The 72,089-nt window shown below is 30.8% G+C and overlaps 5 protein-coding genes across 5 annotated transcripts; 2 read left to right on the top strand and 3 right to left on the bottom strand.

The window, feature by feature from the left end:
- Positions 1 to 18,001: 18,001 nt before the first annotated feature.
- On the top strand, positions 18,002 to 20,290 carry LOC122598659 (DELLA protein GAI1-like). Its single transcript, XM_043771247.1, has one exon. It carries the CDS (start codon positions 18,254 to 18,256, stop codon positions 19,967 to 19,969), a length of 1,716 nt encoding a protein of 571 aa, XP_043627182.1. The 5' UTR covers positions 18,002 to 18,253; the 3' UTR covers positions 19,970 to 20,290.
- An 11,368-nt stretch (positions 20,291 to 31,658) lies between these two features.
- Positions 31,659 to 32,927, bottom strand: LOC122597386. The gene is made up of 3 exons (XM_043769985.1): positions 32,330 to 32,927; positions 31,931 to 32,050; positions 31,659 to 31,840 (listed from the first exon to the last, which is right to left on the bottom strand). Exons 1-3 carry the CDS (start codon positions 32,925 to 32,927, stop codon positions 31,659 to 31,661), a joined length of 900 nt encoding a protein of 299 aa, XP_043625920.1.
- Positions 32,928 to 48,429: 15,502 nt separating this feature from the next.
- LOC122596694 (uncharacterized protein At4g22758-like) lies at positions 48,430 to 49,954 on the bottom strand. The gene is made up of 2 exons (XM_043769314.1): positions 49,383 to 49,954; positions 48,430 to 48,983 (listed from the first exon to the last, which is right to left on the bottom strand). The coding sequence occupies exons 1-2, from the start codon at positions 49,618 to 49,620 to the stop codon at positions 48,793 to 48,795; spliced, it is 429 nt and encodes a 142-aa protein (XP_043625249.1). The 5' UTR covers positions 49,621 to 49,954; the 3' UTR covers positions 48,430 to 48,792.
- Positions 49,955 to 61,680: 11,726 nt separating this feature from the next.
- On the top strand, positions 61,681 to 63,228 carry LOC122597781 (protein C2-DOMAIN ABA-RELATED 10-like). The gene is made up of 3 exons (XM_043770349.1): positions 61,681 to 61,950; positions 62,151 to 62,246; positions 62,824 to 63,228. The coding sequence occupies exons 1-3, from the start codon at positions 61,834 to 61,836 to the stop codon at positions 63,121 to 63,123; spliced, it is 513 nt and encodes a 170-aa protein (XP_043626284.1). The 5' UTR covers positions 61,681 to 61,833; the 3' UTR covers positions 63,124 to 63,228.
- Positions 63,229 to 70,625: 7,397 nt separating this feature from the next.
- Positions 70,626 to 71,493, bottom strand: LOC122598578 (MLP-like protein 43). The gene is made up of 2 exons (XM_043771173.1): positions 71,290 to 71,493; positions 70,626 to 71,075 (listed from the first exon to the last, which is right to left on the bottom strand). Exons 1-2 carry the CDS (start codon positions 71,474 to 71,476, stop codon positions 70,795 to 70,797), a joined length of 468 nt encoding a protein of 155 aa, XP_043627108.1. The 5' UTR covers positions 71,477 to 71,493; the 3' UTR covers positions 70,626 to 70,794.
- Positions 71,494 to 72,089: the final 596 nt, after the last annotated feature.

Here is a 72,089-nt window from a genome sequence, read left to right as displayed (position 1 = left end):
TTCAGGTTTAATATAGCGAATGGAGCTGATTGGGCATCAAAGTAATATAATGGTCTCGATTATAAGGGATAAGGGTGTAGTTGGCAATATCAATCGACAAGTTTATTTGGTAAGCATTGGTTATCTGGCAACACTGTAACATGTGTATTGATAAGGATTGACAAAGTGAATTGGCGAGTTGTATCGGCTATATTTGGCCGATTGTGCCAACATTTGGCACCAAAATATAAGTGCAAGATTTCTATTCTTTTGGCTTTTTCATAATTTGTCTTTTTGCGACAAAATTGGCAAGTTTGGCAACTACACCATAAGAATTGGAAAATTTGGCTACTTATTGACAAATGTACGTAGCACAACCCTACCAGTTAGAAACTTGCTAAAACCATGTCAAAGAGCCAATATTTGGCTTTACACCCTTACCTCTAAAGATTGAACAACTTACCACATTAATATAAAATTGTTTTTTTTTTATAAAAAAATAGCTAGAATGATAAATAAAATAAGTATTTATAAATTTACTTGTCATGTGGATGAGCAATTAAATGAGTATCTTTGTTCTTTTCTATGTCTCTGTTCATGTTAATTGGTGAAAACTAAATTTGTATATTTTTGCTTGTAATTAGTTTATACAATTTTATAATAATTAACTTGGAGATATACGTAATTCGTTATTGTCTCTGTGCCAAAATAAACGTGATTTTTGATAATGTATATAGTTATAAAAATGTAAGATTATTGGATGTCACCTTATAAAATTTCATCTATTTTGATTAGTAATTACAAAAGATGACACTTATTTTGGAATATGTCAACATATAAAAATGAATACTTGGCGTAAAAAATTAAAACATGAATGTGAGATGTTGTGCATTTTAAGTTTAGATGTGAAACTTTTGTATTTTAATTTTTCAATATAAATAAATTGACCCATATATATTGCTTTTATTTGATTAAAAAACTAGAATGTGTGATATTAATATGAGACAACCTCATACTTATATTTATTTTGAATAAAGTAAAAATTATTAATGTTTCATATAAATAAAAAGAAACATAGTTTGGAAAATCAATTAAAATAATTTAAATATTATGAAATAAATTCTCACATTATAGTTTAATAGAATTTAATGCTCAATCAATTGTCTAATGCTATGTTTAGTACAATTATTCACACAGCCATCCCCACCAAGAAGTGGGTCGGCAAGCTATACAAACAAGTTCTACAAAATAAAATTACACCAGTTTTCCCAGCTTATAATACAATGTTTCCACCTATTTTTATACCAAAGGAAACCTATAGATCTTATGTCTTGAAAAATACTTTCCGTATTGATAACGCCATTATTGAATCTTTTTTCATTTGCGTCTTCCATAAGCACCAACATGCATATAATCAGCTCGTATCTCTGCTGCAAATTTTAGTTACAAACTAAATTTGTGGAAAATATTCAAAAACAAATTTAACATAAAAAACAATCAGTATTCTACCCAAATAGAATCAGTATTTTTAAAATGTTCTATAACTCCAATGAGAGGTTCAACATCCACACCAAATAGTCAAACTCATAGTTAGGGTTAGTACAAAGCAAGTTTATCTACTCCCCAGACTTCTTATTTTTATTTGTAAGCGTCAACGTCAAGAGGACGGTCAAAAAAAAATCTTAGTAACTAGCCGGCTTGGTCTGTTACTAAACGGATAATTACACAAAAAAGATATTCAAGTTATTAAATTTTAAGTATTCTATTTTTCTTTTTGTAAATTTTTTAAACACAAATTCCATTTGGTTCATTTACACAGATGAATATGTGGATCAGATCAGATAACTAGCCGGCTTGTTCAAGATCCAGCCCATTAAAACAAAGGCCTAATTGGGCTACTTGAAAAGTTATAAAAAGGCCATAAGGGTATCTGCAGTTCTGCACGACTGCACATTAGTACATTACACTATGTTTCAACTTTCAAGATATGATAACAATATTTCCATGTACAGTAATCTAGGTACTTCCCGACTATGTTTTTCTTCCATAAGTTTTTGCTCATTGTGTTTCTACTTTCTAATGTTTTTGTCCGCTTAACGTTGGCACAAGACATATATAAATGTGGAAACCAAGTAAAGAAGAAATATTTAACTGTGTACCTCCCTCTATATCTTACTAATTTAACAGAACATCGGTCTTTATATTGGGAGTTCTGATTTCCTGTCAAATGTATCAACAGCTTACCACATGGACATGCTTTTCATTGAATACACAAAAAGTTACAACAAATTATAAGGCAATGTCTGATTTCTGGTTCAACATGTCACGTGGACGATTATAATGCACGCTAACTTATTTTTTATATAGGTTATGCCTAGCTAGCTTTAAACTGGGATTTATGTACTAGTGAATTGATATATCTGGTTCATTGTATGAACAAACTTTGTTGCAAAATCAACAATTGTACTAGTGAAATTGAAAATGTACCAAAGTTTCATTTCTTCCCTTGGTGACAGATAATATGTAACAAAGTACATTGGCTTTTTCACAGTGAAGTGATATCCTTGGTCCTTATATAATGAATACCCTAGAATTTGGCATCTCATTTTTACATGTACAATGGTAAACATTGAAAGTCGGATGGGTTTACCTTTTTTTTCCCCCTAAGTGTTGTCATGTAATGCTTATACTAGCCAATTAACCCGGGTTCAACCCGGACTTATAAATAAAACTTTTGTAATATTAAGTTATGTCGATATTTAAGAACTATGAGATAGTTCAACCATATTCATAATCTCAAAATAATATATCTTATATTTCGAATGTATATTTAGCTTATTAAAGGTAATTTAAAAATCTATTATGATAAAACAATTTATATGATGAAAATTTAAAAGACCATGTATAAAATATTAGAGTTTTCAAAGAAAATAAAAACTTATTTTATTTTTTTATAGAAAAGAGCATCATAAAAAAAAAGTTATAATAACTTAAAAGAATGAAAGTGCTTATAATATCATAAGAAAATTAAACAAAAAAAACTTAACTTTAAAAAGAATTTAGAGATGACAATTAAGCTATTTTAATTTTTTTTTTAAATGATGATTTTATAACAGTTATTTTATTTTTTAATATAGACAAGCTGATTGATAATATTAAGACGAAAATAAATGGTGATATTATATTTAAAAATTGACATATAGTCGTTTAATAAAAATTAGATAATTACATTTTAATTTACATTGGACTTAAGCTAAAAATGAAATATATCATAAATTTATTAAAAAATAATTTAAACTTTTTATAGAATGATGTAACAAATAAAAAAATTAAAAAAGATATAATTGATAGAAATAAATGTAATAATGACAACTAAGCATTATTTAAAAAATTATGATGTCATTAGAATTTTATTTTATTTATATAAGAGATTAACATGTATGTTCCTTTATATATATGATATCACTCATACTTATAATAGTTATATCTAAGTAAATTAAGAACTTGTCTTAAAAATATCTTGCATATATAAGAAAATTAAGTTAAGTCATTTGAAACTAATGATACATTTATAAATAAAATAATAAAAATTATGGGTGTTTATCAAACCGTTAATTTAAACCTTGTTATTTTCAAAGCTCTGCTCGGTCTCACTACTAGCTAGCACACCTTTGAGGACGACACTGTTCATAATCAATCAGTTATTTGAAAAAAAATTAAAACTAAACAAAAAAGTGTTTGCGCCCATTTTGACCCATGCCAAAATACGACTCATTGGGCCACAACCCCTATCTTGTCTCCTTCAAATTTAAGCCATTTCTTGCATGATCTCATTAAGTCATTAACCATATCCTAAAAGGATGTTTTCTCTACTTGTTGCTGAAAAATGATTGATCAATACACGGGCAAAGTCCCTACATGCAAAAAACATCTTAATTATCCGAAAAAATGAACCCCATAACATTAAGATGGTCCATCACATTTGCCAGCTCATATTGCATACTAAAAGGTTAAAGAACATGATGGCCTGCACCCAACTGTCTTATGGTCCCTGACATTGGGTTAGGGTCTGACCCCAGATAGAGGTTGATGGATCTCAGGGTCTATTTGTTGGGTGTGGTTGTGGTCTGCTCACAGCTGTAAAGGGGCCCATTGGGCTGGGTTGGGTTAGTAAAGTAGGGGTGATGGTGTACGTTGTAAGTATTTTTTTTCATTAAAGATTCTGGCATCAAATAAATTCTAAACTTCAATAATGATACAAAGGCTAAAGATATGAAGTACAATAACAGTTGGGAAACATAATTGATCGGATGATAAGTTATTAAACAGTTATTATCTTCTAGGGAATATATTAATAACTTATACCTATAGATATAGACGTAATTCCATAGAGTCTATATAATCGACATCTAGTTTGTTTAATGATAAAAGTCAATGAAAAGATTATAATTCAAGAAATTCCTGATGGTTGGTAGGTGGAAATAAAGTGCTTTCAAAGCTTTGTATGTACTTTTTTTTTCCATTAACAAAAAATTACACTATACTACTAAAGTACATTAATTAATATTGAACTACCTCATTGTTAAACTTTATATGTACTAACAAAAATAGTTTAATACAAGATATTTTATATGTTAATACATCACATTTTTACTAAATTATTTCATTGTTAAGCATTATATGTACTAATAATATTTTATTACAACATATTTTATATGTTAGTACGACACAATTTTCTAAAAGGATTAAAAAATCAAAAATTGAAAAAATTGATACCTTTTTCATTTATATATAGGTAAAATGTTTGTATCCTATTCATTTTTTAAACATATATATTTTTTATTTAAAGGATGAGAAAGAGTTAAATAACGTGTATGACTGATATGAGGGTGTTTTCAAAGAAAGATAAGTAATGTAACTACAATGTGATAATGAAGAAAAGAGTGAAAATGTGTAAGAACTGAAATACCTAAAAGACACAAGTTAGCAAACCATTTTTTTCGGTGTTGGCATCCGTAATACTCATCACTCACTCAAAACTCACTTTCGACCAATCACATTATGTCATCTCAAATCCAATACTCACTCATCAATTACCCAAATTTTGTTGGCATTACCACCACTCACTACAATTTTCAATTTAATAAAACAAAAAACAAGAAAACAAAGAAAAGTAGCCATTAATTAGCTGTTACATGTCTTGATTGATGTACCACTCATGTCTTTCACTGAGTGCTCCTACCACTCATTTTCTTCCACCCACGCGTGATTAGGTGTCGGCAGCGGTGTGCAAGTGAGTCATCCCATCACTCACTACCATAACCACTCCTCAATGCCATCACCCTTACAAGATTGGACTATGTGATTTGTACGTTTTAAAATTGGGAGTCCCTTGTTGCTAACATTAGAGTCCCTAAATGAAGAAATTTTAAAATCCAAGATTTACGGATCTGTTAGTAGTAATCGTCAATTTTTTGTATTCTTGGTCCCTTCACATGAGGGGAAAGACGTGAGCTTTTGACGAACATCACTAAAAAATCCGTTAATTTTGTGGCAAAGATGTAAACAAATTTAATTTAATGACCCTACTTTTAGTGAATTTAAAAAAAAAAACAAAATAAAAAACCTTGTTAAAATCTACAAACCACAAGTACTATTTTTAGTGAATCTAAAAGTATACTATTAGATTAATATTGTCAAAATGAAAACACATAAAAGTTAGGGAAAGAATTTCTTAAAGTTATTTTGACCCATAAATGAAAATTAAGGATCAAGATTTAAAAATAAGTTTTAAATAATCTCGACCCTTGATTTTCATTTAAAGGTTGGGGATAACTTTTAGGATTCTCCTTCATAAAAGTTAAGAGCCATGTGTATAGTGCATTATTCCCAATTAGATACCATGAGAGGTTTTCTTTAAAGTGCGTTGTTTATTAGTGTTGTCTAATCGAAGGGTACCACCATAGTAATGGTAGATTGGTAGAGCATCATTTCTTGAGTGAAAAAACAATATATTCAATTTTGTTGAACCAAAATAAATAAATGATACTCCCATTGAGTCCCATTATTAATACCATCAATTCTAGAGTTACAATATGGATGACCAACTATAAATTTTACAGTAACGCTATCAGTAATTAAGATTATAAAAGTGTGAAAATCCAATATTTGTCGACATCAAAACATACCAAACCAAGGACGATATCTGTAAAAAAAATTTGATATTGAGTAGAGGTAATTTCTTTTTTACCCTGCTAATAGTTGTTATCTTGATAATAATGCTAAAGTGATTATTGCAAATAGTGTAATTAAAGTTGTACTTTCTAGTAGTTAATTGTACTTTCCAATTTAACTATGTTTTGTTCTAGAATCATATAGTTCCTCCCATATTTTCAACATCATCACCCTGTTTGCTTGTAGGAACAAGATTTCTTGTTAAAGAATAATAATATACATGTTAATTAAAAGATCAACTTGCCGGCCAATTGAGTAATGTGTAAAGGAATCAACCGACTTCGGATCAATTTTGACAAATTATCTTACTCTATCTAAAGAAATATCGGTGCAATTTAAACCGGGTAAAAAAAAATTCGAAGTTTACAAATAAGTATTTAACCCATTAACAACTGACTGCAGTCTGCGCTATGCAGATCATGAACTTTGACGATTTCATTATACATAAATTTATAATTCCTAACTTTTTTTTTACAAGAGACCGGTAATATAATTTTCGATCAACTAAAGTTGAAAAGAGTTGAAAGAATGCAACTTTGACATATTAAGTTCGATCAACTAAACCATGTATATAATTAGCTTGAAAGCCTCTTCTAGCGGACTGTCCATATAAAGTAATACGACTTTAAAGAACCATTTCACCACTTACATTTTCGTTGCCATGAAAGTATGGAACTCGTCAACGTGAGGTTAATTTATATTGATAGATTTTTTTTCTTTTTTTTTTTGTAAATTGATTTTAAGAGTGTTTGGAGTCTTTTAAAAGTAGGGTAGGTTTATGTTTTTTTTTTATAAAAAAAATGGAATTTCATTTAAACCAAAGCACCTTACTTTTTAGGAGAAACATTGTCGCTTACTGTCATTGCTTTGATGGAAAACCACTTACTTTTCCTTTTTCTTCATAAAAAAAAAAACAACTCGTAATTGATTTTCTGACCAAACCATCAATTATAGAATTGGATGCACAATCTTCTTTCAAGGCCCATTGAGATGAATCTTCCTCTTCCTCATCATCGATCTATTATAACATGCATATTTATTGGATGAATTCATGAATATATTTTACATACTAATTTTGTTTGTTACATTATTTCTTACCATTTATACATTTTACCTGTAAGCCTTTGATTTAACTAGCCAATGATGGATATGATATGGTTCGATATGTGTACATTGAGAAAGCTAATTAAGGCTAGTAGCATTTTTTTCGTTTTTTTTATTTTTTGAAAAAATATACATGTATTCGAGTAGAACTCACAACATCTTTGTTGTTGTGTTACTTCGAAGAATAACATCGATCTTGTTTGAGATACTTAATTTAGAGATTAAGTGAGGTATACATATCCATGTGAAATTACATATGCTACATGTTTGTGGATTTTCGGATCATGTTACCCAAAATTTCATGTTTAAATCATGGAAAATATATTTCATGTTAATTTGAATCGTGTCCTGAAGATGTATCACGTAGTTTTTCTTTTGTTTTTGTATGTCGTACAAGTTTTTAAGTAATTTATAATGAGTCATTTTATTTTGTTTAGATATTTATACGATAGCTTCTGGTATATATTATACGCTAATACACAGCGCTATATAGTATACAATTGTCAGTCTACCTATCATCTATCGATATTAACAATTTAGATACGTCGCATGAAATTGTGGTTACTAAAGGATATTGTAATTAGTCGAACTTATAAAATGTGTGAAATACATAATTTTGTTTTGAGTATTATAAAATAGTTAAGAAATTAATAATCGTTCCAAAACAAGCATCACTAGATTTTGTCAAAGTTTGATTGGCCGGCTCAATTATGCATGAACTCGTAATCGAAGTCATTTTCATAGCCGCATTAAGTTTTAATAATTAACGAGTATTTGAGATAAAATTTATGTTTTGATTTTGTTCTTGTTTGAAAGTTACATAAAGAATCGGCAACTTGATGTTAAAATATTTGATAATATGTCACTTATAATTATTATTATATCGTTTTAATATGGACAGTATAATACGGAATTGTTTGAATTTATCAACCTATAATTCAAAAGCAGGACTGCTAAGTATAAATTAAGTTAATTGATCGAGATAAGTTTTCATACAAATAAAGACCTAAAGACATCTCCAATGATCATGTTTTTTTTAAGCTTTTTATAAAAAGCTTTTGAGCAAATTATTGTTCGGATCTAATGGTAAAAGTTATAAAAAAAAGTCTTTCAAATATTGTTTAATACCAAAATTAAGAAGACAGAAAGTGTCATATTTTCTTTAAAGACTTGAAGATTGTCAAACTATTAATAAAAAACTTTTCATTTCAATGGAAAAAAGTAATACAAAAGATTTTTTAAATAATGAAAAGCTTTAAAAAAACCTTTTAAAAAACTATCCTTAGAGATGCTATAATAGAATTATGAAGCCAAGTGGCCAACAACCAAAACTTTATGTTACGTGTCTTGATCGAGACAGATAATATATGATGTACTAGTCACTAGTGTATAATCTCGACATCTCGTTTAAACCAGAGCAATATAGAATATTTTAATTATTTACTTAACTGTTTCAAAATTAGATATGTTTTTAGAATAATTAAAAGGTTATTCACCCAACATGCCGAGGTGATGATGACAATGACGAGATGTGAGTGGTGATTAACGATTGTTAGTAGTGTTGATGGTAATGGTGGCGGGCAAAATGAGAGTATTGTGAGTATTTTAAACATCAAGATATTATAAGGCAATTTAGATTATATTATAGGAATAAGCGCAGTGTATGTATTCTAAAGGATAGGATATCATTGAAGTAATATGTATGATGTGTCATGTGTATTTTGTACAGTTTAAGGTTTTGAGTTTAAAATCATATTCAAAATTACTTACAAATATTTAATGTATCATATATGAAATAAATTTTGAAAAAAAAAATTAATATTTTTCCTAACAGTATAAGTCCAATTATAAAATCAAATGAATAAAATAAATAAGAATAACCAATACGTGGTAATTAACTTAAAAGGGATGGGAATATAATTATGTTAGATACATAAGTTTAAGTGTAGAATACTCACATATTATTTTTTTAATCTATAAAAATCATGAGGGTCATGTGATTTAATTAAAACTCAACAAATATAAAAAAATTAGTATGTGAGGGGTTCAACACATAAGTTTAGGTGTTGGATAGCCTTATATTCACTTTTCCCTTAACTTAAATTGTATTATTATGAGTAATCGTATTATTAGTTTTTTTAAAGTGAGTTTCGATTCAGACGTGTTAGAGACAATTTTAACTAGAGATTTTTTTGACCTCCAACCCCCTTTTTATGGAAATTTTCTTTGAGATGAGAACCCCAAGACTCGAATGAGTAATCTTTAAATAACATATCATTTTTCATGTTATATATATTTTATTGAACTTTTTTAATGATATTTTAGAATTATGGTTGATATGCTAAAAATAACAAAATAAATTGTATGATTGTTGAACTTTATCTTTAAAATGATTTTTGGCTAGTACAACTATTCAATTGTCCATATCTCTTTTTATGTACAACCTTTATATTAAATAAAATAAAATTGTGTATTTTATTCAAACAACTTACACTGCAACTCCAAATTCTTTTTTCTAAATTGTTTCATTCTTAACTAAATAAATTATATGACATCATTATAATATTAAATTACATTATTTAATTTATTATATTTTTAAAAGTACGAGAGTAAGTATCCGCGTGTTGCGGCGGTAAAATAGTGAGTATGATAGGTCATAGAGTATAATAGGTCATAGGAGATAATATGTCATAGAGTATCATAGCCAAATGCCTTAGCCGTACGGACTCTGACCTCAGATTTAAAAATTCGTCAAAAGTATAGCGAATGACATCTTTAATGAAAGAGCATGAAATTTTAAGAACACCCATATAATCTTTATAATTTATCGATGTACGGTTTTTGAGATAAAAGATTTTGAAAGAATTAGAAGAATAAAATGATTTATGAAGGAGAGAGAAAGTTGTAGGGATTAATGTATAATACATTATGTATTATCATGTGTACATTATTGAAATTGAAAGTTAAAACCTTATTTGTTTTATAATATAGTATATAAGTATATATATGTTTCTATCGACATGACAAAATTGATTCAATCAATTCATATTTATAGTTTCATGAATATATATTATTATTATGTTTATTTTTTCTTTTCCTTTATTTTCATTATTATGCATATACATGTACACATATAGATATAGATATAAATATAAGGGTTCGTTTGTTTTTTATTAGAAGTTATAATCTGAATCTAAATACAACTTTTGAATGTTAAGAGATAGTTGAAATATCTTAATTCTGAATGATTTTATGTGTTTGTCTTTAAAAACGTCTGAATATAAACAATCGTATAAATAAGCATTTTTAGTTATAACTTGCATACAACTGTATGCTTATTTAATTTTATAAGTTAAAAAATAGATTGTATAAAAATAAATTAAAAAATTGTATGTTTAAGTTTATTTCTTGCAAATAGTCGGCTCTACCCAAACCATCATCATCAGTCATCACATCTCTTGCAACTCCTGCAAGTCATCTCCATTTTTCTTTTATATTTTCTTAAGTTTAATACAATAAAGAATAATAACAATAATAATAATAAATAACCAACTTCCAAATCACAACGATCCTTCAAGAATATGCAATCACAGATTTCAAACATCACCCCGTAATCAACAATCAACAATAACCACCGGCGCCGGCGGCTGAGGTTGGTGGTGACACACCTGCGGCTGACGGAGGTAGCTCGTCGACGATGATAATACTGTAATCTGGTGGTATGAACTGATGAGTTGTAAACAAAGGTGGGTGGATCTTCATATTTGTAAACCTCATAGAGGTTTGAAAACCTCTTAGAGAATATGACATGTTTAAGAGGTTTGAGCCTCTGCATCTGAGCCAAAAACAAACACTCAATTTTTGTAAAACCTCTGAAATCTTCTTTTTCGGTCAAAACTAAGAGGTTATTCAGATTTTTTCTAAAAAAACAAACGAGGCCTAAATTTATATATACATGATGGAACTCTAAATATGTATTTTCGATCTATCCTGGTATTACCCGGAAATTGATAAATTAATATTTGTAATCATATTAAATCAATAATCATAGCTATAATGACTAGCTATATTAAGGAAATCTTAAAAAATTATCTACATTAAACTTGTTCTGTTACTTTTGTTGCTCATAGTTATACTTTGAGACGAAAAAAATCATTGAAAGAAAGAAAACGCAAAATAAATAAGTAGAGGCCAGAATGTATATGAAGCATTAGATAAATGGTTGGGGAGCTTTACTAAAAATTATTGAAAAGCTCTTGTGAAACATATCCGATATACGGATTATTGACAAGTAGGTATTAATCGAGATCAACAAAATTTTCATGATTACCCGTATGATTAGGGTGGAACTCAAGATTCCAAAAATACTCCCAAATAACCACTTCAATATCACTTAAACTTTAAAATATCACTATTCATTAAATATTCATTAATTTAAACATCTATACATAATATATCTATAATATTTTTAATAAAATAATTTATAACATAAACCCATTAACTCTTAAATACACTACCATTTTTAAAATCAATTACTTTAACATTCATCATTATTGCCGCCTCCATCGCCAACCCCACCACCTGTCACCGCTACCGCTTCCGCCACCACCGCCGCCACCGTTATTACTATCGCTGCCTACATCTCATTATCCTAAAAAATGTGAGAATTAAGATTTGAATTCTAATGGAAAATCTGCGTTTTGTTCACGGAATGTTTTTGAAAGAAATGAAATCTTTTGAAAGAATCGAAATATGAAGGAATGAAATTTGACGTAATGATTTTGATTTTTTAAGAATTCAAGTGACGGAAGGAATGAATTCTTTCCTCCATCCCCAAGGAACGAAGATTCCATCAAATGATTGAATGTTTACATTTTTACGAAATGATATTCCTCCTTGAACAACCAAACTCACTAAGGAATGAAATTCAATTCCAATTTCATCAGATTCAATCAAATTTTGTAAAACAAACGCGACCTTATATATAAAGACCTTACTAATAGCTAACTCTAATTGTTTAAAGAGATAACCCATACAATTAAGTTTTGTATTATTTACAAAGTGTCTAACACGAGATGTCGAGAAATGAACCCCCAATCAATAGCCTATGGACCATACATACTAGTAATATTTTTTAACGATATCTAAAAAGGTCGCAATATATTGTTACTTGTTAGTTTATCGATCCACGCTCCTAACTCTAAATCGTTCGTTAATTTAAATTCACTCGTGACATGTGATTGGTCCACGTATAGATTTGTAACCAAGTAATCGCATAAGACCATAGCAACAATGGGATAAGTATGTGAATATGTGATAAGGACGTCATGGAAGGAGACTTGACACTTAACTTTGTGACCAAAAGAAAATGCTAAACATGGTCACCAATCATATTGCGACACTACAAAGGATCATAATGAACCATATATATCCACGACCATATGCATAACTTTGGTTCATATGCAAACTTCATATTGGGAAAAAGAAGAAAAAGAAAAGGAGAAAACATTTCTATACATTGGTCTAGTGCAAGGAGTTATGAAGGCTTGAAAAGATTTTTTTTGCATGTTTGAACTTTAGTGGATAAATATTTTGGAATAAAAACCAAAAGAGTTTAAAAATCTCCTACCAAATACTACTTGTGTGCATCTGAGTGAAAAAAAATTTCGATGAATTGAACATAGATCAATCTCCATCTATTCTATGATATATGAAAAAACATACATCAACACCGGTTTAAATTACCAGTGCACAATTCCGATACTCAATCCATACACATTCATCAAAAGTAGTTACGATTAAAATCATGAATGCGTACACAATAATACAAGGACTTTAAAAAGCTTTCAATCACGGGCAAAAGGCTTTCATATACCATAATGCCAATTTTGTACCTTCAAACCTGACATTTTATTTGTATCTGCTTATCGTTATACTTTTTTTTTTTTTTGAAAGGCGGAATTCTTTCAAATGAGTTTAGACTATATTGTCTTAAACAGATACACGTTAAAGCAACCCACGAGTTCCACACCTAGTAGGAACTAAGAGGAGGGATAACCTTTTTCTTTTTTCTCCTCAGTATATGAACTCCGATCACTCCGAATCCAAACCTTCATAGAAAGGACTTTCATGTCGCTGGGCTGTTAATCCATATGAGCAACTAAATTGGACCATGTGAAATATAACATGACTAATGATGTATCAAAATTAACTTAGTGATATCTTGCATTCAATTTATTCACATTACTCTTGTGTTGTTTCGGTTACTTCTTAAACGTTGACTATATATGGTCATACACTCATACGTACCAGAATTTAAGGGAAAAACTTGACCGGTAATTGAAAATCGAATGACTTGTTATTCTTCTTAGCACGTGAAATGATTAACATTTTTTCCAATGAACTTGACGTAACAGAATATGTAAAAATAGAATATGAAAAATGATCCATTACATAGGAAATAAGCAAATAAGATGGGCAATGATTTGTTTAACTATAAATAAATGAAGCATTGTCCATTCTGGACTTATGATAAACACGCTTACCAAATTAATTAATGATTATAATGTATACTTATACATTAATAGATTATATGTCAACATAATTATAGTTAGTATAGATAATTAATAAACTGCCATAATAGTGAAATCTTTATATTAACTCATCCTTATCATAAGTAACACTTTATCATCATATAAACTCAACTTCCACTGCCCATTCATACAATACTTTTGTTTGAAAGGATCAGGGATTCAGGGGGACAGTGAAATATAATGTTGTACCAATGTACAATTTGCAAATTTCTGTTAGTGTATTCACCATAAAGTACTAACAATTTATTCAAATGTATGTACTTTTATATGCTTTATACAACTACCACCAAAATACACTAATCTTATGCTTTATAAGAAATAAGAAAAACTTATTTTCTATAAAGGCATATCGAATGCAAACGTGCATGTAGCAAATCCTAAAACAACTTTCTTTTATTATCACTTATCTTAACATTTAAGATTTCAATCATGCATCTTAATATAGCACGACTTGGTTTTATCTGTTTTTTTTTTTTTTTTAAATGCAACAACGGATAAATGGCTAACACCCCCCACACGGATACACCCACGCCGGTTCGTTTTTTGGCAATGCCTTAAAGGGTTTGCTCCTCATGTGTTAGATGAGTATGACATTGTTAAAGCCCCCTCACCACATTTGCATATTACAAGATTCGAACCTGAGACCTCCAGGAGAAACCTAGGATTAAATTGTACCCACATCACATAATTAGAATAATACTATATTTACAATCAATTTACAAACACAACTACATCAAAATGAAAAGCAACAAGTTGAACTTGAATTCAGGGCGGAGCCAGGATTTTCTGTTGCCGGGGGCCGGACGACGAAAGATTTTTCTTGTTATTTAATGAGTAAAAGTATTTAATAATGACTTATTATATAGTTTAAACATAATTGATTTATAGTAAATTTATGAAAAAAGAAGTGATATATCTATAACAGTTTTTTGTCATTCACAACAAATGTATATGTTATACTGTATAGTATACGACTGTATAAAGCATGCATTGTTGTGAAAGACTAAAAATTGTTGTAGATATATCACTTCCCTTATGGAAAAAAGGATTATAACTTATATTAAAATTTTTGAAAACCATAAAAGTTATAATTGAAAAAAAGACACATTGCAATATTAAGTAATTTTTTTTTTATAATTTAATTGATAATAAAATACGTTAACAAAACATATAAATATCATAATTAAAAAGACATTTTGTATTACTTAAAAATAAGACCTCGTAGAAAAACATCACAAACTAAGGGCGCGTTTGGTTCATAGAATATTTTGGGAAGGAATTGGAATTTGAATGAGTGGAATTTGACGGAATGTTTTTGATTTTTTGAAAATTCAAGTGATGGAAGGAATAAAATTCCTTCCTCCATCCCCAAGGAATGGAGATTTCATCAAATTATGGAATGTTTACATTCCTATTGAATGAGATTCCCTCTTCTTTATGCAACCAAACGCACTAAGGAATGGAATTCAATTCAAATTTCATCAAATTCTGTGAACTAAACGCGACCTAAATTGTAAAGAATTCGAATTTCAAGGTTTAAAATGAAGGTAATGATAAAATAAAAGTTAGAAAGAAAAAAAGGACAAATAGGCACATAGTCTTGCCGTCTTGGTGGTCTTCTTCCTATTATACTCTAACACAAACCCACACATAGATATCAAACTATATAGAGTATAAACAATCCATCTCGATATATATATATATATATCAAAATATAACCAAAGAAACTATAAACAATTCATCAGATACCCAGTAATTGTAGATTCACATGTGTTTTCATCTTCAACAGTTAATTGTAGATTCACATGTGTTTTCATCTTCAACAGTTCTATTTTCAGCCGACGGTAATTTCCGATTTCCGCAATTTTCGAACTCATTGCAGGGGGCTAAAGTACACAAATCTCATGAAATTTCCGTCCAGATTATACAATATCTATTGCATTTTCACAGGTTGGGGGAGGCTTGACACTCCGCAGCCCCCTTATCTCCACCACTACTTGAATTGAAAAGGCGAGTTATTATTAGAGAAAGTAAAATGACATGTGAAGTGGACCAATAATCATACTAAAACAATTTACCCATATAACATGTTCGATATATTAGTTTGTGTTTTCATACATAAGTTTGCAATCTAATCAACGAAAAGATAATCATATCTAGCAACCTTTAGACATAGTTTAATTACTTTATTTTGAACATGTTTTTTGAGTGTCTTACATGCAGATATTTCACAACTGCAACTCCTCAACTAGTTCGAACTATCGCATTACAAACTAATTTAAGCATAATCTTAATTTGCGAAAGCATATTTAAAAAGAGATTATTATATAAAATATATTTCTTTTTGTTTCTTTGTGAATATTTCCACCGTGGTCTACAAGATTTTTGGATCATCTAGGATCCAAATACGAACTTACAAAGCTAGAATTTATATTTATAATTTCACGTACTCACTTATAGATGAATATAAACTAGAAAGATACATGCACAACGCAACGATATTGTGGTGGTGGTATTGACGACACAAAATGTTGTAGGCATTTTGCATTTTGTGTAATTAATTAGTAAAAAATATTTTAAAGATAAGAGAGTGATACTATTTTAATCACTGAGGGGGCATTTGGTTCGCATAATGTTTTTAAAAGGATTGGAATCTTTCAAAAGAATTGAAATTTGATGAAAATTAAAATCTGAATGGATTGAAATCTGATGGAATTGGAATTTGATTGAATTATAATATTTTTGTGTTTGGTGACTGAAATTGAATGAAATTCTTATTATTAATTATAATAGTAATAATAATAAAAGTTAAAAAATATATATATATTTAATTAGTAATATTAATACTTTTTACAAAATAAAAAAGTTTAAATAAAATATTATAAATTTTTTACAAAACAATAAATTTTTTTTATAATAATAATAAGTTTTTTAATAAGAAAGTTGTTTTATTAAATAGTAATAAATTTTATAATTTCTAATAATTTTTACAAAATTTTAAATATTAATTTTATTTTGTAATTAATATTTTTAAAAAAATTTCTATATAATGTTTAAAATTTTTAAAAAATAATATTTTTAAAAGTTATATATAAAATTTTTTAAATTTTTATATATAATAGTTATATAATACTTTTAAAAAAAATTCTATATAATATTAAAATTTTTATAAAATAATATTTTTATACAGAATAATATTAAACTTTACAAGCTAAAATTAGATTTTTGTATAAAGATATTTTTTAAAATCGGTAATAAACTTTATAAACATTAATAATTTTTTATATAATTTTAAACGATTTTTAACTAATATGAAGTAATTATTAACAATAATATTTATTATTTAATAATAATAAGTATATTAATATAAATATAATAATTTTAACAATAACAATCATTATAATATGTAGTTTTGAAATATATTATAATAGTTTTAATAATCAAAGGATAATTATAAAAGATTTATTTTTAACAAAACTTGAATTCCAATGGAATTTCAAACTTTTCATCAAAAATGTGAAAGAATTTTGAATTTCATTATAGATGGAATTTGAAGGATTTCAATTCCAATTCCATGTGAACCAAACAAGTAATGAAATGGAATCTGAATTCCATTCTCACAACCAAACATGATATGGAATGAAATTCAGATTCTAATTTCATCGAATTCCTTAAAATTCTGCGAACCAAACACCCCATAAGGAGTAAGGATAAACTGATAAAGTGTTAGTTTTGTATATTTAAATAGTGAGGAAATGTTAGTTGAAGCATGCAGTACCTATTTTAGGTAAAACGGAAGAATTATATAAAATTCAGAGCTAAGGGAGGTTATGTAAAATCTAAGGGGACTATGTATGTTTATCAAATTCAAATGTTTAATTAGTAACTTTTTTTAAAGTGGTAGTACTTAAGCTTATGTAAAGTCTGCAATACGGATCGTTTTCTCTTAAATAATTCAACTTTCTTATCAAATTTTTATATAATTTTTTTAACAAATAGTGGTATATAATTTTCATGTTGTAGACCTAGACATGAATATAAATTGAATTGTTTATTATATCTATGAAGGGAGGAGAAGATAAACTCATAAAAGGAAAGAAGTTTGTTGTGCTGTCCGCCAATCTTTCATCCAACCCAAGGCCCCCTTTCCTTTGTATTTCACACACACATTTCAACACACACTCTGTGTGTACTCTCTCATCTTCTCTTCCTTCCAACCTATCAAAAACAGATACATCTCTCTCTGTATCTATCTCACCACCCAATGTTCAATTTCTTCACCCTTCCATAAACCCATTTCCCAAAAACAAATCCAATAAATATTTATATATATATTTATAAACATGAAGCGAAACTACAATCCTACCCCTACCTCCGCCGCCGGCGCCGCCACTTCTTCATCATCATCATCCGGCAAACAAAAAAACATTATGTTTGATGACCAACAAAACCAAGATGACGAGCTGTTTGCTGTCTTAGGTTACAAAGTCAAACCTTGTGACATGTTTGATGTAGCTAATAAGATTGAACATCTTGAAGGCTTCTTCCAAAACGACGACGTTTCTTTGCTTTCTTCTCAGCTCACTTCTGATTCCAATCATGTAAATCCTGCTGATCTCAACTCTTGGCTTAATTCCATGATCCATGAACTTGACCCGGTACCTGAACCGACCCATGACCCGCTTTCTGATCTCACTTCCATCGTTTACCCACCTAACAAAAAACCCAAGAACTCTTTCTCACCTTCAACTTCAACCTCATTCGACCCGACCCAGATCCAGATTCCAGCTCAAGTTTCAGATCCGGGCCAGCCTTTTCATTCGGGTCAGCTTATTGACACCGGCAAGTTTCATGATGCGGGTAAAGTTGAGGGTCCGACCCGGGATCCGAATCCGGTGGTAATAGTTGACTCACAAGAAAACGGTATCCGGCTAGTGCATACATTAATGGCTTGCGCTGAAGCCGTACAAGAAGATAAAATTGGGTTAGCCGAGAATTTAGTGAAAAAAGCCGGGATGTTAGCCGTGGCGCAAGCCGGCGCGATGAGGAAAGTGGCTACGTATTTTGCGGAAGCTTTAGCTAGAAAAATTTACCGGGTATCGCCGGTAAATGAACAAGATTCACCTGAGTTTCAAGACTTGTTACAAATGCATTTTTATGAAACATGTCCTTATTTAAAATTTGCACATTTTACTGCAAACCAAGCCATTTTGGAAAGTTTTGTGGGTAAAAAAAAAGTACATGTAATTGATTTTGGGCTAAAACAAGGGATGCAATGGCCTGCTTTGATGCAAGCATTAGCCCTTAGACCGGGCGGTCCACCTAGTTTTAGATTAACCGGAGTTGGACCGCCGGGTCAGGACGGAAAAGATTATTTGCAAGAAGTGGGGTGGAAGTTGGCCCAATTGGCTGATAATATAAATGTTGAATTTGAGTTTAGAGGATTTGTTGCTAATAGTTTAGCTGATCTTGAACCGGGTATGTTTGATTTGAGAACCGGGGAAGTTGTGGCGGTTAATTCGGTTTTTGAGTTTCATAAGTTGTTGGCTAGACCGGGTTCAATTGAAAAGGTTTTGTCATTGGTAAAGGATATGAAACCGGAGATATTGACTGTTGTGGAACAAGAGGCAAATCATAACGGTTTGGTTTTTTTGGACCGGTTTACTGAGTCATTACATTATTATTCAACTATGTTTGACTCGCTCGAGAGTTCGGGTGTGGATGCTGTAGATGGAAATGAAAGGGGGATGGTGGCAGCTAGTGATGAGGATAAAATTATGTCAGAAGTGTATTTGGGAAAGCAGATTTGTAATGTGGTGGCATGTGAAGGAATAGACCGAGTTGAACGGCACGAGACGTTGACTCAGTGGACGAGTCGACTTGACTCGGCCGGGTTTGAACCGGTTCATTTAGGGTCGAATGCGTTTAAGCAAGCGAGTATGTTGTTGGCATTGTTCGCGGGTGGCGATGGATATCGGGTTGAGGAAAACAATGGTTGTTTGATGCTTGGATGGCATACTCGGCCATTAATCACTACCTCAGCATGGAAAATCCGGTGAATTATCGGATGAGTTAACTCGGTAATGGCGGGTTAACTCGGTACATCAAAAAGAAATAAGGAAATTTGAAGATGTCCTCATCTTATGATTTTTCTTTCTAGTTTTCATCATAGCGTTTTTTAGTTAACTTTTTTTTTTCCTGAAAATTGAGGGGTTTAATTGGTAATTAATTGATATTTGTGGGGGTTGGATTGAAACATTGTATCAGAGGTTTGAAAGAGATGGGAACGGAATGATGAAATATAAAAGATGGCTTCCAGCCTTCCATTCAATTTCCTCCATAGTAATAAAGATAGAATTTGTGGGATTTCAGTAAGAAAATAGTCGATTAAATGTTAGAAACTTGTGTGGACAATATCATTTTTAGGTGCATATAAGTTTAATGTTGTGCTCTTTTTAGTGACTTAAAAGTGATCACCATAATTAACTATATTCCACAATTTTTTATAATGAATTCTACAGGTGGTTTCATATAAATGGCAAACTGTCATAGAACCAAAACTATATGAATGCTGTTATAATAAGTGTAGATATGTGACGATAAAGCTAGGCTAGATTAAATAGTTGGAGTCATATCTAGTTTTATTTCAGGTTATGGGTTTTATTTTTTAGAGTGACATGTTTTGATAGTTTTTTCTTTTTTTTTAATCACCTGTAACGAATTTGGTATATACCTCGTAGTCGAGAGTATATTCACGTATAGTAAAGTCATCGAATACTGACCGGCTGAAAAAAAAAAGAAAAAAAAAAGTGTAGATATGTTTGTCAACTTGTCATGTTGATATATACATCAAATTTTACAGGGACTAACACGTGGGTTCATTGTGTTTTGATATTATTTTTGAAGTTAAAACGATAATGCTAATACCAATTTGACCATTTAAAAAGTGTACACCACACGTAGTTTGAGAAGAAAGGAATATGATTTTCATCGTAGTAAACATATATAAATAAAGGGGATATCATATGTACAGCGGCTGTACGTATTATAGGTACAACCAAATTGAAAATCAGGGGACATTTTTGATACATATATAAATTGAAGAATAAAAGTGTAAAATCAGAGGCATGTTTGTGTGTATAGTACCTAAGCTTGGGTACAATTTGCTATACCCATCATTTTCCCATAAATAAAAACAATATAAACTGAAGTTGATATGTTCAATGTAATATATATATTTTTTATAAAAATTTTCACACTCTCTCCTAACCGTTTTCAATACTCTCTCTCATAAAAATGACCTATGCAAAACTATCATTCTACTCTTAATAAATTAATTAATCATCTCTCTTTCATTAATTAATTTAAACATTTTTACTTAAAATATCTATAGTAGCATTAATAAATTAATTTATAATATAGACTCATCTATATTACTTATTAAAAATTATAGACCATGTTGAAAGTTACTCTAGGAGATTGTCTAAATTGCCCTTATCACAGTACACCTTAAAAAATACACCCCATTCTACAAAACATTCACACACATTCCGGCTGCATATACACACTCCTTCACCGTCTCAAACTAGCATATTCCGATCTACCGTCATTAGAATTCACACACAGATTAGCATATTCCGATCCTGCATCGTGCTGTCATCAATTCTTTCTCCTGATTCCGATCAATCCCTTCTCCTGCCGTCATCTGTTTTTTCTCCTGATTTCGATCTACGACCCTCAGCCGTCATTGGTAAGTTATAAATTTTTGGTTTTTCCGAGAGTTATAAATAGATAAGTTATAAAATTTTGGTTTAGGTTCATAGTGAAAGTTTTATTACTATATGGATTTGATTTTTTTTTAGTATGCTTTTAGATTGGATAATCATTTTTCTCTTTTCGTTTCTTTTAGATCATGTGGCTGAGAAATGGACATATGAGGACTCAAGGCTGCAATTATCTTCATAATTATAATTGGAACAAGTGAAGATGTAAGTTACTTATACAATTTTTTGACTTCGAATAGACATATATTTTTATTGACATTATTTTCCAAAGAATGGGTAACGAAATGATCTTTATATGATCTTTGGGTTTGGGGAAACAAGATATCAAGATAAATGGTAAAGCTTGCAGCAAGATTTTGTCAAGGGAGGACATTTAAAGTCTATTGTTTTCTTCTAACATATGTGAGAGTGTGAGACAACTTTGTGATTGGAATTATTTTATTTCTTAGTAATTCTTATATCAACTACTAAACCAATGTAGTCTAATACAAATACATTTTTTTATTTAAAGAATCGATGCAGGAATACAATCCAACGTGATTAGTTATGTGGAAGACCAAGTTACATATTAAACAATCACACATGGTACATCTATGTGTCAACTTTTAATATTTTGATATCTATATATTAAGTCAATGGTACTTTGTCAAGGTCTTGTAAAATTAATCGAGGACTAAAATAAATCTACTTTTTACTAAGTGGTACAAGCTTGATTTACATAAGACTTTAGGTTTGGAGTTCAAATTCACACTAGAGTCATGTTTAGTGTTGTAAAATGTCATCTTGATTTATGGTCTAATGTTGCAGCTAAAATGGCTTAGTGTTGGTGAAGACTGCGCAGTGTATTTGATGGTCTTTGCAGGAAGTTCTGGTGGAAGGGCAGTCAAGTTGAATCAAGATTACTGTGACATTGCAGTAAATTGGACAGGTAGGCTGTATCATGCTAAAAAAATACGAGTCTTATGGTTCTGCTATGTTTATGATGTCGTGGTTTCAATCTTTGAACTTATGCTATCAAACTCGTAAGGTTCTTTTTGTTATTATCTTGCTATCTCGTGCCTTACTTCTCAGTTAGATTTAAACTCTAATAGAGGGTCAGGAAATTTAAACTCCTTATGAATGCTAAATGATGTGAATAAAAATGATGGATCTATGCTTGATATATATATAAATTATTTTTTTCAGCTCTGTTTCTATTTGTCTTCTCTCTCATGTACAATAACACTGATTTTATTATATGTATATGTGTGTGTTCATAATTATGATTTAAAGCATTAACATAAAGAGTTTTGATGATATCTTTTTGATATATGAAATCACACAGGAAACCCCAAATTCATGCGTACCCTTTGGTTCTTGTATATCTCAAAATAGTTTTGGTGATTTCACAATATTAAGTCAGATAACTTGTGGGGTTTTACCGTTTTGGCAAGTTCAGTGGAGATCTGTGTCGATCAAGTTGATTTACTTTAATGTCAGGTCCGTTAATTTTTTAGGGTGTGTTGTGAAACAATGAGATGGATTAGTGTTCCGCAAAACTAACATTATCTCTTTCATTTTTCATTTCCGACTAATAATCTAAAAAATACAAAATTTAGCAATAACAGTTTTTTCTCACATACAAAATACGAACCATCCATCCCTTGAATACACGTTTTCCAGACAAAACGAACCAAACTCAAGAGTTAAAAACAAAAACAAAATGCGACCAACACAGTCCAATTAGACTGTTTTCGGTAATCGCGATATGAGAAGTCCCGTCCATGGTATCCGTTGCAACGCGTGAGTACCATGCTAGTCAAGTTCTAAAATAAGTACACTGCCCTTTTTTACATTAAGTTTTTTACAATAATAAGCACGCCGCCACCACCCGTCACGCCGCCACCGCCACCAACGCCACACCGTTGCTATCACCATCGCCGCCGCATTACGCGGTTAAAATGCTAGTATCTATAGATGTATGCTGCATATTATTTTATTAAAGAACTATTAGGTGCAGATGATACAATAATATAAGTTACCGATCTATTATCAAAGTTTATGCGTCGGGAAATGGATTCTAAACTAGACATGTGAACCCCGTAGCTCCGTTTCACTATAGTTTTATCATGTTTAATTTCATTAACAGCCAATAATTTAATATTTGTTTAAACTATATTCTACTTAAATAAATATATATTATATATATATATATATTACAACTAACTAAAAATACATACAGTAAAACCTCTATAAATTAATAATGTCGGAACCAGGATTTTTTATAAATTTATCGAGATATTATTATATCGATAAATTAATAAATTATTAATTTAAAGAATTTATATATGACCTTCAAAATACCCCTTTTTAATAAATTTGATAAATTTTGTAATTAGTTGATATCGATAAATTTTGATAAATTATGTTCACACATTAAATTAAATGAACTTGTCAAGTGCATTGTTTTAAATTAAAGATAGTTCAACGTACATGATTCTAGATTCTGCATTATAAAATGCCCAAAGATAAGTTTTAAAATCACATCAACAATGGTTTCGAAAAGAAGCATTGCAAGCGGCAACAACACTTCACAACTTTTTGTTGCAATATAAGAAGACAATGCCTATAACTCTTAAATGCGATGAGAAAATTTAAAGATGAACTCAATATAGATTTCAAGTTCCAAAAAAAATAAGTGAGAATAGATTCTTTTTTTACTAGACAATGTTAGAATTTTGAAATATTTAAGGAATTATTAGTTTATAGTTTTATTGGGACTAATATATTTACATTGGGGTCTAAAAAAATTATTATCTTATTATTTTATTGATTGGGGTCCAATTTTGTACTGGTCCCAAGTTAAGACCAGACAAATTATTAGTTTTATCGAGGTTATCAATTTATCGAGTATTAAATTATAGATGTTCAACTGTATTAACTTTGTTTAATAGGTTAATTAATTTGAGAATTGTTTACTTATAAATATATCTATATCTATACTATGCTATAAAGCAAACCACCCCCTTCCTTTTAAGTAGTTAAGATTTTGAAATGACCATATTACTCTCTTCTTTATTCACTAATTTAAACTTTTATCTATTTACCTATAATACCCTTAATGAAATAAATTACAACATATATCCTCTAACCCTTAAAGAACCATATTAGCTCCTCTTACATCAATTAATTTACATTCACCATGTCACCACCACCGTCACCGCCGCACATCGCCGCCGCCACTGCCGTCATTGTCACACCTTCGTTGATACTATCATCACCGCTGCATCGTACGGACGTCCATCTAGTTTAATATTAATAATTAAGTATAACACGATCTATTCATATATAAACCAATTATCTATAAATACCTTACAAATATAACTTATAATTGAAAAGGTTATATTATAAATTTAAAAAAATTGAAGGTTGTAAAAAGAAAAACAAAATAAATACACGTGTGCTACATAAATTCAATAGAGCCATATCCCCCGTCCCACCATCCAAATTCGTCTTCATCATCCATCCTCTCCATGTTAACTTCTACTAATTATATATAGAGTTAATTACAGGATTTGTCCATATAGTTTACCTATTTTTATGGTTTACATTCCTGTTACAAATCCGTCCAAACTTGTCACATTCTTTGCAAGTTACGTCCTTGTGGCCAATGGCGTTAGTATTTGGCCGTTAAGTCGCCGCACGTGAGCTGCACGTGAGGGCAATTTCGTAATTTGCCACCCTCAAACAGCTTTGTAATTGCACGATTCGTCCCCGTGGTTTGTCCATTTTAGTGGCTTACATCCCTACTCATGAATTTTCGTGGAATAGATCCAAAGTATGCAAATTTGTTGCATGTTTCATCCATGTGGTTGATGTTGTCAATTTTTTCCCGTTAAATGAGATCATGTGCCACACATGTGCAAATATTTTCATACATTCTCCCCATTCCTACACTTATCAAAGTTTTCGTTTTCATTTTCGTGACACTAAACTTTTAGGTTCTCATGTTTTCATTAAACAACTTTCACACAGTTACGGTTTTACTTTTAAACATTTGGTCTTTGATTATTTTCATTTGTCTTTTTATACATATAGCGTTTTTATTATACAATAACTTTTATTATCGTCACGTCTTAGTTTATGATATTTTTATACATCTTAATATTCCTTTACATTATTTTTATTGTATTGTTACATGTTTATTTGTCATTTTTAATTAAAATTTTCACTTTTAATTCGTACCCCACAAAAAATTTCGTTTTCATTTTTATTGACATTAAAATTTTAGATTCTCAGGTTTTCTTCATACAATTTGCACACAGTTATGATATACTTTTAAAGATTTGGTTTTTGATTATTTTCTTCCGTTTTTATACATATATATAACGTTTTTAATATATAATAATTTTCATCATGCTTAGGTCTTACATTCATGAAACATTTAAAGCATTAATATAGTTATTGTTTGTGTTTTTACACGACTTATTATTCTTTTATAATATTTTTAATGTTATTGCTAGATGGTTAGTTGTCATTTTTAAAGTTTTGGTTTGAATATTTGATATAAATTTGTCAAAACTTTATTGTATAAAAAACGTACCCAGTAACAACGCACGGGATTAATAAATAGTTTTTATTGTTTATGTAATCAACAATTTTGATTTTCACCATTTTTGTATTTTGGAGAGGGTTAAAATATATAAAACTTAATAAATCTACTAACGGACAACAAAAAGTTAATCGTATATGTGCTTATTAGCTATTAGGGGAGGCTTGGCACTCCCAACCCCCTTGTCTTCATCACTAGTGATATTTTGGTTTTTTAACAACTTAATTGATAAAAATGTAAGAAATTAAATGTTTTATAATGTGGTGTATATGAAAGTAAATAGTTGAAAAAAATAATAAAAAGGCCTAAAGTTGCAGCTAATTAAACACGTCTTGGTAAAATTAAATCGTAGGATATGTATAATTTGACATTGATTTAGTAATAGCACAAAGAAAAGGAAAAATAGATAATGCATAAGAGGTGGTGGAATTTAGAACATCCTCTTAAAAAGATAATCACATGATATTTTCTGTAGTTTTATTCGAACATTTAATAATATATATTCGGACATCAAATGTTAATTTAACATTGTACAAACTTTTATATCGTTAAATACTTTGGTGATGAATTAACAAAATATCCCTTAATATTTACTTTGATCATAATATGGCAATTTGCAACAAGCTATACATATGTGTATACGATTAGTTATGTAAGTGCATTTTATACTAGTTTGTTGTATATCACTAGCTAGTTAGAGTATTATTATTTAAACATATGATGACATCCTTTTTATAAATTGCACAAAGTCTCTCTTAAATAACCACTAATATTCATCCATTAACTTACTGTGTCTTCCTAAATACGAATAAGGATAATCTCAGACGTTACAATATTTCTGTTGAATTTGCATTCTATTTAACTTACGGTACAATTTAAACTGTACAGTATTTGATTTCAAACGTATCTTATTTATATTATTGATCAACCATACATGAACACGTAGAATATGATTTCAATACGACTAGTGTGATTGTGAAATAGTATATGATAGTGAAAGATGTCTTTATCTTATGAACGGTGAATTCGATAAACACAAAAACAATCAAAAGAATCTAGTGACAAAATTTAGGAATTTCAATATGTTTGACACTTTATTTTTAATTAAGTCATAGTTATGTTTAATCAAGTCTTTTTGTATGTTATATATCTAACATATTTACGTTTACCAATATTCCTGAACCATGACTTTGGATTGTAAAAATTTGAAACTAAAATATTTATTGATGACAATTTACTACAGTATAAGTTTCAAATTGTTATTTTATTACAAAAATATTATAAAGACATACAATAAATATTAATTTATCAATCTCAATGGATATGATTATGAATGAATGAATTGCTTCTAAACGAATATACACATGAATATGAATATAGATGATAAAAAGAGAAATGGATATGGATATGTGGGTATGACAACATCCGATCTATATTTGATCAATTGTCATCCCTAATTACTATTCACCTCCGACCACATTTAGTTTTGCGGACGGCAAAACCATCGGCCTCCATCCGTATATGTTTGTCTTGAAAGAAATTTGAAATTTAAATGTAACTTAGATTTGAATCTAGACATTTCAGAACTCATACGCAAAATAACTTACGGAAATGCAGGTCGTATAATTATACTCCAGAATCTATAATATAACTAAAAGAGGGGGTTGGAGGTACATTTGGCACCCCTAATCCCCTCCTTTATCCTAATACTTCCTCTTTATTAATCCTCTATTTTTTTTAAATATTAATCTAAATTAATTTACACTTTTTGGTTTTCCATCACCAATTTACACTTTAACCCAACTTAAAAATAATTAAATTACACTTTTTGATTGTCCATCACCAATTTACACCTTAACCCAATTTAAAAATAATTAATTATACTTTTTGGTTTTCCGTCACCAATTTACACTTAAAAATAATTAATTTACACTTTTTGGTTTTCCATCATCAATTTACAAATTCACCTAATTTAAAAATAGTTAACTTAGCTTTCGTATTGATTAAGTTGTTTTTAGGAAATTTATTTCTGTTATACACTTTTTGTTTCTCGATCTTTTGTTAAGCTTAAATCTAAATCGTTTTTTCTAAAATTGTTGGTTGTGTTTGTAATAAGTTTAGATATAACAAACTGCGGATTTTTTTATTTAATTAAGGTTGAAAAAAAAAGGGTAAACTGGAATCATTATTTATATGGAGTTATTTTTCATATGTTTTTTTTTTGCTTTCGTATTAATTAAGTTGTGACATTAGTCATATTGATGGTTATTCGAATCATACTCTACTGTGTAAAATTTAAAATCGTCTAAGTTGTGCATCTCTTTTTTTTTTTATCAAGCAACTGTTTTTTATGGATATTAATATATTTTGAGACTACCCGTCCATTGGACGGGTTTGAACACTAGTACTTGTATATAAAATGATATTTAGAAAACTAAAAACAAGTAAGATGTAAGATGTTTTTATTTATGATTTCTTTATAGATACTTATTGAAAGTTCATAACGAATTATTTTAGTAGTAAGACATCCGTATAATTGAGTCAAAAAGTTGCACGAGCACGTCCCAAGTCAATATTTTAGGACACGAGCATATGTGTAATAAAAATAGATGCGGAAATATAATAAATGAACCCAGAGTCAAATTCAATAAAATGGAAATTATAAGTCAGTAAATCGCGACGAATAAACGAAATTCTCTAAGGCAAATGAATAAAGTAGTAGGTGTATTATTTTTACAAAGTAGCTAGACAACTTGTCTACTGATGATGACTTGATTCTCTTTCAATCTATATATATACAAGTATTGATGATTATTGATTATTGATGCATGTCTCGTTTTAGATTATTCGTTTGTTTGTTTTGAAAGTCAATAATAACACTAATATATCAAATTAATATCACTATATTATCTAAAATATTAAATTAGGTTTTTAATTTTTTTTATTCCAAAAAGGTGTAAATAATGTCAAACAATTTCAATATTTATCATTTCATATGTAATGATACTTTACATGATGGAATATATAGTTATCGTATATGAAATTAGTGCCTTGTTTATTTGAAAACCAAATAATACATCTCGGCTATTCATTTTTCTTCAATTAACATCCATATGTTATCTTATCTTTTCTCCTCCGGTCGTGTTCTCTCTCCATCTCCAATCACCAGCAAAGACAAACCTCACTAGATGGAACCCGTAAAATAGATCACCACTATCATTGATCACCCCACTAGTTTTCTTTTGAATACCTTTTAAGGGTGGAGTGTATCTGACCACCCTATCCAAACAAAATGTTTAAATCACATTGTGTCTGTTGATTTCAATCGCTTAATCATTAATTAATGTATGTTTTTCATTTAATCTTGACCCAAGCTGGATGTTGATTTAAGGGATGAGGTTTGCGTTTTCTTTCTCAGAATTTGTATACTTTTTAATTAACTACAACCCAAATGGTTAATAAAAAAAGAACTTGTATCACATATTATATATCATAAATAACATGCTACCTAATATAATTCCAAGAAAACAAACAAAAAAAAATGTATGATAATTTTTTGAAAATAACATTACATTTGTTTATCTAAAGTTTTCAACAAAGATTGCTGAAATGTGATTGAACGTCTCAAAGGTGCATGAATCACACAAAATGCAATTTCGCAAGGTTGAAAATTAGTTGAGGTCTCCACAATTAAAGAAAATGACATGCCCAAAGAAGTTTAAGAATGTATTTATTTATATTATTTTTTTAGATTAATCTAGCTATTTGGCTAGCTTTGTGAAGCGACTAATTAAAATATGACCCTCTGTTTTACGGGAAGGCCGGACGTACTCGTCACGAGTGAACGTACATGCCCACAAAAGTATATTTGTAGCTCTTTAGCTTTAAGCATGAAACCTCCGAGAATTTAAGCATCTTTAATGGAGGCTTTTAGTTTTTGAAAAAGTTTACTCTCATTGGAGTGAAAAGTTTTTTTTATGGATAACTTGAAATCTTCAAGTCATTGAAAAAATATAACACTCTTCCTCTTCTTTGTTTTGCTATTAAAGTTTAGTTAAAGAAACTTTTTCTTAGTTTTTTCCATGAAACTTTATATAAAAAGCTTTTAATAATTAACTTGACAATTGGAGATGCTTTTACTAACAATCCGTCGCCGCCATCTTAATATTTATAACAATTTTGAATTTATGATTTGATTATAACGCAATATACTAACTTAGGCAGGTTTTGGGTCTGTATTACAAACGTTTTTGAGTGTTGGGAGTTCTAAAATCTAGATTAATTTTTTGATGTTGCAAAATACATTATCACCTTTTATATGAAGATGCCCAGAAGTTTATACTATGTGAGAATAAGCATATTTGAACCAATAATGAAATCTTAGTCATGAAAACTATATTTTATTTCAAATCATAAATCACAACAAAACAAGAAATAAAAGTAGTTATGTTTCTTTTATTGACATCAAGTTAGTACTTAATTGAGATTGATAATAGAAATTTTTTTTTTTTTTAACAGTTAGTCGGTATTCAATATCAGGGAACACCTCACCGTATAATGGTAAAGCCTGCATGTACTCTAGACTACGAAATGTAGACCATAAGTCGTTACAGGTATTTAGGGAAAAAACACACAGACTTGTCACTCTTAAGAGTCGAACCCAAGACCTGTGGAAAAAACCAAAGATGTATCTGCTAGTTGAGCTATCTTCATTTCATCTAGAATTCTTACCCAATCGAGTAAGCAAAGTTAGTCACGCTAAAACACTACCATTTTCAGATTTACATTTCAATATCACACAGGCGCATAAAGTATCAGGGTGGGGGAGGGCTTCCCCACTCCTCCCCTCCCCTCCCCGATTTTTTTTCTCCTCCCCTCTCCTCCCCGATTGCTAGGAGCACTTCACCACCTCTTCCCTCCCCTCCCCACCCTTTTTTTATTTAATTTCATTTCTATTTATTTTTAAAACTAAAACATTTTATTTAATAAATTAAAACTAATACAAATATTTAAATATAAAACAAACAACAAAATAAAACATCAAACTACAATATTAAACGAAACGACAACACAATACATAAATAAACTAGCGATCGATGCCCGGGATGAATGTGCGATGAATATGGTCAATGAGATCCATCTTAAGATCCTCGTGAACGTTTGGGTTATGTATCTCAAACAGTCGTTCATCCGATGGTTGTGGCGCAATAGGGGGATCTGGAATGTAATCAGGACTTATAGCGTGGTCCTCGTCTTTTAAAATCATGTTGTGAAGAATACAACACGCATACATAATCTTACGGATGGGGGTTTCTTCCATTTGTCGTGCCGGTTCTCTAAATATTTTCCATTTTTTTTTATAATACCAAAAGCTCACTCCACATCCTTCCTTGCAGCCTCCTGTGCCTTAGCATATTGAATCCTTTTCTCACCGGTTGGATGGGAAATCGTTTTCACAAACATCGCATATCTTGGGTAGATCCCATCCACGAGAAAATACGGGTACTGATATTCGGTTCCATTTACAGTGAAAGGAACCAACGGTGTTGTGCTGTCTTCAAAAGGATTGAACAAAGGAGATTGGTTCAACACATTAATGTCGTTGTTTGAACCGGCAACACCAAAGTATGCGTGCCAAATCCAACAATCCTGTGATGCAACTGCTTCAAGCGATATCGTCGGCCCGTGATGATCACCTCGCGTGTACTGGCCACGCCAAGCTACTGGACAATTATCCCAAGCCCAGTGTGTACAATCAAGACTCCCTATAAACACATTTATTAGACCGAAAATATTAACTAAGCTACGTAATATATATATATATATATATATACATACATACATTATTAACTAAACTACGTAATATATATATATACACATATATACATTATTAACTAAACTACGTAATATATATATATATATACATTATTAACTAAACTACGTAATATATATATATATACACACATATATACATTATTAACTAAACTACGTAATATTTATATACATATATACATTAAGTAAATATATATTAAGTAAAGATATACCTAACATGCCGAGAAAACCATGATAAGATGCATGATGATCAAGAATGCGTTGCGTATCAGTACGCGTTGGCCTACGCAAATATTCATGCCGATACAACTTAATGACTCCATCACAAAAAGCATTAAGGGTGTCACGTGACGATCTTTCCGACATATTTAGGTAATCATCTAAACTGTCGGGATTACTACCGTATCCTAACTGGCGAACTGCAGATGTGTATCTCTGTCGAGATTTACCACGAGCGTCGATCTTCCTTTGAAAAAAACTAAAATTGTTTTCCAAATCTGAAGCTATCTTCACAAACAACCGTCTACTCATACGAAACCGTTGTCTAAAAAAAGTCTCATTAAATTTCGGTTCCTCGGCAAAATAATCTCGAAAAAGACGGTTGTGAGACTCATCACGATCACCGCGTCTTGTATACGTTCTTGAAGAGGAGGCAGTATCACGGAAATCTTGTTGAATCGCATAATGCGCCATTGTGAATAGATTAATATACCGTTCCGTCTCGTCAGATGAACTCGAGTCTGATTGGAAATTTGGAGGTGTTGGGCCGTGATTGTCAAGAAATAAAGGATTGTTGAAGAAAGGGTTCATGATTCCGAAAATATAGATATATGTGTGTGTTATTTGTGTGTTGAAAGAAAAAAAAAAACTGAAGTGCAGAAACAAAAAAGAAAGAAGAAAGAAAGAAGAAGGAAGAGAGAGACGTTTGGACGTGGGCCCCTATTTTTTTTTGTAACGGTCGAATCCTAAGGCACCGGATCCGGCACCACGCTCCCCACTTCGCTCCCCTCCCCACCGGTACCGGAGGGTCGGAGCGGTGTTCCGTCCGGTACCGACCCGGTACCGGTCCCCTCCGCATACGACTCCGTCCACCCTCATAGACGCCTCAAAAGCATATTTGCGCTACCTGCTTTCTATCGCTTTTTAAAGCATTATTTAACAAACTATTGAAAAACTTTGATCCCATGCCTATTGCAACAAACTATTGCAATTGTCCAATTGATGTGGGTGATTTCTTTGTTATTAGTTATTTCGTGTAATCGTGAATTGAAATTTTGATTACATGAGACACTAGTTAACAAATATCTATTTAAAATCATTTAAACTTTTGTTTTTAATATTGCTTTAATCATAAAAGTACAGAAAAAAAAAGGTTAAATTTTTTCTAAAATTACAAAACAAAGAAGAGAGATATTATCGAATTCTTCCATTGATTTGAAGATGTTCATCAACTTATTAAGAAAAACTTTTTCACTCCCATGAGAAAAAGCCTTTTAAATACTAGTATCTTTTTTATAATAAAAAATCACAATCGGAAATAACCTGATCATATATATTAGCTGAAAGAAAAATCTTGTACTAATATATAAGAAATTGCATATTTGATAAAATAAAATAGAAACTCATAATATAATTTAGTTCATTTATTATATTGTCACTGATTTCTAATATTACACCAACACATGCACTAATTTCACACTCTAATTTTGACGGTTTATATTATATATAGTAATAAATCTACAATAAAATTTAACCATCTATAACAATTGTACATATTTTATTGCACATAATATAACTTTATATTGCATGTGCGGTTGTAGATGGATAAATATAGTAATATATTAAAGATTTGGGAAATGTTAAATACGACCCTAAGGGCTGTATTAGGGCTGTATTTAACGTGCATAAAAAAATTTGTATCTTCCATATTAAAAGTCCGCCCTCTAATTTTTATGGTAAATGTACAAACAATTTATGCACCTTAAACACAGTCCTAAAGGCTATATTTAGCAAACCCCGATAACTCTAAAACAAAATACATGTTCAAGGTATTTTTTATTACAAAAGTGTTAGTGTCTCATTCTATTCTAAGGCTATTATGATCATCCGATCGATTCTCTAAACCCTATATAAATGCTTTTTTTCCCCACAAATACCTAATAAAGTGATATACAATTATAACATAAAGAAAATAACGAAATGAATTTATGAATACAGTGATCTGTACACCACTAAGTTTTAGTCGTACACCATCAATCATATTTTAAAGTATTATACAATACAATACCTTTATGCACATTTAGTGATATACGGCTAAAATTAGGTGGTGTACAAATCTTTATGACATGGTTCGTGTAAAAGAGAGGAAGGAAGATGTGTACGTGTTATTGAAATTTGAAAATAAGTTGCTAGAAATATGATTATTTCGTCACGATCGTCACAAAAGCCAACCAAGCCCATTATTGCCACTGCTATCCATCAGCTCCATTTCAATGCATCATAGCGGCAGAACAGATTTTGCACGATAGCTTGTTACTGTTATAAGCTGCATAAACATTTACGAAGTTCCGAGAAACATTGTGACATATAAATTTTTTTTACGAGATATTCTTTATGGGGAAAATTTCATATATATCTCATTTTAAACACATAATTACATATATGCTTTAGGTGTAAGTTTTTAATGCATAAATATAATGTTTTTAAAACATGTTTTGGATATATATGTAATTATGTCTTTAAAATAAGACATATATGAAAATCTTCCTTTTATACTAGTTATTTGGATTAAAGTCTTTTAGACTCAGACGTACGTAGTCTGATCTCTCCTGTTACATTTTTACGATTTTACTAAACAAGATTTAAATCCAAATCGTAAAAAAGTTCATAATGATAATGACTAGGCCACCTTGCCACCTTGAAATGAGTTACACTCTCACGGTATAAAGAATATTTATTGATCAACTGGCATCAGTTAATTTTACCTATAAGTATGATATCTTAAAAAAAAGTGATTTCTTCTAAACAAATAGCCTAATAATCCTTTTAACTATGAGATAATGATTTGTGAAAAAATCAGAAATCAAAATTAAGAAAGAGAATTAGTGAATGCCACATGTCATCTTTTTAATATTTTAAGAAGATTATTAGGCTATTTAGTTAGTAAGATTTATTATTTTTTTTCAGAAATTAATTAGTTAGATACTTTTCCTTTCGGTCTTTCACAAATTATTACCACCAAAAATCATAGATATTATATCATAATGATTTGACATGATGTGAACTTGTGAAGCGTGAAGGTAACCTATGGAGGAGATTAAAAATGGAAGGATAGCAACACCTTCCATCCCACTCGCATCTAATTTAATTGGACCATAAACCAAAATGCAAAGCTGCCAGCCTGCCACGCACCACCAGCTGGTTATTTCTAAACCGTGCTTTTACTTTTCACGTCACTATTAAAATAAGAAAAATATTAATCAATTTAAGTCATATATTTAAAAATTAACTTAAAACCTTAATAATTTAACACTTGGATTTTACTAATTCTCTTTTATATTCTTGCCTCCTGATTTTTCTACATGTCATCATCTTACTATTAGACATATCTTTAGGCTTAACAATTAGGTTGATTTATCATTATCCTTAAAATAAATAATGAAAGTGAATTATAAAGAGATTTCTATAATGTATATACGAGTCAGAAATCATGTTATGTTTTTATTAACTCTAATATCCCTTTACAAAAGGATGATAAAAGATGATTTTTTTTTTTTAATTAAATGATGGGTTTATCATATATGCTGCAACTTCTAATGCACAGTTTTATATTATTTTTCATTTACTCACGTTGTAAGTTTGAATGTGAGAGAGCAACACCGTACTTTTAATATTGATGGGAATGATATATGGTGGAGTAAATATATTAGGTTTAAATCTTAATGTGAGCAAAATATTCTCACAAACGAAAACATGAGTTTTTTCTACATGGATTTTCTGTATATTTAAAGTTGGATATAAGTAAAAAAAAAATACTTTTGCCGCGCACATTGTCTTCCCTAAAATTTGGTTTATGCTTTTATATTTGACAGACATTACATAATTAATAGAAAAAATAACTATTAACAAACCCCTATCTCATTTAATTTCGTAGCAGTTTATAAATAAGGTTCTAGCTTGTTGGTGTGTGGGATATTTGGATTGCCACCCTCGAGGTTTTTGCTTTTTAAACCATGAGTTAATAGGGCATGAAATTTATACTATTACTTGACACATTTACTGATTTACAACACCTCAAAGGCTTAAGCGAAGTTATTCTCCAAATATGCCACAGAAATATAAACTCGGGACGGGTTAGCGGCCGGGTGTATAGAAAAACACTGAACATTTCATAATTTAAAAAATATATGTTCTTTAATCTATATTATATTATGGACGTATGGCTATTGGCCGGCCAACTCACATCAAGGATAGCTTGCGAAATATTGAAATATAATAAAATACCATCGAAATAAAATATATTATCACTAAGAAAATTGGAAGAAAATTGGAAAATTACTAGTTATCGACCCCGCGCGTTGCCGTGAGTACATTTTTTTATATCATAAAGTTTTGACAAATTTATGTCAAATATTCGAACTCAAATTTTAAAAATGACAGCTTACCATCTAGCAATAACATTAAAAATATATAAAGGAATAATAGGTCGTATAAAAACACAAACAATAATTGTATTAATGCTTTAAATGTTTCATTATGTAAAACCTAATCATGATTAAAATTATTATATATTAAAAACGTTATATATATGTATAAAAAACGGAAGAAAATAATCAAAAACCAAATCTTTAAAAGTAAAAGCATAACTGTGTGCAAATTGTATGATGAAAGCCTGAGAATCCAAAAGTTTAGCGTCAATAAAAATGAAAATGAAATTTTTTGTGGGATACAATTTAAAAGATGAAAATTTTAATTAAAAAAAAACAACTAAACGTGTAGCAATACAATAAAAATAATGTAAAAAAATATTAAGATGTATAAAAACAACTTGAACGTAAGACATAACGATGATAAAAATTATTGTATAATGAAAACGTTATATATACAAAAAGACAAATGAAAATAATCAAAGACCAAATGTTTAGAAGTAAAACCGTAACTGTATGAAAGTTGTTTGATGAAACCTAAAAGTTTAGTGTCACGAAAATGAAAACGAAACTTTGATGTGGGTTAAATGTTAAAAAATAAAAATTTTAAGGGGTTAAAATGTAGGAGGTTAAAACAAAATTTAGTTAAAATTAATATGTGTTTTAAAAACTTATACATTACACACATAAAATACTTGTATATTTATATATGTTTTATTATATATATAATGATATAATTGGTCATCCAATATAAAATCAAATTTGGATGGTCGATTGTTTAAGTATGCCGTCATTTTACATTTATGATGAATAACGTATTATATTTCCCAAAGGATATATATACTATCTATCATGCGGAAATTGTTAAACATTCAACGTCTAATATAAAAACGTTACATGGATCAACTAATAATGCAAAACCATATTCATCATGAGTTTTTGTCTAGAATGTGTATCCTCTAAAGTTATAAAATTCATAGGTAAAGTGTAACAACCGTCATCTGACCGTACTTTCCGAAATACTTTTCTAGTCATTTTTTAGTTTGTTTCGTTATGTACGTCGTTAGACTTTAAGATTTTATCATGAGATAAATGGATTTGTGTTTATTTCGGGCTTTGTGAGCACTTAGACTTTAGAAAAATTGTACGTAGACTCGAGAACAGGAGGAATACTAGTTGTCTTGTGGAAATGCCAAATTAAATAAAATACTCAAAACTAAATCAATAAAAGATTTAATAAATAAATATAGACATGTTTATATCCATTAGAAGGCTATTGAAAAGTTACATTTAACTATGTCGACAAAATAAATTTACGGGTCATGAGTCTTGTAAAATGGTCGAGTCAAACGAGTTTTGTGAAGGTCAATGATGGTCAACTCGGTCAAAGCTAGGGAAAAGACTAAACAAAACCCTAAAATTTTCTAACCCTAGCCCCCACTTTTTCATTTCACCTCTCATTCTCACACACTCTCCCTCTTCTTTTCTCTCCCAACCGTCCCCTCCCTCTCTCTCCCTTTCTCAGCCGCCTCTCCCTCTAATCCGGTCGAACACCACCATTGAACCACCATACAACCACCGCCGAACCACCTCACATCATCACCAATCTTCATCTTCTTCTCTTTTTAGTTGAGTTCGTGGTAAGAGTGCTTAGATCCATATATTAAATCGGTTATTTTTCACAAGATCATGCTTCTTACATATTATGTATATATATAGAACCGAAAAGTTTAAAAATATATACATATAAATCGGTTTCCTCTTCTTCATTCTCTCAAATATGAAAGTTTTGCAAATATATATATATATCGGCTAATATATATATATGTAATTATGTTTAAATCGGTTTATGTATGTATATAAACACGTAGATCCGAAATACTTCTTGATAAAAATATATATATTTCGGTTTTTGGTGTAGATGTTGTATAGATCCGAATTTCCTTGACAAAAAAAAATATATATTTTCGGTTGTTAAGTGTATTTATGTAATAAACAAATTTAAGCTAGATTTGTGCAATTTATGGAGTTTGTGCGTGAAAAGGTGTTTGTGTGTGTATGGAGGTTAGGGATGAAGATTAGAGAGAAAATGTGTGGAATGTGTGTGTTTTTAATAAAGAAAATGATAAAAGTCTTACAATTTAGGTGTGGAATAGGGTATTTATACTATAAATCTAAGATTTCACTAATGCCCCTTCCATCTCTAAAATATTACATTTTAACACCATTTTTAGGTCTAACATTCTTCCCCTTGGTGTTGAAATGTAATTCAACATCTTTAAATACGAATTTGTTGATGAAGGTCTTCGAAGCTTTCTCATTGTTTTCAAAATCTTCCATCAAACTAATCTTTTCAGAGTAAATGCACTGCGGAAAATGGATTTGGCTCTTGAGCTTTTAAAACACTTTTGCGGAAGCTTGATCTTGGCTCTTTTAGATTTGAACATGAAAGCATCTTCTTGTAGTTTCTGAATAGAAAATGCTCCGCACCTCCTTACATGGTGCGACGCACCAACCTTGTTTTCAGCCAAAACTTGTAGTTTCCATTCCATCTTCACTCGTATGCGTCCACGAACCATCCTAATGCATCTAAAAGTCGTCCAACAGTTGTTTCTAACCATTTTACCTGTTCTAAGCCTGAAATCACTAGCCACACCATCAAAGCATCGAATATACATATAATTTACACATAATTAAGCTGAAAACGTCTTAGAAACGATATGGGAATATGCATATAAATGGACATATCAAGACTTGAGACTTTGGACTAAGGCAGGTACCGTAAGGCCGGACTTTGAGACATTGAGACTTTTGGACTTATTATGGCGTAACTCTGCTCGTTATATATTGAACTATTACCGGTTTAGACTTAAAATAATCGACACAAGACTTATTTCTTTGACTAGACTTTTGACTAAAACCTACGAACTCACCAACCTTTGTGTTGACACGTTTTAGTATACGTTTCAGGTGCTCAGGTTAATCAGGGATAAAAATTGTTATGCTAGACTGGACTTCGGAGATTAGTGCTCCTTGTTTATTGTCAGACTTTAAGGCTACATGCCTTGAATTATTTCTTTATGGACTTGATTGTAATAAGCTATTATAGCACTGTTATGACTTTGAACTCATGTTTTTGAGAGTATATTTATTATATTCTATTTCATTTAGCAGTATCTATGTAATTACATGTCGTGCTGTACTTTTCATGACACCTCATGTTTCTGCCAACGGTGGGGTGTTACATAAAGTTGATGGGTGTGGACCATTAGATTAAAATCAATGGATAATATTAAAGAATCATTTTTGAATCTTAACCTTTGATTTTTATATAAAGGTCAAGATCATCATAACTTTACCTATAAAGTTAGGATAACTTTAGAGGATCTCAATCCTTTTGTCTAATGGTTGAAACATAAAGCGAGATCTGAAAAACATTGTTTAACTATCGTTCATAGAAAAAAAAAATGACTCTAAAATCTACAAATATCCGCTATCATCTCAACCCCTATCCATATCCGACTTGTTTTCTTTAATAGTTAAAACTTAAAAACTTACTGTGGGTATGTTTAATAAGGAGTTTTTTGTAGCTTCAAGCTTCAAACTTTATGAAAAAAATTCCTATCTAATGAAAAGCTTTGTTTGGTTATAGATTTACATAAAAAGTTTGGTTATAGATTTCCTGTTTCATTTGTTATGTGTAAACCCAAATTCTTCCCGGTAAATAACAATTTTACTTTTTTTTCGTGTGTGTTTTTGTAGTGACGATCTTAAGGTTAAAACTGACATTTTCATGGTATGTGAATAAATAGCTTTCACTCTAAAATAAATGTTTAAGCTTAATAAAAGGAGAATACTCACCTTAAACAAACTTTTATACGATGAATGAAGAATTGAAGATGGGTAGATAGAAAGGTAGACGGAAAGTCAACATCAATCGTGGTTATACAAAACAATTCTTCATTTACATCAACACTTTTCTATATGAATATGAATTTTGTCGGGTGGGCTTTGAAAAGGACTTTTTTTTGTTTTCTTTTTTCTTTCATCATAAATGTCGAATTGAACTACATATATACATATCTATTTAACTTTTGAAAGGCAAAATAATTGCTATGTAAGGTTAATCTTTATAATATATAAATGGGATTCTTGTACTCATTTTTATATTAAAAAAAATCTATAAAGCTTGTTTATAATACTTGAAATAATTGCTATGTAAGTCATTAGCTAACTGCAAATAAAAATCAATTTTGTTTATAATACTTGAAGGATTTTTATGATATATATTTATTTTTTTTCCGCATGATTTGACACATATATTTAGTTAAAAAGCTTTCACCCTATTCAATAGGATCATCTTATGCAGGAGTTCCGCAGTTGTTGATTTGGCGACTGTCTCTTTATGGATTTATGGTTTTAGTTATCTATTTATTTATTTATTTTATTTATTTTTTAGTTTGGTTCAAATGAAGATTGAAGGCAGTAGCAACAGAAAAAAACTTTTCATTTTGTTTACATTATGGGTATGGTCCCTAACATGGACCAAAGTACAATTACATAATATCTCCTGGTGTAGAGTACCGATATCTAACCAACACTTTACCGTAAAATGCCGAAACCTGATTATGTATAAACTAGGAACACAACTGATACTGAATAGCAATAACGGTATTTTGGTTCCGATATTCGTCCAATACTGTTACATGTTCATTAATTTTGCTCATCCCAGGCAATGATTCTCACCTTGAGACTTTTAAGTAGTAGATCATTGTAATTTATTTTGGAAGACACGAGTCACCATAATCAAAATAGAACATATCGACACGAATGGGAATAATGCTAAGTTGACAATTATAGGAATCCTACAATTGACATTAACGCGTATATATGATCCAAATTTGCATATAATCCACTTCGTGTGTTTTCACAAATACGTTTTGTTGGATTACAAATTCTTTCAACAACTAATAGATATACTTCACATTTCAAAAAAAAAAAAAAAAAAAAATTAATTAGAAAAATATTTAAGTTAGAAAATACATGTTAGGTCACGTATATCTATATTTATACGATATTATAAAAAAAAAAGTTCAATGTCTAAATTTTAAGTTTCAACATTTACTATCCTAAAATACCCCATATCAATTCTATATTTATCTAAAATAACTATAATACCCTTTTTCTCTACTCACAAATAATCATTTTTTTTCACTTTCCTCCATAAATCATTTACTCTTCCAATTCATTCAAAATCTTTTATCACAAAAACCGTACATCGATAAATTATAAAAATTATATGGGTGTTCTTCCAATTTTATGCTCTTTCATTAGAGATGTCATTCGATATACTTTCGACGAATTTTTAAATCCGAGGACGGAACCCGTACGATTAAGGTATTTGACTATCACACTCTATGATAATCACACTTTATGACCTATCACCCCCACCATCTCACCGCCGCAACGCGCGAGTAGTTACTCTCGTCTAAATTAATTAAAGACTTGTCCTCTTTGAATAGCGTGGACTAAATAAAACCTACTTTGCTTAATCTTACCGATATAAGTCGAGAATAACAAGTTAGAATCATGGTAAAATAGCTTTGCGTCATGACAACCCAAAATAATAGCTTATTTCAAGGAGAATAACAAATAGTTTAAATAACATGACGTTCAAATGTAATAGGGAGTCTGAATAGCATTACCCAAGTCAATTCCAAGAGAATCAGAAACCCAAAAGGTTTCAGCAGGCCCGCAGGCCCAGTATGGATATGGCTCCAATCACGTGGTTTTCTATATGGCCATATGGGTGATTAACTGATTATGCTGAGATTCACCTTGTTTACATACCATGAAAAAATAATACTAGTATTTATCTAATACAATTTTATAAAATATATATATTTTAAAATCTCAATTAAGTAATTAAACTACATAAATTACCCTTTTTCTTTATTCATTAATATAAACATATCTACCTAATATACCTATAATACCATTAAATCTCAATCATTCATTTTTCTTTCTCACCTCAAATTTCAACTACTCATTTTTTCTCCTTCATCCACAAATCATTTCAAAAACCGTCGATAAATTATAAAAATTATATGGGTGTTCTAAAAATTCCATGCTCTTTCATTAGAGATGTCATTCGATATACTTTCGACAAAATTTTAAATTCGAGGGCGGAACCCGTATGGCTAAAGCATTTAGCTATCATACTTTATGATTTGACCTATCACCCCCACCATCTTACTGCCGCAACACGGCGCCACTATCTCTCATATATTATTTAAAAGACATCACATAAAACGTATATATATATATATATATATATACTTTTCTAAGTTCTAACATTGTCTCCATTAAGTGTCGACCTATTCCTCCCTACTCCTCACCCTCTTTCTCATCCGATGCCTATTCTTTCCCACTTGCAAGGAATCTCTCACCACTCACTTTGCATCCCCTCTCCCCATTTGGAAAAGGAGAAAAACAACAAAGGACAAAAAAAAAGAAGAGAGAGAGAACCAAGGTGGGGAGCGGATTAGGCATGACACTAATGATTTCCCTCACCACCTAATAGACGGGCATTGTTCCCCTTAGGCACTGATCCCTGGGGTTACCGTGTGGCCTAAAGGGCCATTAATTTCTAGTGTTCTAAGTTTAGCATAGCATTTTTGAAAGATTATTTTCATTACTAGATTTTAAACTCGTGTCCAACACTGGATACGAGGTTTACGATATTATTAATATTAGATTTTCATACATTTAAGTCATAAAAGTTTATAATTTCGAAAATATACGGTTCTAAGTGTTATATTTTGCAAATTATAGTACAATAATCATAAGTTCGTCACTGTTATTAGCCGAGACATGTTAATGAAATTATTTGTCGTAATCATTCCACGAGGCACATGCTATAATAATTTCTATATTGCTGAATAATTTAAAATCAGTTATACTAATAATGTGATAGTATTATGAAAGATTATTAAGAATAAAAATATAAACTTACTTGTGATCATTAGGTCTTGAAATCTAATCTAATATTTGTTAATAAGTCATTATGTTTTGAATTAAATTTGTGTAGACAATATTTCATATGTTGATTTTTTAAAATTAATTAAATGATTGTAAATTTAAAAAAATTCTCTCAAGTTGATTAAAAATAAATATAAATTAAGTATTCAGGGGAAAAAAAAAGAGTAAATTATTGATGGAAACGGAAAAATATAAATTAATGAGACTTTTTCTATAAAATTTCAAAAAATTCTCTCAAGTTGATGTCTAAAAATAATTATAAATTAAATATTCAGGGTTAAAAAGTATAAATTATTGATGGAAAACAAAAAAATGTAAATTAATGAGACTTTTTCTACAAATTAATATATATACTAATATAATAATATATTTGGATAGTAATTATTGGGATATTTAATTTGTCGTTAATCTAAATGATGACATAAGTGAGAATCAATTTAATGAAATTGAGCATTGATTAATAAGTCATTAGTTCAACTGTTTTATAATATATATATATATATATATATTAAGATACCGATTATGCGATTTAATTTGTACTAGATTTTAGACCCATGTCAAATACACAGTTACAACAATATCAATATAAAAAATGGTATATGCAACACAAAAATACTTATAAGTTAAAATGTGAAACTATACTTAAAAAGAATTGAGATATTCAAGTATCTTTTGCAATATTTCTTTGTAAATACGACATTTGTTGTAGTGTTTTCCGTCTTTCCCATCTTTGTCGCATATTAACACCTTGAGACCTTTTTTTGACATAAGATATCGCAACATACAACTATCCGTGCATGAAAACTGGACGTTGTAGATACAAACCAACACTCGATAAAAATTTGTAGAAGTTGGTCCATAAAGAATATGATTTATAGTTTATCCATATTGAATAGAAGTTTGTTGATCTATTAAAGGCTAATTTAATTACATGTTAAAAATCTTAATTTAGATAACTTTATTTATAGTTTATTATCCAAATTAAATAGAAGTTGGCCGTGTAATAGTAGTCTACAAATTTGTGAATAAGGTTAATTTAGATAATTTTATTTATAGTTTATCCAAATTAAATAGAAGTTGGCCGTGTATTATTATTTAGAGTAGTCTACAAATTTGTGAATAAGGGTAAAATTTTAAAAATGTAAATTTAGAGAATAAATAATATGATTTATAGTTTATCCATATTAGATAGAAGTTGATCGATCTATTAAAGATTAATTTAATCACATGTTAAAAATATTAATTTTGAGAAATCAAAAATTGTAATTGGTCTATTGATAAAGATGGAGTTTCATATTTTGGGCTGTTTGTGGTTCAATTACACATTTGGGCTACAAGTCTCTCCATTGGGCTAGTTTTTTGGTTTGGACAGTATAGTAAACTTTACAATATGGTTGTATAGCTAATCCTTATCAAACTAATGAAACTTAAAATCATTTGTTTTGGACCTATCTTTTTGTTTATATTCTTCTATTTATATCTAAATTTTGATCAGTCAATTTTTAATTGTTTATAGTTTTTCTGGTTCAATAATAAGAATTAAATAATGTGTTTGATGAGGCTGGAAGAAAGTATAATTATTTATTTGGTGCCATTTTATTTCCCCTTTCCTTAAAAGTCTTTTTCAATTCTCACTTGTCTATAAACATCATACATTTGGCTTTCATATACCTTTTCACTTTTAAATGTACTTTTTTACTCACTTCCCTGTACTATTTGCCAGTTGATTAAGGAAAATGCTTCGGTTACTTTTGGGCGAATGAGTTTAATTGTTGGAATGAAGAAGATCACATTGCATTGAAATATGTCATTAGGCCCCTGCTCTTAGGATTCATGCGTATTTTCATCTTATTGAGCCATTTCAGGTACACCAACTTTGACGGTTCCAAGTAAGCACTCTAAACTAAATGATATTTGGAGTTGTTGCCTTGTTCAGTTTCGACATAGGCCCAGGTCTTATCCGGTGCACATTCGTTGTAAGTAAGTAAGTAACTGTTCAGTGCCGCCTTCCACGGGTTTTGAGCCCCAAGACCTCGACGGTGTATGGGGGAGGTTAAGATGTAAGCAGACCTTACCTCTACCTAAGTAGAGAGACTGCTTACAGTTTCTATCTATATGGTAGAAAAGACCCTCCAACCTTACAACGAATATGGGGGAGGTTAAGATGTAGGCAGACCTTATCCGGTGCACATTCGTTGATTTCTTTTAATTCGTCCTGGGCTCGCATATATTGTGCTTTTTAAAATTTTATATCTATTAAAGGGTTCACATGGAAACTTGGATTACTCTTAGCCTTTAAAACCGTAATCTAATTAATTAATTTCTATAAAATTTTCCATAGGTTAGCTTTTTTATCTTATACTTAAACAGATCTCGGCTACTAGTTCGTGACTTGGTGTGGACTCAGCTTACTATGAGTGATTGACTGGGTTTTCTTCTTCTTTTAGGACCATAGCGGTGACCATTTTTGACGTGGCCCGAAACACAATAGCCAATAGGAACCTCATATGGAAATAAGATGGTTTGGACCTTGGGTGGAACACAAATAACTCATTGATTAGTCAAGGAGTTAAGGTTTGGTTTTTGGGTCGTTTTTGTTAACCCATTTACAACCCACCAAGTTAAATCTACCCCCCAAAAAAATTTCATTAATTATATACAACAAATTTTCACTCACACCGCACTACATTGTCTTGAAATTTCAGTGACAACTCCGGTGCTGAAGATATATATATATATATATATATAGATGTATGACGATTCTAAAGAAGTTAAATTCATTGACATTATTCAAGTACTTATTACAAACGGTCCAAGAACATGCCAAAAGTTGAAGACGAAGAAGGTTAATGCTCACAACCACTCATGTTTATACCCAAACAATTCCACTGATTAAATCTTTTGTAACAAAGAAGAAACCATCAAATGACCATTTCCTCCATTATTATTATGCCTAAACACTTCGTATAGAATTCGAATAATGCCTGTTAATGCTCACAACCGCTCATGTTTATATCGCAGCTATATGGTTGCCGTATTAAAAATGAAAATGATATCTAAAGAGAACGTAGCATGTCTTTTTTTTTTATAAAGTTCGTAGAATTATGACACCTAACTTATTTAAAATGATAAAGACGAGCATATTAAAAAAGGAAATCGTACATAAAGTGTCGACTTTGGAGTGAATACCACCATCACCAAGCATTTTAATACAAGCTATCTATATCAGTAGTTACAAAGGAACAACTTTTAGAAAAGTTTAGCGATCTGAGCTATTCTAGAATACCGGTTTATATACCGGTGTTTAGATGACCTTATCGAAATAGCTAATATTTATCTATGGATATTCAAAGACGATGCAAAGCGATCTACCATTGTACATGTGAATGGATAATGGGTTAGGCCTGTTATGCATTCAAAACCGAACTTCAACCGTTAAATGTGTATGAGGGCTCACCCTATCATTTTTCTCGCTCACAAATTTACCTTCCTATAAGTAGTAGAGTAGTAGACACTATACTGCTCCATCATATGAGATGTGCGACGAAATATTAAACCTCAATTTGATCAAACAAAAATTTGCACTTAAGCCGAAATGTCAAAATTAATAGATGCTTAAACATAAAACATAGTGTTTGGGTAAGTTTGTACACAAATCAATAAACTGGTCTCTTTCAACATTTCAACTACTTGTCAAAATCTAATTTGGACGACAAAATCAAATTTCATGAGTTTGGTGTGTGCAAAACACATGAACTTCTTTAGGAAAGGGTATTTAGAATTACACCTCAAAGATTTAGGAGTCCTTTCTTTGGCATCCTTAAGACACTATTTAACCAGCAATAATGTAATTGTACTTATCTCGGTAAGACCAGAATACAAAGATGAGAAAAGAGTTGGATTATTAAAATACTATGAAAAATATCCGCGTGATGCGACGGTGTGTCGACGACGGCAACAAGTGGGGGTGGTGGTTGTGGCGGCGGTGGTGATAATGATGTGAGGATTAATGTAAAACTGATTGATGTAAAAGGGCGCGATATAATTATTTTAAAGGTTGAGAGATACGTTGTAAATAATTTCGTTAAGGGTATTATAAGTATTTTAAGTGAAAATATTTAAATCAGTGAAAAAGGTATTTTAGAGATATCATCTCCTTAGTTGAAATGTATTAATGTTTCATATTGTAGTAAACTGAAGATAAATATATATTTTTTAATTTCTTCTAGAACATTGCTAGTCCTTTAGCCCCGTGTGAACACAAGACGAGCACCATATTTGAGTATATTTCTCAACCTAAAAATTAGTCACGTTACATTATTGTAGTAGAATCTGTCCGAACCGTAACTCGAACTTTCATTATTTTACATACAAAAGCATTCATTCAAGTCCAACCATATGCAATATACGAGTAAAAGAAACACGGCATGATTTAATTTCCACAATTTTCATTGGTACTTCCAAAGTGCAATATACTCTTGCAATTTTAGCATATTCTGATTCTTTTCATAAACAACACATTTACAACAAAAATGCCATACACCAATCAGTTCAAAATGTCAATGAGTTGGCCAATAATTGATATTTGCAGTTTCCCCATTGATGAAAAACAAAGGACATAGATATAGTACATAAATAGACCTTCCATCAAATATTGATGTAACATGTTACATATACCAATTGATGTTACATACAAAAACAAAAGTAGAAGTAACATGTCCTTTATTGCAACATAAACATATCATTAAATTGACATTTGATTTGAAAAAGAAAAAAAAAAACAAAAACATAAACAAAACCCTAACCACATACTATCAAACTTCAATCCTTATCTTGTGAAGAGCAATCAAGAATCCAAACGAATTCATATTCTAAACATAAAAAATACGAGTAGCAAATTCCAGATTGTGATTATTGGATTGTAATTAGAGAGCACAATGATTAAATGTATCTATGTATGTATCTCTTTATTTTGAGCAAAGAATTACTCAATGTGAAGATACTTTCAGATTGAGTGATTTATTAAACCATGCCTTCCAGCTACCAGAACTCTTCCTTGTCATTCCAACCGACACCGGTTTGCCATCGTCTTCTACCACCACATTATGCGCTTTCGGTTTCTTACATAACATGAAATTCCTTACTCCAAATGATCCAATCATTTCCCATGGTTTCAAAGCTATAAAATAGAAAACGTAAGTAAGTAAATAACATGTTTTGGATCTCAATATCGTTTTCTACGGTGTGCACGTAAATAACAACAAATACTGTCTTTCACATGTTTTGGGTCTCAATATCGTTTTTCAAGTTCTAGCAAAAGAACCTTTAGCAATATCACAAATAAATTTATGAGGTAAGTTATGAAAGTTTGTTATAATAAAAAACAGAGAGAATGAATGTATTCACACATATAAATCATGGAATAACTCACATTCATACATCTTGTATATGTGAAGAAAATTGGATACAAACTTTTATATAAATGTATATAATTGAAACATATCATAGATGCACAATTCAAACATATAAGAACCAAATAAGAAACAAAATAAATAAAAATGGTTAAAAAATGTACTACCTTCTGTCCCAAGAACAGGGCAATAGAGAAGAAAATCATTAACATTAGAGCCAAGGACAGGAAGACGGCCTTCACGAGCATAAGATTTAAGGGAAGTATCAATCACATTATCTACCATCTCACTTTCATTTACTACAAATCGTATAGGACCCGCGCTGCCCACAACCGTAATGCTAATCAAAAACCGGTTCCCGACCGGTTTTGATGTCTGATTTTTCCTATGTTTCGTTAACAACATCCTTCTTTCTTTCTTTTTAAAAAACAAATACGGCTTATAATTTAGGAAAACAATATATAATTATTTATATGAATGAAACAAAGATGAAAATGGATGAAATGGAATTCAGGGATCAACGCCGATGCAGCGGTAGTACCAGCCTTGGTTGAATGAGATCCCCCTGAAGAGGAGGGGGGAGATCATCCACCGGTGATTCAAGATTTCCACCATTCACAAACGGAAATTCTTTTTTTTTTTGGAAGGAAGAATGAAACAAGGGAGGTTGTTGCCGGAGGAGGTGAAATCCTTTTAGGTTTTAGGGTTGTGTTTTGTTGTTGGTGTGTATATAGATTTAGATTTTATATATATAGGTAGACGGATAGAAATGTATTGGATTTGGAATATGGGTGAAACATGCCCACCCAACTGGATCATTTCCATTTCCCATTCAAAAGTGTTGATGTATATTCAATAGATTTTAAATAAGAACGGGTATGTTACCCGTGCAATGCGACGACGATGGTGGCGACAGTGATGTGGTGACATTGACGAATAGTGACGGCGGCAGCGACCGTTGGTGGCGGTAGATGCGTCAAATGGTGTATGTATTTGATTTAAAAAATTTTAGAAGATAATAGAATGATTGTTTAAATTAATTCATTAAGCGTAAATGGTAATTTCGCATGTTACAAAAATCTAAACTTTTTAACATGAGGGTATTATTTTATATATAAACTAGCATTATACCTGCGCAATGCGGCGGTGGTCGTGACGGCGACGGTGTGGTGGTGGAGGTGAGTGTTGGTGGTGGATGCGACGTCGAGTGTCGTAGATAATTCATATAAAAGTAATTGCTTTAAAAAATTAATGGAGATATTAGAAAAATAAAGGATTGATAGTGTAATTTAATTATTAATGTTAAGAGAATAGTGTATGTGAAAATATTTTAAAGGGTTGTAGCCTTGTAGGTGTAAATATTACATAGGAGAGCATTTTAAACATTTACCCCCATGTAACTTTCAACATGGGGGGTATTTTCTTTAATATAGAGTATAGATAGAAAATAATACGAGTATATTTTATAAAGTTAAAATTTTAAAAAATAATTGCATTATACTTAACATGTAATTAAGTTGTTATAGGAATTATTAGATTGATTTTTTAGTAAGATATATTGTTTCCAGTTTTAAAAAATTTCAAACTATTTATTTTTTTAATATTATATTTATTCAAAATTTAATAAAATTCAATGTAATAATTTTCCTTATATTTTTTACAACAACAAACTATTGTACTTATATTCTTATTCCTAGACTAACTCAAACGCTTAAGATAAAACCTTAAGACTTTCATGCAAACACTAGACGTCCTTCCAAGATTTACCATGTATTGTTTAGTTTATTTAAATGTGGAAAGGAGAGAAGAGGGGAAATATATAAAATGCATTCTTAATTTTTTTTTTTAAGTGTGGATAGGGAATGAGTGAAAAGGATTAGAAAGAAAAATTTAGTTGTTTTTTGTCGCAAAAGTATTCCCCTCATTTTTTAAGTGATGAGGAAGGAAAACTTCTATTTCTCTCTTCTCCTTTCCACTCTTAAAATAACTACACAATACACTGTTAATCCTGATTGGACATTTGGACATCCCAAATTTCAAACAATGTAAAGTCAAATTAATAAAAAGTTAAATTTGTTTTATTGTTCTAGTTAAAATAAAACAGGTATTAAAGTAAAACAAATAAAATAATAAGTTTTTTTTAATTGAAAATCATTATATATCATGAAAATCATCGTGAATCAATATATATTTATACTTTGTGAATCTTACTGCATTAATATCATCATGATTTAAAGATCAATATCTTATCCTATTTAATTTACTTAAATAACTAAACCCTTGGTTTATTATTACAAATTAGTAAGTCATCATAAAACATCTATATATATATTCGTAAGAGGTGACACATTTTCAATTTATAGGAAACCTCAATCAAGAGATAAAAAAAGATGTGTTCAAAAATATTAGATTTAGTTCCCCACAGTGCTGCAACAATAGTAATGGTAACGGTTGTGTAGTAGCGGCGAGTAGTATTGGTTAGTGATGTTAAATGACAGTGTAGTCATTTTATAATTAAGAAATAAATGTTTCATTAAATATATTTTTAGTAGACTAGTTTTTTTTTGAACAGTTAGTCGGTATTTGACATCAGAGAACACCTCACCATATAATAGTGAATCGCTACACGTATTTTAGACTACGAGATATAGACCATAAGCCGTTACAGGTAATTCAAGGAAAAAACCTACAGACTTGTCACTCCTGAGAGTCGAACCCAAGACTTGTGAGAAAAACTAGGGATGCATCTGTCAGTTAAGCTAGCTTCATTAAGATTATCAGTTAGTAAAATTTTAAAGAGACTAAAGCTGGGAAGACGATGAAATAGAAATAATTTAGGGATTAGTATCCTGAAATGTAACAAACTTTAGGCGAATGTCTATAGTGTGAAATAACTAAAGTTGTGTTCATTGTATGTAATCATCTCTAAATTATGTGTATTGTATGTAAGAAAATGTCTACGACCAATTAAAAAATAACAAGTGGCAGCTATATATGGTTGCCACGTATGCATTTTTACATACAATACACATAATTTAAAGATGATTACATACAATGAGCACAACATTAATTATTTCACACTTTAGACATTCTTTCAAAGTTTGTTATATTTCAGGATATTTATTCCAATACTTTATTACGAAGTATTAGAATTATAGACATGTTATGATGTATATTCTACAAAATATTATAGAATTATATATTTTATTATACATGTTTTTTCTTAGTTGAATAATGTTTTCATTAACGGTTATGTTATTTAAGATAGGAATTTTCCCAAACATGATTGTTTTTAAAAATTGAAATTGGGTCTATCGAAAAAATATTGCTAGACCTAAAACTACCGTTAAAAATAGAAAAGAAAATGACAAAATCATATACTTGAAAATTTTCACTTTTTTTTTTTCTTCTATCTATATTCCTTTATAAAACAAACTTTCCCCCCCTCCCTTTCTTAATTTTAAGAACTTAAAATGACAAATTTACCCTTCATCTTAATACATCATTAAAATCTATTTTGTAGACTGTGACTAAAATGTCTTTAAAAAAATTCAACATCTATCTCTTCCTCACGCAGAAACAATAACACAAACCCTAACTCAAAATCTGTCCCCCTCTTCCCTCCTTTCATATCCCACGCAACAAATCATCACATCTCTGATCGCAATGAACTTACTTTTACGTTAATAACCACACCATCATCGTCGCAGTTACCCTCGCTGCATTGTGCGAGCACCAATCTAGTTTTAATATATACAAAAGAGAAATTTTAATTCCTTTATTACTAATATCATTTTTTTCAACAAAAATTATGTATGCATTAATTAGGTATAATGAAATATTACTTTTGTCATGTATTTTTCTTCCGTTTTTATTTTAGCATTAATTATGTATTATTGTGTATTATACGGTTTGACTTTTTATTTTAACATGACAACTCTTTATTGTTGTAAATAAGGTTTTGACTTAATTAGAGGCAACGGTGTAGCGCTATAATTTAGCAATTGATAAGTTTTGGCTTGTTTTTTTAATTAATATAAGAGTTTGCCACGTGTCTAGCCAAAAACTTGGCAATTCTTACCCAATCTTGTCAATTTGTAAGGGTGTGCGAATTCTTGCTAAATGGAGCCGATGCTAGTTTTGAGAACTTAAAAAAAGGATAACAAATAAGATCCCAACATTCACTATAATTGGCCAAAAAGAGTTGATGTTACTTGCCAAAAAGAGTCAATGTTACTTGCTAAAAAGAGCCAATAAAAAGGTTATAATGGAACCGACTAGCCGATTTTTGGCAATTTTACTTTGTCATTATGTCAATGTTACTTGTCGACTGCACCCTTACCGCTTATATACCAACTAGATTATGTCCCGCGTGTCATATTTAAAACTTAAAATAATTAATAAACTAAATTTTAAGTTAGTTAGTTGTGATTTAAAATTAAAAATAAAAAACTAGAAAAAGTATTTCGTTTACGATCATTTAATTTTTGAAAGTAAATTTTTAAACAAAATTAAGTAAATAACTTTTCATTATTTACTTGTTTTACCTTTTACAAAAAATAGATAGTTAGAATATTAAATAAATATGATAACATCAAACAAAATGTTAGAATTGTGAAGTTTCAATTAAATGAGTAATGTGAAAAATTAAAAGAGAAGGTGTAAAATATAAAACTGAAGGACATTTATGTTATTAATATAAAACTATGTTAATGTGAATAGTCTAATTTAAACAATTGAAAGAAAAGGTAATTGTTTACTAGAGAGTAAAATTTTTCGTCTTGTTCATCATGTATATTATAGTTTATTATTTATTAAAGGATGAGTTACATGACTTAGTATTGGGACCCAAAACTCGTGAAAAACGGTATTAGGAGTTACTTTACTTTTACTTTACATGACTTAGTATATAATTTTGTATTTTTTTTAATTTTATCTTAAGAATGGTTATAATTAGTTTAATTATTGTCAGAGCCGGTACCAGGAAAAAATTTCAGATAGGGCAAAATTAAAGAATCTGTGAAATTTTTTTTTTAAAAAGGGGTAAAATGTTAAAAATCTAAATTTTTTTTAAAAAAAATCTATAAAAATTTAAAAAAACATGACAAAATTTAAATTTTGAGGGGGACATTTGTCCCCCCTTTAGTACCGCCCTTGATTATTGTCAACACTATGTATATATTTATTATATACGAGCATAGTGCCTGATGTGCAAAATCGAGCTTTAAATTTATAAACTAAAACTACCAAAGAACTCACTACTACGCACTCACGGGCAGTGGACCCGATCGTTTGTAATATAGTTAAGAGGTAAGTCTGAGTTCGTTCTCAGGGACTGTGAAATGATTAGTTGCTTGTTAAATGGTTTGGAAAACAGGTGTTGCTTCGAAATTCCCCTTTGATAGTTAAATAAATAGATTTGCAAAATGATTGCATAAATTTAAAAGACAAGTTCAGACAATATAATTAAAAGTCATCCACCTTGACTTCAAATGTGATTGCATTTGATGAGTAACAAATTCTCTAGAGTTTAAAAGATAGTCGTGACAAGATTATACTACTCACGTGGTACCACCGACCGTGAACAAATTATCGAATCACCTAACTACTAGTTGAATTACCCAAGTCGGTACCACCAAGACCAAGACAATTCTCCTAACAATCAGTTTTTATTGACTTATCAAATTATCAATTGAACCTATGTGACAATAACGTGGTACCACCAACCGATATCAATCACGTTGACAAATTTAATCTTTTCTTAAAATGATATTCACTATCATACCATGAACTAGTGATAATTACTTATAGACAAGTAACCGTTTTAAAATCACATACACATTCAACTGGTACCACCAACGAAGAATCATATGCAACCAATATCGAAATTAATTAAATGAAAAGAATTAAAATCATCAAGATCACGGAACAACGATAATTAAACAACCCTTTTGAATTAAAATATAGCAATCACATTATCCGTCTCGCTTCATCAAGGTGGATGATTAAACAGTTAGCCACTCATGATCAATTCACAATAATCAATGAAATGGAAAAGAAACATGAAGTACCAATTGTTTGAAGAAAATAAATTGCAAGACAATAATGTAGATACGATCTAGATGGGTGCCCGTAATATCTTCGATGAGTCCGCCTAAGTGAAACACTTGATTGGAGAAGGAAGCATCCTGATAGAGCAGCTCCTAGAAAGAGTTTGAATGCCTTGAAATTCGTGCCTAGGGTTTATATTTATACCCCTTGAAAAATAAGGCTTTAAGTCGGCCGTTGACTTTTGTTGACCAGCCTCCCACTGCGGCGCAGTGGTCATGTAATGCCCTCCACTGCGTCACAGCCAAATATCTCTGTTTGAATTGCACGTCTTCAATCAGGGTGACTGCGGCGCAGTGGCATTGTTGCACGGCCCACTGCGGCACAGTCAAACACTTTGACTTGCTCCTGTTCACTTCCTTGATCACTGCGGCGCAGTGGTACTCGGTGACACCCACTGCGTCGCAGCCTAAAATCACTGGACAAAAGTTACTTGTGCTTGAACAACCACTGCGGCGCAGTGGGCAAATGTGCACCTCCACTGCGTCGCAGTCAACACATATATAAACCGGTTTCTTCGTTTTCAACTTTTTAACTTCAAATTCAACTTCTTTCCTACTCGAATCAACTCTCGACATCATAGATCACCTCTAGGCCAATAAGTCTTTAAAAAATGCACCAAATGAACGCGTAACCTGTTTAGAGCCTGAAACCACTAACAAACACCATAAACGCGCCAAATGCACACGAAAACGACTTAAAACATATAAATAAATGGCCAATAATGATGTGGGTAATGGGTACAAATTAGTCACATCAGTGCCCGCGTATTGTGTCGGTGAGATGGTGGGGTGAAAGGTTATAGGAGGTGATAAGTCATAGAATTTGATAGCCAAATGCCTTAGTTGTACGGGCCTCGCCCTCGTATTTAAAAATTCATCGAAAGTATATCGAATGAACCCTTTAATGAAAAAGCACGAAATTTTAAGAACACCCATACAATTTTTATAATTTATCGGTATACGGTTTTTGAGATAAAAGATTTTGAATTAATTAGAGGAATAAATAGATTTATGGAGGAGAGAGTAAAAAATGAGTGGTTAAGATTTGAGAAGAGCGAGGAAAATGAGTGGTTTAGATTTAAGGATATATTAGGTAGAGATGTTTAAATTAGTAAATAAAGTTGAAATTGTGTAGTCCGATTGGTATGACGAGTATGAGGTTTGGAATGGTGCATAATGTGAGATTAACAATGATGAGGTGTTGGAGGATGGAGGATGAGGTGCGGATGATGAGTTTGTGGGGGAGTACTTAAACACGATGCTGATGATATCATCGACTCGTTGTTGGTTGCTACGAGTCGCGATGGTTATAGTTTGCTGGCGATAAAAGATGGTTAGGGAAAAATAAATGTTTGTGATAAATGGTAGTTGTTTGTTAAAGGTATTAAATATGAGGGATCGGTGTGGTAAATGCGTGACATTGAAGGATGGTGATAGCGGTGGTGACCGTTGATGGCGGCAGATGCGTCAAGTGGTGTAGGTATTTGATATAAAGATATTTGATTTAAAAGAGTAATTGATACCTCTTAAAGGATAATGAAATAATTGTGTAAATTAATTCATTAAGGGTAAAATGGTAATTTCGTATGTCTAAAAAATCTTAACTTTTCATCATGGGGGTATAATTTTTATATAGTAGTATGAGCATGGTACCCGCGCAGTGCGGCATGTCGGTGATGATGATGGTGGTGTGATGTCGGCGACAGATGGTGATGAGGGTGACAACGTCAAATGGTGTATGTAATTAATGTAAAAATGTTTTATAATATAAAAGGGTAGTAGAGATATATTTTATAGTATAAATGACTACTAATGGTGTAATTTTTTTTATTAAGGGTAAGTAGTGATTAATTCATTAAGGGTAGTTTGGTCAATTCGTCTGTTATATATTTTCTAAATTTTCAACGTGTGTTTATAATTTTTATATAATATTATAGATATAGGTAGATACAATAATATTAAAAGGAGAAAAAATTATATTCACTTAGCCTCCGTATTCCAAACTAAAAACAACCCAATACGAATGTCACTATGAGTTACATCTAACGGTCTGCACTCCGATATTCATACTATCACGAACTCACCATTGATGAACCAAGAGAGCATTAGGTGCCTTCTAAGCTTAAAAGTTGATTTTCTTAAATAAGTGTAATCCACTTAAAAAGCTAGTTCTAGACATTTTCATAATTTGGATAAAATATGTGTGAGTTAATTTTTTCTTTTTAGAAAGTAAGATTTTATCCACACTCTAATAATTACTTTTTTTTCTGAGTTCTTCCATAATATAAAGTCATCTAAACAACAGTTTTTAGCTTGCTTCTTGATTGTGGCGATCCCCTTCTCAACCCAATAAAATTGACGTTTAAATATATAACAATTTACCAATCAATCCATGTAGTGCTTTTTTTGAGTCAATTTATTTTTCTAACAATGAGTTAATTGACTTCCCCCTTGGGTGCCTTTAGACTACCCGAAATAGCCCGTTACCTCTCTTTTTTTCTCACCTGGAACGCCGGGGAACGCCCCCGGAACGCCGGAGCTCGGTCCCGGGGGGCGTTCCGGCTTGTTAAAAAGCGTGCCCATGCTGAAATGTAACGTGTCTGATTGTAGGTTCCATGTTTTGTCTTTTTCGTTTTTTACCTTTTCAACTTTTTTCTTTAAAATCATTAAAAATAACCCCTATATATATTAAACACTACCATTTCATCATTTTTATACATCTTCTTCCATTTCTTCTTTCTTTTCTTCTTATTTTCTCCATTCTTCTCTTAATTTTATACAAACTTAAACAACAAATGGCTACACCTTGGACACCCGAAGAGACTATGAATTTAGCGAGAGCTTGGCTTGACGTAGCCGAAGATCCAAATGTAGAGGCATTCCAACAACAAAGAACATTTTGGAGCCGTGTAAGAGAAGTCTTTATTAATCTCCAAAATCATCAAGGCGAGCAAAGGAGCCTTGAGAGTGTTCAAGGAAAATGGCGGAAGATGCGCCGCTCTATTCACGAGTTCGAGCACATCTACGCTCGTCTACACAATGAGGAAAACCCGAGGCGTGCCGAAATTGCTTTAGAGGAGTATCGTATGACGTATCCTGATTTTCTCTACCTCCCGGAGTGGCATTTGCTAAGAGCTAGTGCAAGATTTATGATGTGATTTTATCGAAGATGTCTTAGTTTCATATCTATCTATGTTTTATGTGTCTTTAAAATAAATGTATGTTTTATTATGTTTAAATGTGTGTTTCATGCATGTTTAAAATAAAATAAATGTGTGTTTAATGTTTTATTTGTTTTTATTTGATTAAGTATGTCACCAATTAAACACCAAAAAAATTAAAACATTACATTTATTTTAAAAACCAAACATTACATTTATTTTAAAAACCAAACATTACATTTATTTTAAAAACACAACACACGAAATTAAAACATTATTTAACATAAATACATTAAATACAAATTAAACACTATGAGAGAGTGGCGGGTAACGCCAGCCATAAAAGGGAATCGGTCGAGGAAATGTCACTGTCACCGTCATTACGGCGCTGGTACTCGTAGTGATCTTCTTCTTCCGATTGAAAATCGTTCACGTACTCTTCACCAGGATCAGTCTCGTATCCTTCGGGCCTCCCGTCATTGTGAATGCGGTTCTGACCTGGAATGCATGGCCTAAGTTGTCCGCTTTCGATTTGAGCCATGGTAGAAACCCATACCACGTTCAATTCTTCATCAGTGAAGTCGTCTGTTGATTGCAGGTTTACGCGGGTTGAAAACTGCGCCGTCATCCTGAACTCCAGACGACGAGGATGCAGTCCTTCAGGTTCACCTCGGGGTTAAACAGGTGGTGGAATGGGTGACTGAACAGGGGCATGAGTTGCTCCGCCTCGTGCTCTCCTCGTGCTCTGCCTCGTGTGGGTTGCGGTTGTCCGATAGAACGGGTTGCTTCATTTCGTGCTCTTCCTCGCCCAAAGTTCATCTCCTCTGTGTGTGTTTTTGAATTTTTTGAAATTTTTAGTCGTGTTTTGAGAATGAGATGATGATGTGGTATTTATAGATGAAAACTAAGAATTTGAAAAGTAGCCGTTACTATTCAATATATCCGTTAATATTCAAATTCTGTATTTATTTTTATATTTAATTTCATTATTTCAAAAAAAGTTTATAAAAAAAAATTAAAAAAAATAGGGAATGCCCCAAAATTAAGGGAATGTCTCCAATCATTATAAAGTGCCACATGTCGATATCTGAGTGGTGGAGGGGCATTCCCAACTTGGAGGGAATGCCTCCACTTCTCTTAGGGCGTGTTTGGTTCGCAGAATGTTTTTGGAAGGAATGGAATCTTTCAAAGGAATTGGAATATGAAGGAATGGAATTTGACGGAATGTTTTTGATTTTTTGAAGATTCAAGTGAGGAACGGAATGAGATTCCTTCCCCCACCCTCAAGGAATGGAGATTCCATCAAATGAGGGAATGTTAACATTCCAATGGAATGTGATTCCTCCATCTTTAACCAACCAAACACACTAAGGAATGAAATTCAATTCCAATTACATCAGATTTCATCAAATTCTGTGAACCAAACGCGACCTTATTCTTATATAATGTTTGAAAAATTGTGTGATTTACCATTGGTTAATTCATAAGAACATATAGATTACCGCTAGACTTAAATCTCAATAATACTCATACATTATCTAAACGCTTTTATTTTTTATGTATATATAACTTGACTCTTGGGACTATGAAAGAGATAGCTGGGTCAAGTTTGATATACGGTCATGATGCACGTTCTATTTGAATTTGACTATATTAGCACGGTACCCACATAATATGTCAGCGGTCATGATCGTGACGGTTCGGTTTGGTGATAAGGGCGACTGTTGGTGGTAGATGCAGCGTCGAGTGACTAAAATTAATCTGGTATTATACTAAACTACGTACTACTGCCAGATCTGTTGATTTTTCCTCTTTGATTGATATTATAAAAAGCGAAATAAAAACAATATGTGTTAGTAATTTGAATGGCAATCATTCAAACCAAGTTATTCCATAATTGAAGGAAGTAAAAATACATTTGGCAAATCATTCAAATCAAGTTATTCCAATTTTGAAGGTTGTAAATTAATATACATTGAATCTCTTATTCATTTCGAAGCATTCACAAGTAAAATAGCTAGAAAGAGAACATTCGTCAACGTTATTCTATTTGCTCACTGTATTATTCTTAACAAATATTCCGATATATGATTAAATATATTTATCAATAGTCATTTGACAAGTAATTACTATTAATTCTATTTATGTAATCTAGGTCCCAGTTAGATACCAATGTTGATGCATGGAAATGCCTGTTGCAAGACCATTTTAATTATTTGAATATATAACAATGACTTCATTTTTGACATAAAAACCATGATACATATAAAAGGAAAAGTTGTTTGTGGAGAAGTTTTTTGGAAGATCTCCTCAAGTTATCCAACTTAAGGGGTAAAGTTGAGACGATTTTATACCTTTCAATTAAAATTAAGGATTAAAATTAAATATTTAATGATATTTAAATCTTAATCCTTGATTTTAACTTAAAGGTTAAGATCACTTTAACTTTACCCTCAAGTTATTATCAACTTGGTAGGATCTTCATTCAAGTTTTTTTACCTGCTTTACAGGAAATACCATCTTTTTGTTTATTTTATACATAAATATAATTTTGAAATTGGAACTAGAATTAACACTTTTTCGACTGATATGATGTGATGTCGAATACTTGATTGGGGGTTTTTCATGTTCAGATTATCTATCTATATCTATACTTCTATATATATCTATATTACTTTATAAAGCATATTGATTTTTTTATTTTTAGAGATTAAGCACTTTTTTCAATATTCCCATAATATCCTTTATACTCCACCCTTCCCTTATAAAGAGGACTAAAAATTTAGCATATTTTTTCTTTTCAAAATACTCCACTTATAAATAAAACCCTTATATACTCTCATTTCCCCCATTCTCTCTAATCATTACACGCTCTTATCGACCTTTTATCACCCTCCGTCTCCGCCCTCGTTCTCCATCGCCTCCCTCAATCTCCACCACCGCCTTTTTTTTATATTGTCCTCACCTTTTAGCTGTTTCAATTCGTGGGCACTATGCTCGGATGGAGAAGGGGAGTCTCTGGCTTAATACGAATTAAACCATTGTATATAAACATATATTATAATTGCATTCTAAAAGTAGTATGTTATTTGTTTCCAAAATTTAGTATGGACATATATATTTTACTCAAAACTGGCCTGTAGTAGAAAATACGAGTAGTTTTCAACCTCACATACAAAGGATGGAATAAGGGGTTTGACAAGGTCTTTATTATTTATCCATCAACCATTTTATGCCAGCCTCTCTTTTATGTTATCAACAAAGAATAAAGCTAGAAACCATCCAACCGTGTACCATTTTGGATCAACAAATTTAAGATAATAAAGAACAAAATTGCATAACATAAAATGGAAGGAGTTATTGGAATTTTGAAGCTAAGTATAAAGAAGGGGACGAATCTTGCGGTTCGTGATAGGACTCGTGGAACAAGCGATCCTTATGTAGTTGCAACCTTGGATCATCAGGTTGATCATCTTTCATTTTGTTCTTGTAAGAGCTCTTTAATCATATATATTTTTTAACAAAATAAATAATACCTTTTAGATATTAAAATTATGCGTAGGAATGAAATAACCATAATTAATTAGAGGCTTTTAGGTGTTTTTATGGGAAATGTTTTCCTTCATTAGTCAAAACTTAAAAGAAAGATTCGTGTCTAATGCAGAAAACAAAGACTAAGGCGGTGAGGGACAATTGCAACCCGGAGTGGCATGATGTTTTGACAATGACCATAAAGGATCCCAAAGTTCCAATCAAACTTGTAAGTAATTACTCATTTCGAGTTCATGTTTCAAACGTATATATTTATGAGATACGAGTCTACCATCAAATATGTATTTCAATCGTGATTAGAATCGATCACTTTTAATAAGGTTAAAACACCTTTTAGAAGAATGAATAACACCCAAGGGCCAAGGCTTCAGAAGACACTGTGGTTAGCACGAATGGGTTTAGTCCGAGCCTGGCCCAAAAGGCCCAAAATCTAGCCCGTTTTTAAAAGTTATAAACATGTCTAAAATTTGATATTTCCGACCAATGCGCCGTATATCCAATCTGGGCTTTATTTTGGAAAAGTTTGGCCTAGGCCAAGGCATTGTGTACTTTTATAACTACTTGTAATTGGCTCATTGCATATTTTGTTTCAATCTTTTAACAAATTTTTGATAATTAATTTTTAAATAATATAAAGTTATCGATCTTTTTGAATTTTTGTAGTTTCAGCCACTTGTAAGCAAATTGATTGTCTGCACAAGACTTGATGTAGAATACTGTTATGTACTAACATCCATACTTATAAGTTATAACTGAATATACATATGCTGCTAATTATCTTTCAGACGGTATATGATAGAGACACATTTAGCGAAGACGATAACATGGGGGTAGCAAATGTGGACGTAAATCCATACATCGAGTGTTTACGAATGGGCTCAGACTTTCACGACCTCCCTGATGGTACCAAACTTGAAACCGTTCAACCTAATGACCATAACCACTTAGTAGAGGAGAGTGATATCATTTGGAAAAAGGACGCCATCACACAAGATATGCTTCTGCAGTTGAGAAACGTAGAAACCGGTCAAATTGAGGTGCAAATTGAGATCACTCCAGTCGAAAATCACCATTTAATCCTCTGATCCCCGAGACCTTGGAGGTCTTATTATGGCACCGAGCACGGAACATATAGTTTTATAGATTGTGAAAATATTAGATTGAGTTAAAGGTATTGTAGTTCTCGAGTACTACTACATGCTCTTTTTGTTCCCGTTTGATGCTTACATTTTTTTAGTGTAACTAACAAAAGAAAAATACTTTTAAAAACTTCAAGATGCAAACATAAAAAACAACAGGATTAAATAGAAGAAAGCATACATGTACACAATTTATTACCGAGTACTAATTTTTTCACCAAAAAGCAACAAAGTTTATAACTAACACACGAACTACAAATTTACAATACATGGCAACCCAAGATACCATGAGTTATGGTAGGGTTTCAAACAGCACACTTTGAAAACTGAAATAAAAAGCATAGAACCAAATATATATTTATTTGTTACTGTTATAGTCATCTATGCGGCCGAAAACATCACATAGATAGTCCATGAAAGCAGTTGGATAGGGGATCTTTGAATTCCCCTTCTCAAATTCAAAGGCCACAGCACCCAACTTTTTGTCACCCTTTTGGTCAACATGAAATGTGATCTTGAAGGACTTGTATATCTTATCCACTAGTCTTGCTTCAAGTACCTTGAACACTATCTTGTGGTTTGCCTCATTTACTTCTTCAATTTGCTGCTTAATAACTTCCCCTTTTCCATCTTTTTTCAAGCAAAAGAAATACAGAGTATACATATATTAAGATGGATGATGTAGTATACAAAATACTATAACAATTATGCACCAAGGGATTTAAGTTAATCCAACACTACTTATGGGTCGTTAATTTGTCCCTTATCATTTCTTCTTATTAATCAATATCTATGTCATTATATAAATCATTTATTAGTATATTATAAAGATACAAGGGCTTGCATGAAAACAAAGGATTAAGGGGCAATGTGTTAGTTTTGAATTCATTGTAAGGACATGTTATGGTTGTAAAAATCGGTCGAACCGGCCCAAAAATCAGAATCTGCAGCTTCAGGAGACGAGTCGGAGTAGATCAGATTAAAAATCGGTCAACAACTTAAAATCGGGTCAACATTGGTAAAACTCGCCGACTCGGTCAAAAATCAATTGACTCGAGTCAAAACTCGGGTCAATTTTGGTCAACTTTTTAAAATAATCCTAAACCGATTTATGTTTATGTTAATTGTTTGAACTCTGAAGCATTAAGTTAATGTTTCTAAACATTTATGTTTAAGTTTGATTTTTTTTTTTTACATATAATTTCATAAGTTATTATTTTATATACTAAAACCCAATCCGATTTCTTCTCGATCTAATACCGAGCTTTCAAAAATTCTGATTCCCTTTCTCGCCGATCCGATCCCGAGTCACGAGTTCCCCAATTATTATTAATGTACATAAGCTATGGGTGAGATTGAGTCAGTTTTGACGTTAAACCCAAACCCAAACCCAAACCGAATGTTTTGGTTTTTTAGGTTTTGAACCGAAAACCGATCCAATCTAAGGCATTTGGTTTGCTGGTTTTGATTTTTTTTTTTTTTAGTTTTTTAAAATTTAAAAACTTTTAACTTATTAAATAATAAATAAATAAAACGTTCGACATCTAATTGAAGTCACAATTAAGTGTATTAAAGTTTCAAGATCTTATGGAAGTTGTACTTAATCTCAACAAGTTCATATCAATACATACACGAAACTAACATTTCATTCTTAATTAATTACTAGACAACTACTGTACATTACGTTTAGAACATAATACCAGACTTGATCAAATTTGTTGGTCATATACAAGTACGTATCGGATCAACTACCGTAGATTTTGGGACTATAGTTGGATACACTGGCCTAGCACTTCATATGGGTAGTTGATACATTGTGCATGTTTGATAACTTAATTAGTTGAGTAGGAAAAAAGTTCAAAGAGCTAGGTTGGCCGGGTCGATTGGTTCGGTCACAAAATTAAACATATAAACATAAAGTTGATAATACTAGAATAAAGTCTAATGGGTTATGGTTTTTAACTCTTTATAAAAGCAATTCTTGAAACAATTATTAACACAAATGAAATTTAATAAGGGTTAATAGTTACACTTAATACAAATATCTAGTACCATATATAAAGTTCCAAGAAATGATGGATCCAACCGCGCCCCATTCACCATCAAGCAGAACACAGCTACGAACCTTATCAGGCAACATAGATGCAATGTCATTTGGTCTGTACCTAACGATATCATGTAACACATCTCCACCTGAATTGATATTCACGTACATCATCATCTTTCCAGATACAGCCATCTCTGATCACTATGTTAATTAATTTGCTGTAGAACACGCTAATTAATTTAAATGTGAATGTATATAGGAAATGTCAGCCTTTATATATATATATATAGAAATATTCAACTCCATTATTGTTTTAGACTTAGTTACTAAATTTGATAATGATAAATGGATCTGCATGCCAACCGTGTTAACAGATAAAAGTTTATGGTGTAAAATATTAAAAGTTTATGGTGTAAAATATTAAAATAAGAGTTAATGGTGTAAATTTGTTCGATAAATTGAGTAATTTTATATAACTGTGTCCAAAAGAGAGGGTTCATTAAATCATTTACAAATGAACTTTTATGTAACTATTTATAAAAAACAAAAAAATGAATAATTTTTTATATAGTAGTAAATATATATATGATTCTTGAATAAAAAAATTGAAAGTATCATTCTTAGTTGAGTCAAAGCGACAACGATTAATTGGTTAGAAGATATGATCAGTTGATAGGACCATGCATGTGTATTTTCATTGACATATTTAAAGAACAAGGGCTGCTATACATGATTCAGTATGCAAAGGTAATTTCAATTGAAAATTTCATCGTATTTAATAATATTGAATATAGCTTTGGGGGTGTTAAGCATATGTAATAATTATATTTTCAGAATTTTTTAATTGAGTAGTATTTAGTTAAGTCAAAACTACAAAAAAATACAATTGGTTGATAGGAACTTATAAATTTTGAATTTTTCATTGACGTCTTCAAACATGATCAAGGGCTGCTCAAGCTATGTGATTCAGTATTCAACGGAATTGAGATTGAAGACTTCATCGTATTTGATAAATTAGTGTATAGTTTTATGGAACGCGTACGTGGTAGAGACCATTCATAGCTTTAAGATTAGTGTAATCGGATAATAATGTTGTAACTTTTTTTTGTTCTTTGTAATTTTTGAAATTTTATTGACCTTTATTTATTTATGGGAAATCAATTTTGACTCGTGCATACAAACAAATGATTTAAAATGACGCCAAAGGATTTTGTAATAATTTAATGTCTATTGTCTAGTCTTATTCTCCATCAAAATATTGATTGTGAATTTGTGATATATTCTTTCTCAACGGTAAATGAGAGATTTTATCAATAAGCTAAAACATAATTAAGGTATTTTTGAAACGACACTAAAACATGATTAAGGTATTTTTGAAACGACATGTGACGTAATTTTAGATCGACAATGTTTTATTTTAATTTATTTAATTTATAAAATTAACTTTTTTAATTATATATATATTCAAGTTTTTTATTAGACTTGAAATTAAACTCTAACTCTTGGCTAATAGATACAAAACACATTAATCATTTTTTCAATAATAAAATTGTCTATTTTTCTTTCTCAATTTTTCAACTCCTACTACTTATATTACTACTTATAATAACGAGCATGATATCTGCGTAATGCGGCGATGGTAACACCGACAACGGTTTAGTGGTATTGGTGTCGGGTGGTGATAACAATTGGTGTTGAGTGTTGTAAGTTGTTGTAAAGATAATGGTGGAAGTATTTTATAAAATAAGGACTTAAAATGTAAATTAGCAAGATAAATGTTTAGAGTAAATTAATTAATCCATTAAAGACAAATTTGGTAATCTCTAATAACCTTTCCATAGGGGGTGTTTATTAAGGCAATTTCGTAGTAACTATTGTGTAACACTTTTTATTTTTAGAGGGGTGAATAATCTTTATAAAGGAGTATAAATAAGTTATTAACACAAAGACACCAAAATTTAAGTTTAAGATCCGAAATCACAAAGTTATTTGTCGTCATCCATCATGCTTACAAGTTATTTCATCCTCACAAATCATGTATAAGACATATTTGAATTTATTTATGATACAATCTATACAGCTATCGTACATCGTGCGTGTATTAGGACTAGTATTATTAATAATAACGAGCATGATACCCGCGCAATGTGGTGGCGATAACAGTGACAGTTAGTGGCGACAGATGCATCAAGTGGTGTAGGTATTTGATATAAAGATATTTGATTTAAAAGATTGGTGTATATCTTTTAAAAAATAATGTAATAATGATTGTGTAAGTTAATTCATTAAGGATAAAATGCTAATTTCGCATGTCCCAAAAATGTAAACGTTTCAACATTGGGTTATAATTTTTATATAGTAGTATAGAAAACTTTAGCAAGTTGCTAGACATCCAAGTACAATACAAACTATAATATACAAACATTCAAATTCTAGAAATATAACACCAAAAACACATTTTAGAATCGACGGTATATTACATCGATGATATACAAACACTGGTTATGATATTAGTTAACACATAATTTAATATAGAGTAAATTATATGGGGAAGTGAATGTGGTGTTGTTATGCATCCAAATTGGATGAAATTCTTCTTACATATTAATTTTTTAAACCATAAAATACATGGGGTCAATTATTTATTCATTATATATTAAATATTAAAAAATTAGTATATATATGTAAGAAGAATTTCACCCAAGTTAGATGTATAACAACATCACCTTCACTTTTTCTTATTTATATTGATGGTATCTAAAGTATATACTTCAAATTAATCTTTTGATACAACTTTCCAAATATTTATTTAGATCATATATAAAGTTTCAAAATCATACTCAAATAGTATGGTCTGAGTTAAGATTGAAAAGATTACATCAACAAAGTAATCTGAGATATAATTGCTTTTTAGTGGAGTAATTCAGTTATTATCCGTATAAATTGCTTTTTAGTGGAGTAATTCTCCTCCCAAAAAATTAGTTAATTTCATTAGTTGACTTTGTGGTTGTCAAAATTAGGATTTTTCCCTTTGTGTTTTTTCTTTTCTTTATCATTGGTTGCCCCTTAATTATGCTACTCACCCTTTTTACTAATGATTGTTTTTTCTCCTATTAAATGATTAAATCTCCCTTGTACATTGTACATCAAGACATTTTCGTACTTGTACTTCCTAGTTAGCTCAAGTGATTGAGCACATGCCTTACAAGTAATAGATCTTGGGTTCAAGACTTGGGAAGTACATAGTAAGTCTTTCTATAAAGGCTTGGCTTGGGTATACCCAGGTTCAAGTCTGAGAAGGCAGAGGATCGTCGTGCCTTCGGGCGGATTAGTAGGGGGGTTTTCCCCCATCGGGTATTTGAAATAGGCATTTCTACTTCGAGAGAGCTCTCTAACGCGAACCCGGTTAAGATAACATATGTTAGACCTCCCGCTGTCGAATCGTGACACGAAATTCTTAAGCGAAATTCACCTTTAAAAAAAAAAAACATTTTCATACTTATGCATCTAAACCACCCTCTCTTTTTTCTTAATCCTCTTTTTTAAATCAAACTTATCTTTATTTTTTCTATCAAACTCATCTTTTCTAACCACTAAGTAACAATTACAATATTATATATCTAAAATATTTCATTAACAACAATAAATTACCATCATCTTAATAAGCATAGTTGTCAAACTCGTACGAATCGACTTGTACGAGTCGAGTCAAAATCAAGTGAAAATGAGGCGACTCGGTGGATGACTCGTTTTGCTCCAGAATCGTAGCATGACTCGTGTTTTGTTTTACGAGTTGGTACGAGTCATACTCCGAGTCACGAGTCACAAAAATATTTTTTTTTATTTTTAATTTTTTTCTATTTTTTTTAACATAACTCTTTTATATACTTTCAAGTTTGATTTTATTTTAATAATGTTTACTATTTTTAGCATAATATATCAATAAAGTACTATATTTCTACCATAAAAACTTATATATAATCATAGAATTATATATTATCAAATATCCTAACTCTTACGATTCGAGTCACGTTTCGATTCACGAATCAAAAAATTAGATTTCGAGTCGAGTCAAAAATACCGAGTCGATAACTATGTTAATAAGTGTTAAACAAAAGATTGGTATTGTTTTTGTGGGGGCTCGGTAAGTAAAGAATTAAAACAAGAAAGCCTCATTTTCATCAAGTGAAATGGTCGAAATTGAAATCAAATGGTATATATTTTAACAAGGGTCATCCTATATTCTTCTTTTTTCATTAATTAGAATCGGTTGAAATTGAAATCAGATAGATGCGAATTTCAAACAAAAATGAGATGGAGGTGAAACTAAGATCCGGCCACCACCAGCACCAAGATCTAGAACCTCATTTTTGTCAAACACTTTTAACCTTTATATATTGTATTATACTAATCTTTTAGCATGAGCCACAAACTTAAAGGTGAGATTGCAAATTGAATGTGTTATGCCTATATATCCATTTCATATTTCAAAGATTTTAACAAACATATATAGCAATACATTATCAACAACAAACCATAATCGTTTTTAGGTTTCCAAACCATATATTAAAAACTTTTTTTTTGTGGTATTGTCTTTGAATAAGTGTATATATATATATATATATTATGTCAAAGTTTTTAACAAATATAAATCATCGATAACACAAAATAATTGAAACCGCGCAACGCACAGACGGAAACTATTGTGGTTTTGGCCTTAAATAAATGAGCTTAGCTTGGATGCAGTTAACTGCATCATGTACCATGAAAATCAAGAGGGGGGGCATTTTTGTAATATATCAATCATCTATATGATATGTGTGTGTGACTGCATCTAGGAATTTTGCAGTCAACTGCGCGCATATTCGATTTTCCCTAAATAAATTTATATATTTGATATGATAAACTTTTAAACAAACAAACCCATGATAGAATGTTTGTTAATTCAAAGCAAATATACTAAATAACACAATCGTTTCAATACGACAATTGATTTCTCGCGTTGCCGGGCAGAAATTTCCTAGTTATACATATTTGGCCGCTTATTTAATTATACATTTAACTACAATAAGTATTAACAGCGTTTTAGAAAACCGTTCAAACCAGCCGGTCAGATCGGTTGACCAGGTTCCGGACTACTACACGCTCTTTTTGTCCCATTTGATGCTTACTTTTTTTTTAGTGTAATAACTAAATGTAGGTGATTGCGAAGTATATATCAGATTTTATTCAGTAAAGTTCTATAATGTAATAATGTAATTAAATAAGTAAATTTAAAGTAGTTAATTATTTACAAGGAAAACCATGGACATATGCATACAGTAACTGTTAATGCAAATTCTAAGCAAGGCTCATGGAATAATAGGCATGTGTATTTTAAGATCCTCAAACATACGTATCATATTTTAACAAGAAGAAGAAAGCATGCATACATGTTCGGAAATTTCTTTTTTCCCGAAAAGCAACCAGATTTGTTACTAATTTAACACATGAGTTACAATACAAGGCAACCAAAGATACATGCATGAGTTACGGCAGCTGGGTTCTTAACACACACTTTTTATATATATTTATTTGTTGGTGTTATAGTCATCTAGGAGGCTGAAAACATCACATAGAAAATCCATGAAAGCAGTTGGATAGGGGAACTTTGAGTTCTCTTTCTCAAATTCGAAGGTCACGGCACCCAACTTTCTATCACGTCCCTCTGCTTGTTCTTCAACATGAAATGTGATCTTGAAGGACTTGTATATCTTTTCCAATAGTCTTGCTTCAAGTATCTTGAACACTATCTTGTGGTTTGCTTCATCTACTTCTTCAATTTGTTGCTTAAATACTTCCACTTTTTCATCTTTAATTTTATTTTTTTTAAAAGCAAAACAAATTAATACGGAGTATACATATATTAAGATTAATACAATATTACAATCCAAGATAATCAAAAGTTCATTGATTCGAGATGCATATGGTTATATGGAGAAGAAGCAGTTCTTGAACAAATTAATTAACACATCAAATGATAGAAATGGTTAAGTTTAGGCTTAATTAATAAATTATGTACGTACCGTATGTAAAGTTCCAGGAAATGATGGATCCAACCGCGCCCCATTCACCATCAAGCAGAACACAGCTATGAACCTTATCAGGCAACATCAAAGCTAGGTCGTTTGGCCTGAACCTAATGATTTCATGTAACTCATCTCCACGTGATTTGATGTTCACGTACATCATCATCTTTCCAGATACAGCCATCTCTTATGCATGCGTGTTTGATAGGATAGAATTATATACGCTGATTTGAATGTGGCCGGAAATATATAGGAATAATTGTCAGCCTTAATTTATATAGAAAAATATTCAACTCCTCGATCTATTGATTTAGTCCTATAATAAATTTAAAATTATGATGCTTCCATGCCAACCGCTCTCCATTGACCATCAAGCACAACATAGCTATGGTAACATCTTGATTTTTCACGACCTAAAAGATATCAAAGCTACTAGCTAGTAGCACGGCCAATAATTAAGGGTGCATTTAACAAACTTGCATGATTAATTTCTAGAGACAACAAATTAATTAAGACCTTATCAAACCAAACGATCAAATGAAATCATGCCATTTCCTGTACTATATATTGAAGGTGGATCATTGTTGAAGCGGGTCTTCATCTATATCTAGCTCATTGCTCATAGTCTTTTCATCTACATTATAATTTTAATTGCAATTTTTGGATTAGTAGTGTATATGTTTCTCAATTTGAACCATGGTGAACACTTGTTAGGCCTGTGCTTATAAGGGTCATCTCCTTGGAGCTTCTTCCCTGCCACATCAGCATCGCATAACTCATCACTTCTCTAAGGACAC

Source organism: Erigeron canadensis, chromosome 4 (genome assembly GCF_010389155.1).
Source record: "Erigeron canadensis isolate Cc75 chromosome 4, C_canadensis_v1, whole genome shotgun sequence".
Taxonomy (NCBI): domain Eukaryota; kingdom Viridiplantae; phylum Streptophyta; class Magnoliopsida; order Asterales; family Asteraceae; genus Erigeron; species Erigeron canadensis.
The sequence above is the reverse complement of the archived record's forward strand: the minus strand, read 5'-3'. Positions and strand labels throughout refer to the sequence as shown.

What these genes read in the sequence shown, in the direction of transcription:
- LOC122598659 (XM_043771247.1), top strand. Translation starts at nt 18,254, where the DNA reads ATGAAGCGAAACTACAATCCTACCCCTACCTCCGCCGCCGGCGCCGCC.
- LOC122597386 (XM_043769985.1), bottom strand. Translation starts at nt 32,927, where the DNA reads ATGAACCCTTTCTTCAACAATCCTTTATTTCTTGACAATCACGGCCCA. An exon ending in TGGTTTTCTCGGCATGTTAG is followed by an intron (nt 32,051 to 32,329) that starts GTATATCTTTAC and finishes ATGTGTTTATAG; the next exon opens with GGAGTCTTGATTGTACACAC. An exon ending in AGCAGTTGCATCACAGGATT is followed by an intron (nt 31,841 to 31,930) that starts GTTGGATTTGGC and finishes ATCCTTTTGAAG; the next exon opens with ACAGCACAACACCGTTGGTT.
- LOC122596694 (XM_043769314.1), bottom strand. Translation starts at nt 49,620, where the DNA reads ATGTTGTTAACGAAACATAGGAAAAATCAGACATCAAAACCGGTCGGG. An exon ending in CCCTGTTCTTGGGACAGAAG is followed by an intron (nt 48,984 to 49,382) that starts GTAGTACATTTT and finishes TCTATTTTATAG; the next exon opens with CTTTGAAACCATGGGAAATG.
- LOC122597781 (XM_043770349.1), top strand. Translation starts at nt 61,834, where the DNA reads ATGGAAGGAGTTATTGGAATTTTGAAGCTAAGTATAAAGAAGGGGACG. An exon ending in TTGCAACCTTGGATCATCAG is followed by an intron (nt 61,951 to 62,150) that starts GTTGATCATCTT and finishes TGTCTAATGCAG; the next exon opens with AAAACAAAGACTAAGGCGGT. An exon ending in CCAAAGTTCCAATCAAACTT is followed by an intron (nt 62,247 to 62,823) that starts GTAAGTAATTAC and finishes ATTATCTTTCAG; the next exon opens with ACGGTATATGATAGAGACAC.
- LOC122598578 (XM_043771173.1), bottom strand. Translation starts at nt 71,476, where the DNA reads ATGGCTGTATCTGGAAAGATGATGATGTACGTGAACATCAAATCACGT. An exon ending in TTCCTGGAACTTTACATACG is followed by an intron (nt 71,076 to 71,289) that starts GTACGTACATAA and finishes ATAAAATTAAAG; the next exon opens with ATGAAAAAGTGGAAGTATTT.